Source organism: Vespa mandarinia, chromosome 10 (genome assembly GCF_050613455.1).
Source record: "Vespa mandarinia isolate Hongniang chromosome 10, ASM5061345v1, whole genome shotgun sequence".
In the NCBI taxonomy this organism is placed as follows: domain Eukaryota; kingdom Metazoa; phylum Arthropoda; class Insecta; order Hymenoptera; family Vespidae; genus Vespa; species Vespa mandarinia.
This window is the reverse complement of record NC_140819.1, coordinates 1599056-1660003: the sequence shown is the minus strand read 5'-3', so window position 1 is coordinate 1660003 and position 60948 is coordinate 1599056. Positions and strand designations below refer to the sequence as shown.

Here is a 60948-nt window from a genome sequence, read left to right as displayed (position 1 = left end):
GGTTTTGCATTGTTGTGATGAAAAACGACACCTCGTCAGTTCACCAATTCTGGCCGTTTTTTGGCTATGGCGGCTTTCAATTTATCGAGTTGATTGCAATATTTTGCAGAATTGATCGTTTCACCTTGTGGAAGGACCTCGTAATGCACTACACCTTTCCAGTCTCATCAAATACATAAAAGAACTTTCTTCGGATGAAGTCCTGGCTTTGCAACAGTTGAAGGTCGATTTTCCTTAGACAAAGTGCGTTTTCGATGCACATTTTGATATAAAATCCAAGTCTCGTCTCCAGTGACAAGCTTCTTTAAAAAAGGATTTTTTTCATGTTGCTGAAGAAGCAAATCGCACGTAGAGACGCGGTTCATAAGGTTGATCTCCGTCAATTGGCGTGGAACTCAAACTTCATACCGATTCACATATCCCATCTTGATTAAATGATTATTTTATGTATATATATTATGTACCGTTGTCCTGGGAATATTAGTGGCATCCACTATCTCGCGCACACCATATCACGGATTTTCAGTGAGCATACTCTTGATGAGGTCCATATCTGTCGTTGCTGAGCGACCGCTGCGGTCTTCATCTTTCAAATCATAATTATTAGCTCTTAATTTTGTTAAACCAATTGCGAACGGTTCTAATAATCATAGTATCACTCCCATAAACGATGTAAATCTCGTTTGCAGCGTCCTTTGCACTATTACTTTTTTTAAAGAAATGAAGCATTACATGCCGCAAATGCTTCTTTTGACTATCCGTATTGAACGGCGTAGTAAAATATTTTAAAAGAGACTTTGTCACCGAAATATACTTTGAAAGAGCTGTGAGATGACTGAAATTGATGCCATAAACAGACAATAGATAAACTTACATGTTTACTAACATAGCTGGCTCGAGGTCATACATAGCGTGGCGCGGAGAAAACTTATGGGACATCCTAACATTTATAAAATTAATCCTTCTATCAATGTTTTTATTTTTACTTGACTACATCTTTCCAAACTACTAATAATTTAGATTTTCGAGTTTACTCTGATTGAAAATTTCAAAGATCTTTCCTTAAGATTTAAAACGATAGAAACGAAAATAAGTATGTTATTTTTTTATCAAAACGACGGCGAAAGGTAATTTTGGAAACATCTAATATATCGATTTTTTAGTGTACTATAATTTATGGCCAATAAAATTCGCGAAATGAAATATCATCGGATATCTAAAATTGAGAGACCGTAGTAAGTTTCTAACAGAGTTCGATGTTGTAATCGTGAAGTTAATAATAGGTTCTTGCATTTACCTCTACCAAACACATACAAATGCCCTATGATATTCTAGATTATTCTAAACAATCGAAGGAAAATTACATCGTAGATGTGGTAATACAGAGAAGTTTATTCGATGTATCTCACGAGGAATTCAATTCATGATTGGCCTTCTGTCTATCCCATTGCCAGTCTACGTTATATCGTTATTACTATTCTACTTGCAAATGCATGGTCTATTTCCTATCTCGAAGCTATCCACGATGAGAATTTCGTACGTGACGATAATGATAAAATGATATAAAACTATGGTGCAATTAAAAAATCATTATCCTTGATTTAATTTTATCTCAACGTGTATGGCATTAAATGAAATTATCTATAAATTTTACTCCAATTACGATCTTCTACGATTAAATAAAAATAAAAATAAAAATTGTCGAGTCGATCAAAGAAAAAAAAAAAAAGAAAAGAAAACAATTTTTCTCCAAAATCTCTTCCGAAGGGGGAAGAAAGGAAAACAAAAGATAAATTCTAACAGGTTTCCTCCTTGGACAATTTTTATTAGACTTCGAGTTTCGACTTAGTCATTCCCATAGGAAAGAATGTAGACGGGAGCTTTGAGGAAATTCTACGAATTCTTTAGAGCTTTGCGGTAATACTATCCAGAGGGATGCGAAACGTTACTTCCGCAACGTGGTATCCTTTAACCGCTACTAGTCAGAAAAGCAGATTCCTTTCCTTTTCGTGCTTAGCGGTAACGTTCCGCTTTCTTTTCTTCATCCCAAGCAACGCGAACAAACGTATAAAATATCTTCTCATAGATATGTATGTAGTTATCACCAATATTATTAAACGTTGCAACTGAAATATAAAAACTACGAATGAATCCATTTTACTCGATACTATATCTAACCAAATTAATTTCACTAGATCTTACTAAATTAATTTCACAATATGAAAGATAAACTTTAATGTACAAAAGTCGATAATCGATCGATCCAATTGAAATTCGACTAAGGGATCTTGAAATAGAAATTCCCAAAGCAAGTGGTCACAAGACGAAAGATTTCATCTACGCGGTGTGATAGGAGGATAAAAATAACAATGACTGGTGGAAAGAGAATTTGCTATCGACAGTGTAGAGAAAACATCGATAGTTCCAAGGAAAAACATCATCCTTCGATCACGTTCATCCAAGCAACGAGAATGTGGATGATAGAGATGCTAAAGGAGAGAGATAGTGAAGAAATAAAATGATTGTTTGTATGTGTCTATGTGTAAAGGAAATGGAGATAGTGAGAGTGAACAGGTCTATATTGCAACGTGAAAACGCGTCGCCTTTCGGTAACCGTACTCTCAAAGTGTTCTGGACTCATCAGCCAGGGTAACACCCAGCTTACACGTAGTGCCTGACTTAACCCGAGCTTCTCTAGAATCTCGAGGAAACTTTCACGAAGTAGATTACCCGCGATACCTATCCAAGGTGCACGTATTCTAACAGAGCCTGTCTTCAAATCTACCGACGTACAACTCCTCTTTCTCCTCCTCCTCTTTCATCTCCTTCTCCTCCTTCTCTTCCTCATATCTCCTTTACCTCTGTCTCTTTCGTTCCATCTCTAGATAGAGATCGTTATTCAAATTGCAATATTTCTATGCACGTATATATATGCGTGTACTATCTATGAAGTGGAAACTAGCGAAATAATCTCATACGTGATTCTAAGAATAATAATTTTTACAATATTTTCCTTTCACTTAAAATATATAAAATGTGAATGTGAAACATCTACGAAAAGTTTCATGATATTTCATGAGAATTTTATATTTCACTTTTCACGATATCGTGATCATAATAAACTCTCTTGGGTCGTGTCTAAAAGTAGGATTACGCATATAAATTGAAATCATATGGCGAGCGATAAGGTTAGAAGATCCTACGAAGTATTCGAAGGAAATTCGATAAGGGAAAATAATAAAGATCAAATTCATGAAGAGCTAAACAGAAAGTGAAAATAATAAAGGAGAGAATTAACAGGAGGTATCGGTTATACATATAGAAAGGACAGGCGTGTTCGTGGCATTCTATGTCGGCAAAGTTTCTCCTTTGCCTTAGCGTGCGATGCGTAATGCATTATGTAAGATTTGAAGGGAAGGTTGGCGCCGAGCTGTCTCTCTGTTTGTCCGATGTAGCGTCACGACACGTTCTCATCTTGATGACTAAACCATATAGCATCGTCTTATGGTTGGATACGAGGGATGTTTCGTCCCAAATGTAATATTTGACTATTTTATCGTATTCAATTTTTCTCATGTTTTTTTTCTTTCCTCCTTTTATTATATAATAAATTTCCTTGGTAATTCAAAAATTTAATTAGTTAAATTAAATTCATTTAATTTGCAAATTAATTCAACAAATATCGGAAATCGTATACGCAATGTATACCACGTATAATATGTAAAACGCAAAACCAAATGGAGCAACTGGAAATCTAACACCATGGAAAATATTGCTTTCAACATTATACCTGTTTATCGATTGCTTCAGCTACTAGTTACAATAAAATTTCTTTTCTTTCTCTCGAATCACATTAAAATATAACGAATACATTCTAGATCTGATACTTCTTCTATAATTATGTTATTCTACCTAGGAGATCGGAAATTATTCTAGTAGAAATACAAAATAATTGATCTCATTGATTTCTAGTCGAATGTAAAGTCAAAATTAAATACTCTCATTAGCTAATTAATTTTTAATTTTTTTTTCGAGTCCATTAATTTGACCCAATATGTCCAATCAATGTCTTTGATCTTTTATACTCATTAATATGGATTTCAGTAAAGAAACTTTATTAATATTCTAAATAATATTAGTAAATGCAAAATAAGAATATCACTATAAGAATAAATGTTTTTATTTATTTACGACTTCTTTCCAATTTCATGACATCTAATATAGACATGTCAAACATGAAGAGATGGAGTCTACGGAGCGATCAGCACGCTTCTGTTCGAGCCGATCGGCGTGCCGATGAAGCACTTCCATGCGAGCTTCCACACGTGCAAGACGTGTTTCATAACACTCTAGGTGTATGTTATGCACGAAATGAAGGCATTCGATACAGTATGGCCTATTGTATAACTTGAAACAGGCTCGACAAACCTTCGACTTGGTGTACCATGCCAATGTATATTTTTTATAGAATCCATGCCAAACATCTTACGGTTGGATTCTCACGATGGTACCCTAGAAGCATACAATCAAATCAATCAAATAAGGATCCTTCAATCATGAGAAAAATAAACGGCATCTTTATACACTTTCAACTTAATATATAATAATTCAAACTAACATGACTTCTTCTGATTTTTATCGATTATTATACTACCGATTTTTTTTTTTATTTTTGTAATTAACATCTTACAACAATGAAAGAAATTTTAACAAAAAGATTTACTTACTTTATTGTAAAAATTCATCTAAAAATAATCAAGAAAAAGACAATAAAATTCCGAAGAACTAAAAGATCTATAAAAAAATTAACAAATGAGAACATTCTATGAACAATCAAAAGCCATCTCCTAAGCGTATATTTAATGACGCTAACAACATCATCTAAACGGAAACGAAAAAGTATTTCCAGTGTAATCTGGCGAAAGCATGATCCTAACATACTAGTCGCCTCACGTATCGCATAAAACTCTTTTCGGTAATTTTTATGTGCTTGGATAAAATGTTTGTTATCGGATATATATTTCACAATTTTACGATACTCATTTATTATATCTTCTCGGTTCATTTCAATATGAGATCTTTTATAGAAAAATTTATTGAGAAGCTCTGTGTTTTCTTCACAAGAAAAAAAAAAGATTAAACAAATTTTTTCTGGTAATAATTCTCCCATTACCTTAATAGCTGTTCAGTTATGACACGTGTAATACATTGTTAAAGTTTTTCAACATCTTTAATGACTCGTTAACATCGCTAATATGTTCGCATAAAATCATTGACAACTTATGTATAACTATATATCTATAACTATGTATGACATTTGTCTCTCTCTCTTTCTCTCTCTCTCTTCCTCTCTCACACACATTTTTCCCTATCTATTTTTTCCCTCTCTGTTCTTTTTTTCTTTTATCTTCCGATCGAATTACCCCCATAGCCAGCAGCACGTTCGAACGAGAGCCGAATGTATTTTCCTCGAAATTGGATCGGCTGAGTTTGTTCATGAGGAAGCAAATGTTTCGTTGCATGACCAGAACAAACAGTTTGTTCGCGGCTATGCTTCGCACGATCCGCGTAATGCTTTTAATTTCTACGTACTCTGCTTTTCTTGTCATTGAAACAAACCGAGAAAAACATACTTCCCGTGGAAAATAAAATTTTCAAACGATCCACGAAATCAAAAGCGAAACAGACTTGTCTTCAAAAACTCGACTATCCTATATCATTTAACAAAAGTCAAAATACGTGAATGAAGTTTCGAATTTCGATGTCCTTTATTAACGTTTCTTTAATCAGACGATTCGTGTATACTGTTATCCTATATAAAATATGGAAGAAAAATGATATGAAATATTTCGAAACGAATGAAAATGAACGAATAAATAAATTACATGGGAAAAAGAAAAAACACAGCAATGGGAAATATATATATATAAATACGTAAACCTTCAATATAACATCCTCAAAATGATTAAACAAAAATAAAACATCTTATATCTCATATGTGATATCATATTTCAGAACATTTCCAAGAAAAAGGTATAAAAATATCATTTGTTTTTCATATGGACATTGTACGAAAAGAACGACCATTGCGAAGTAACAAGAGGACTCGAATTGAAGATCGAAAGGAAGGATTCGCGGGTGAAGCAGAATGATAAAAGGCGTAGGACCAACTAGCAGGTGTCACGTAAATCGTACGTGTTACTTCGTCCGACGAAGAAAACGTTCTGTCGTTCCTTTCGTACTTTTAACATGTTCCACACGTTGAAGACGGTAAGTACACGCACGTGATGCCACGAGAAAAATATAAAACCGCACGAAATTGTTGCTCCCTTGACGGAAATAGCGTTCGTCTTACTTCTGGAATTTAGGACGTTTTGCGACGTTCATTATTCAGTGGCGGTCTCACTTAAACGTACCACGTATCTTTCGTGACGTATATGACCGTACACAGAACATAAGTTTTCATGGCGACGAATATACTTAATATATTTTTTTTTTATGCGAGACCGAATATTATATCATTTCATTTCTTAAATAAATATATATTTATTAACTTATTACGTTTTATTCATTACGGAATATTTAATTCGTTCGAAGAATTTTTATAAGTATAAATAAAACGAATTAATAACTGCAATAAAACTAAAAGATCAGGATTGTATTCTTTTTTTTATCGTATTATTATAAAAGTGAGATTCACGAATCCTTTAAATCCCATTTTTCAAGTTGAAATCAATAGAACGATATCTTTCCTTAAAAAAGCTATTTTCTCGTCTTGCAAAAATATACGAGTAATAAATCGAAGAATTCGAAAAATAATAAATACTGTCAAAAAAACATAAAAAAGGAGAAAACATTTCGACAAGGCTTGGCTTTACAAGACTATAAATACTTATCGAATGACACTAGACTTTCCCCGTTTCAAATACAATTTTCGTTCTCTCTTCGCCATTACTTTAATGTTTTGAAAGATCCTGAATAACATCAGGCAGGATAAGTATTCAAAAATATAGATATATGTAAAGAAAAAATCCCTTACATGTCATTTCCCTTTCGTTCTCTTTCTTTCTCACTTTCTTTCTTTCTTTCTTTCTTTCTTTCTTTCTTTCTTTCTTATACACAAAAGAGAAAATATTTTTGATACATTAAAATTTTCTAGACAAAAAAACTACTTCTGTTACTCTAAAATTCTATCTTGTCTTTCCTGGAACAATATAATCCGCAAGTTAGAATATTACAAAAACAAAAACAAAGGATTACATTTCTTCAGAACAAATTCTTCGAATTCGAGATCCTTGCTTGAGACTTTAGACGATAAACAAAACGATGGATTATTCGGAATCTACCTGTATTATATAGTACATATATATAATGTAAAACTAGTAATAAGAAAACAGTCGAAGGATTATCTTTTGTGTAGCGTTAAGTGATTCAGGATGGAAAAGAGAGAAAGAGAGAAAGAGAGAGACAGAGAGAGAGAGAGAGAGAGAGAGAGAGAGAGTTATAAAAGAAAAACGCGACGTTTAATGCGTTTAAACTCGTAGGATGAAATACGATTCGTACTTGGCACAAAGGCTTTTCGAAATGTAAGCAGAATATCCTTGAAACTTCATGCATCGTAATTATATTATATGTATTCTCCTTTTCCTCATTTCTTTCTTAATGTTTATTTCATATAAAATCTTCATAAAAGTCCACAATGTATTTAAATAATTTTCCATCGTGATAATAATTCAGTTCATTTTTTCAACTAGTTCTTGTGAAATACTTCAAAGTGAATCCCTCAAAAACGATCCAACATCGTACAAGTTCAATCTCCAAAATGGCGGAACGCTCAATTAATTCTCAGCTCGAACAATGAACAGGACAAGACGAAGGAACAAGACAATTCGTGCTGCGGAAGCTATCGTGAGGTCAGTACGGCACCTGATGTTCCGGAGTTTGCTACCGATTCACTCACACGTATTCTCACGGACATATAACCCTATGGAATTTCCTAGCTAACAATACGCTCTCGACCCCTTGTTTTCTATCCACAGCTGATACGTTACACCGAATCGACCGCAGTGATCGATCCTCGAAACGCGAATGCTAATTATTCTGGTGGTCCTCGCTCGTGCTTTCTAATCATTCGCAAAGCTCAATTATGCATTCTGCTTTATGGCCAGCCGAGTAACCGGTCACGTTCTCTATCCTGATGTATTAGTCTACAACCGAATGCGTTTTCTCGATCATTTATAAATTCCAAGAGAATCGTCAAATTGCTGAGATAATCAAACGAATTTCATACTTTTAAATTCTATCTCAATCAATTTTCACTTTATCATCTCGATTATTGAATCTTATTCTATAAGATTATTTAATCGTAATCTACTATATATTGATGAAATTTTCTAAAAATACCTATTTTTTTTTATGTAAATATCTATTCACGTAGTTTCTAACGTTACATGAGTAAATATATACGTAGATATATATAATAAATCTTTGATTAATCGTTAGTCAGTGAACGATCGTTCGGTCAATTATCACAAGCCCCAATTAAACGTCGTATACTCTCGAGTCGTGTTCCGAGAGGCACCATTTCGTCACCATTTGGTCATACATACATATATCTAGAAACTACCATCCATACCCATTGCAAAGCAAATCGATCGATTCTCTCCAAATTACCACGTGATTTTCCATAAATTACGCGCACTCACGCGAAACAAATAGGAGTATGAACTACGGAACGATACACTTAACGCGAAATTAAAAACGATTGGGAAGTCCTATCGCCGATCAGTAACAAATTTATATCCGATCATAAGTTAACGCACGTACATTCTATTTCGTTGATTCCTTTCGTTGGAGGAAAAAACAGAGCTGACTTTATTTTTTACACGATAATTGCTCAATTTCAACATTAAATTTTTCATGAAAAATTCTTATGAAAACATCATGATTACTTATTTTCTTCGGAAACTGGGTAGACTTAATTATTAAAAAAAAGAAAAAAAAGAAGAAACCATTTACCTATTAAAATATTTAATTTATCATGCGATCAATGTTTATCGAGTTTGTTGAATCATCGTGATCGAAAAGTGGAAAGTGATCGTCATCGTTAGTAAAATCAACTGAAAATAATATACGTCGACGTATCGATGCAGTTATCAGTTTGTCGGATACGCGTTATCGTCTGGTCTAGTAATTTAACGTAATATAGGTGCAAAATTCGCATCCCACGAGATACACGGTCGAACGAGTGTAAACGTTAATTACGTTGATGACAGAGTAATACCGAGACAGTGAGGGGAAGACAGGGAGAGAAAGAAAGAAAGAGAGAGAGAGAGAGAGAGAGCGAGAAAGAGGTGGAAGGAGAATGAAGTTACTACGTTTACACCTACCGAAATCATTTATATTGTTTTATGCTCATTATTCATCGCCGTGTCGTGTCCTTTCGAAATCATTCTTTTTTCTAAATAATATATGTACTTTGATGATGTGTATCCATAAACGAATTTTTTCCGACATTATTCTCCCTCCCCCCCTCTCTCTCTCCCCTTTAATTTCTCTCGTTTTATGTGCCAAACGTACGTACAAATTAATTCGAAGGATAATAACAAGCAGCATTTGGCGCTTCGCAATTCGGGCGAAGCGTTGCTCTTGTTAGCACAACCGATCCAAAACCTATGTGGTATGTGGCGGCACAGAGCCGGCTCGATTTTGGTGAAATGCTCGTCCACGTGCGCGTATGTAATCGAATTGGAGTTCCGAATTCGGTAGAAAAATTTTCGAAAAATACGAGCCACATACGAATTGAGAGTTAGGAAGAGAGAAATAGAAAGGGAGAGGATAGTGGAAATAATATCGATGCAAAGCTTCGATTCGTCGATTTTCACTACATTCATTCCTATAACCTTTACGATGCGCGAAAATCGAACTGCGGTAGTTTCTTGTCGAGTGCACCAAACGTAATATGGTTTCCCCTTGTATTATGCAAGCTTCATAGAACTAATGGTCGTCACACAAGCGAGATTAATTATTTTTATTCCAAATAATATTATGATAATATTACCGAAGATATATATATTTCGATGAGTAGTTATGAGAGACTTCTCGAAGAATGATTATCGTGTGTGTATGTGTGTGTGTGTGTGTCTATGGATATGTCATTTAAAATGGATAAACTTTTATTCTTCTTTTAGTTCCTTTGTATTTTGCCGTGAAAAAAATTTACCAATTTATCGGACGAGATCGTCAATTTGTTTTAACGCTCGATGCAATGTCACAACGTCGAAGATTCGAAATTTTCCATATAAAAAATATTTCGATGATATAACAGAGGTCCGTTAACTCCTGCAAATCCTCGATGTTACCTTGTAACGACGTTGACACGAGTTCTTTGCGTTACGTGACATTCCGCGTTAACGCTCGCACACGTTGGAATTTTATCATCGATGCTTCTCTTGGAAAAAGAAAAAAAAAAGAAGATGAATTCTTCTCCTTTTTTATTCTTTCAGCTAGTTTTTACGACATGTCTTCGTTTCTTTCGACGCGATCGTTATCGTGTACTTTCATTATCGATAATCAATATATGTATTGTTAATAGATAGAAATGATCCTTTTGAAAAAAGGAAATATCAATTGAAGGAAAAATGATTACTTTGTAAAAGCCTTCATGGTAGTTATTTGTAAATTGAATTACAATTGTAACAATATTTGTTTCAGATTTCTGAATGGCAAGATCGTATGCATATCAGTTACCATAATAATAATTAGATGCTTATATTTCTCTGAAGTATAAATCATTGCAATATATTCTGATATTCGAATACATTGCGAATATTCCAGAATATCTCGATGGATAATTAAAGTTGAATGCGCTCGTCGGAAGAGGTTGCTTGTTATTTGCCTCATTGCTAATTTAAGCTGGAAATTTTCCACGCAGGATGAAATTTATGTAATGAAATGAACATTCTTCTATTCTTTCTATTCTGCCTATTCTTTCGAGTGATTTTGGCTTCTCAATGTTAAACGTGCTCGCAACGAAATCGAAAAAAGGAGGAGAACAAAATTTACGAAACAAGTTTAAAAGAGTAAACTTACGATGAGAGAGAGAGAGAGAGAGAGAGAGAGAGAGATTGAGAAGAAAATATCGCCATCTTGAAAAGACTAGTATCCATTAAAGAAAAATAACGTAATCTATGACGCATTAAAAAAAATTTCTTCTTTATTTTTTGAACATTATTGTTTGCACAGTTAAAAAACATCGACATTAAGTTGTAATTTCTATGAAATTTAAGTCATTCTTTCTTTCTATATTTTTCTATCTCTTTATTCACTGTTAATTTATTTCTAATTCATCATTTTATATAATACAAAGAAAACAATGCGTACGCAGTTTAATTACGAGACTTTGAATCTTTCATAATGCTCTTATTCCCTTCTCTCAGTAAAATGTTAGGTGCTCACGAATTTGAACCTTTCACTGGTTCTTTTTAACTCTTCCCTTTCTCCGTTTTCATTTCCCTCTCTCTCTCTCTCTCTTTCTCTCTCTCTCTCTTTCTATCTCTAGCCTTTTCTCTTCAGAGCCGATGTGAACTCTGGAGGCCCATTGCGTCTCATCAAGGAACAATGCCCGAGATAAAATATTAATACCGGCCGAATATGTAATATTCATGACCCCAGTACCAGTCCAGCCCCCTCGTCGTTTTCCTGTAGAATCTACCAATGTACTTGTGTTTCGTTTTACTGCGATGCGGACATTCGAGATCACAGAAAGAGGATCGAAAGGATGAAGGGTTAAAGAAAAAGACGAAGCAAACCGTATTGTTAGATTTTATCAAGATCAAAATCCCTAAGGAACGCTTAATGAAAAGAATATATGAGAGAAATAAAATAATTATGAAAGATAAATTTTACTTGATAAGTTATTTGAGAAAGTATTAAATAAAAAATACTTTAGAAATATTATATATGTATGTACATACGTATAAAATGGCATCGAGATATATAACGAAAATGAAGGAGAAATGAATTCTGTAAAAAGAAGAAATAAATAAATAATAATAAAACTTGAAAACGTCCCGAGAAATTTATTTGACGTTATCAATATAATTTTGTGATATCTCTTCCTCCAATAAATTATAAAAAAAAAATGAAGTAAAAATTGCATACGTTAGATAACGTATGTCCCCGGAGTGCAGTAATCACTCTTGAAATCCTTTGTGTAACCGAAAGAGAGAGAGAGAGAGAGAGAGAGAGAGAAAGAGAGAGAAAGAAAGAGAGAGAGAGAGAGAGAGAGAGAGAGAGAAAGAGAGAGAAAGAAAGAGAGAGAGGGAGAGAAAGAGAAAGAGGGAGAGAAAGAAAGAGAGAGAGAGAGAGAGAGAAAGAGAGAGAAAAAGAGAGAAAGAGAAACGAATAGAAGGGATGCAGGAAGGATGCAAGGTGGTCGCTCGAATGTCCAGTCGGAGAATCCTCCTAGGATAGAACTCGTTAGTCCTTTCACGACAGACTTATGGCACCCAAGACCGTTCGCGTTCACAAAAGTTACACCATCCTAGCCAAACTCCGGCAAGGATCTTCACTTCCTTCCGTTCAAATTGCATCAGCAGCGTCTTCGCCGATCAGACTTTCTTTTTCATTGCTCCAGAAATTTTCGAAATGTCTTCCTGTCGAGAAATAAGAAATAAAACCATTTCTCTTCCTCACTATCCAATGAAATCCTTGGAGAGAGATCTCTAACGTCAACAAATTCTGATCATTTTATCTTCCAATGACAGCTCGTCCTTCTTTAAAATATAAATTATTATTCCAATTAAATCTAAAATTGAATGATTTTGCAAAATTACAACTTTAGATTCAATCATATTAGATATTACCTAATTAACATTCAAATTGTTTTTTCATTTTCTTTTATTATTACCATTTTCTCTTCAAAACTACATCGCATAAAGATCATAATTCAAATCATTTTCGCAGGGCTATGATACTCCTCTTTAAATGAATTTCACGCTTCCATTGACGCTGAACGACGATATTCTCAAGTATGAGTCGAAGACAGCTGCCAAGGACACGTATCCTACACGGTAACAGGAAGAGAATTTTGAGAAGGACGAGGAGAGTTGAGTGTCTGCATAAAAGAGAAGAAAACAAGGAAAGCGGGAAACAGCCTGTCGTACCGAAGATTTGATTTATATGTTAATGGCCAAACCATGGTCATGAGCTCGGTTGCTCATTTGATATAAACTACCTTGACATAACTTTATCTGGTTGTATCTATCGGACAAATATGGCGTATAAGTATTTATGATGATGAAACAATATTGGATAAAAAAGCTTTAAATCAAAAAAAAAATCGATAGATATGAACTGATTAATTACAATGAACAAAATTAACTTAGTGTTCGATTTACTTGAATAGAAAAACAGAAAAAGAAATAATAACAAACATTATTGAAGTTTTCAAAAAAAACAGTTTCATTTCTGCGAGACATGACAATGTAATTAAAAGATAAGATAACATGAGAGATCTGTACAGGAAATTTAACGAATAAAAATGCGATTCAGTATCAAAGATTGTAATTATAACTTTTTTCTCACTTTTTACAAAATATATTTATAACGTTAATCGTTATTACTCCGCGTAAAAATAAAAACTATTAAGTGGAAGTTGAACAAATCATTACACGTGAGATAAGATCCAACCTCATTGACTGTTGGCGTTGATCGTATAAAAGCTTTAATGCAAAGATGGATTTGACTCTTGCAAAATGTCGCGGAATTTCCTTATTATTTTCGCAGCCCTCTTTACGGGATGTTTCGGTAAGTATTATAACGAAATTAAATAAATAAAAGAAAATTATTAAATACTATAAAATTAATTCATCCAAAACTTTGTATAAATGATATTTAATAATTTTTATATAATTATTTAATAATTATTAAAATTTTTAATAATTATTAAAAATACATGTATTTTTAATTTTGTAATTAAATCAATGATATTGTAGGATTTTATTTGAAGCATTCGCTGTTTCTGGATAATCGTATCGTAGGTGGACAATCAGTTAGCATTCTGGATCATCCTTATCAAGCGAGTTTATTATTCCAATATGAACACTTGTGTGGTGCTTCTGTAATTAGCCAAAAATGGGTTATAACCGCTGCTCATTGCATGCAGTAATTTCTTTTATATCACAGAAATGAAATTAAATTTCAAGTATATTAATACTATTTTATTAATTTCAGATTCCAACTATACTTTTATTTAGTATCAGTGGGTAGTAATGCTACGAAAAGAGGTATAAGATATGCGGTCACTAGAATTGTATCCCATCCAATGTTCGATCCTATAACTTTAAATTATGACGTCAGTCTTCTTGAAGTATGTATGAAGGACATACAAAAGTTGTATAGTAGATTCAACTTTCACTTTTAAACAACGAACAAATTACATTTTCCGTGTATTTGATTTTAGGTCGAAGGAACAATATATTTGAGTAACAAAGTAAAACCGATAAAACTTACTTTCGTTGAACCAAAATATGGTTTTATGAATGTCACTGGATGGGGTAGTTTAAAGGTATTCAATAAATCTTTGATTTAATCCAAATAATTTGTATAATGGACATATCACAACTTTTTCATTATTGATTTCTTCTATGTAGAGATGAACAATTTGTTAATTACAGGAATCAGGCGATAATCCAAACTCTTTACAAGGAGTAAGTGTACCCATTATTAGCAGAGTAAACTGTCAAGCAACTTACAACAACATTGCCAATGTAACTGAACATATGATTTGCGCCGGTTTTGAGAATGGTGGTAGAGATTCCTGTCAAGGTGACTCCGGAGGACCACTTACAGCAAATGGTACACTTTACGGAATCGTTTCATGGGGATTTGGATGTGCCCGACCAAATTATCCCGGTGTATATACTAACATTGCATCTTTACGCTTATGGATTTTGAAAATGAGTGGTGTTTAGTATGATTTAAATGAAAAAGTGTAATTAAATGTATTGACTCCATGCTAAATTGTATATATTACATGTAAAATTCCAAAAACTTCAACAAAAGAAAAATTTAACATGAAAAAATTTTAACATAGATTGTGAAAATATATATATTAAATTCGATATTACAAGTATACATACATTTGAACGTAAAAAAAATTCGTTATCTTTAATTATTATAATAGTTTAACATAACAATAAAATTGTAATGCCGTTGTTAATTACTAACTATCAACTACTGTTCATAGTTTTCTATAATAATATAAAACTAATAATATAAAACCTCTTCATAATTATACTTTTCCGACGACGACTGTAAGTAGACTATATCTAATCTATTGATCATTACGATATATTATCGCTATATTTTAAGATGATACGATATCTCTTCGTACGTTCGACTTGTTTATAAAGCTATGGAATAGAACTACATAAGGAAAATCAAATTTTATCTGTAGACATTATTTCGATGTTAAAATGTCAAAAAAGTTACAATGGAGATCCGAAAAAACGACAATCTTTCCGATTTACACGAAAAATGTTTTTGACTTAAGAATCGATAATGTCCGAAATAAATTTTATCTATGATGTTATATCCAATTTCGTTAAAGAGAATGAGATATTTCTGCGTGTGCTATCATCGAGGTGTGATCGATCATCAACAAAATGACTTTAAAGAGCATCCTATTGATTTGTACTATCTTCATTGAAAGTAAGTCTTATTTTTTCTTTTTTTTTTCCCCAAATAAATTCGGACTATTTCATAAAAATATTTTTAATAAATATGATTGTATATATGACATATATCTATGTATATATAGTTTTCATTCTTGGAGAGGCTAAAAAAGCGTCCATCAAAGACTACCCCTATCACGTAAGTCTATGAAATAATTTTTTATCGGTTTATATTGTGCAGATTATTCTCGATCATCTAAATAAAATAACTGTTATATAATTTGTAATGAAAGAGAAAAAAGAAAGTAAGAGAAAGACAGACAGAGACAAAGATATCTACACCTTATCGTTATTAAACAATTTTAAACTCTTTTCTTAGTTTTAACGATAGTAAGCGTTTAAAGATAAAATTATTCTTATAAGAAAGAAACGAAAACGGGACATTAAATATATTTTATTAAGCATAATAGATAATTAAAAATAAAATAAAATTTGTATCATTTATATTTTTCTTTCATTAATCACTAAAAAGTATTGTTTTCATTTTTAGGTATCTGTTCAAAAATCCGGAAAGCACATATGTAGTGGTGCTTTGATATACGAATCCTGGATTTTAACCGCAGCATCCTGTGTATTCAAGTATATATATTTCTCTCCTATATTACATTTTTCGTTAATGAATATTACTATTTATTCGATTTAATGTTCAGAGAAAAATATATCTGGAATTTCTAATTAATTCAATTATTTCAACGAAAAAATCTTGTATCCTATCATTCTAAATTATTTTTAGCTCGAAGACATCCGATATCAAGATACGCGTTCGTTCTGAATCTTTAATAAAAAATGGAAATAATTTGGATATAAATAACATCGTTATCCATAATCAATTCGACAAATACATCAATGTCAACGACATAGCATTGATAAGGGTATATAACATTAATACAAAAATATTAACCGATAATTTTCTTATGTTTTCTTTATAAAAAAGAAAAAGTATACTTAAGATAAATCTGTTATTTAGCTGAAAATGCCAGTAATGTTCGGACAAAACTTACAACCAATTGGTTTGCCAGAAAATGCAGATTATTTTATCAAAGATAATACCACATCTTTCGTTACTGGTTGGCAACGAAAATCGGTAAATAAAATTTATTGGTTATATTTAACTATTTTTTATATTATCTAAACAACAATTATTAATTAATCATTTATATGACAGGCACAATTTGATTGTCAGTTCTTTTCTATTTATTAGTCCTAAAACTTTTGATCTATCTTTAATATCCAAATATTTAATATCATGCATTATGATTGATTCTCAGTTTCAGAGAATATCTATTGAACCTGAATTGTCGGTAATAAGTGTAATGACCGTAAATCAGAAGAGATGCGCGTCCTTTATGCCTAGCTATAAACCACTCTCCGAGAAAATGCTTTGTGCTGGTAATATGACTAAAGGAGTGGAAACGTGTCAGGTGAGAGAATTTATTTAAAAATATAGATGAATAAAAGAGATTAAAAAAAATGAAAATAACCGATGATCGCGAAGCATTCATAAGTAAATGCTTTCAAGATGTTTTCTGACCTCCTCTGGATATCTGAACGATAAACGCATATATGATCATGGCGTATAATACATATGTATAAACTAAACCGCGTACATAAGTATATACGTATGTATGTATATCTATATACTTTCCGTTACGAAGCACGTTCGGTTGTCAGAGGCAGAGGTTAAGGAACAATGGGAGACCTTACTATGGAAAGCACGCCTTTTGCTTTCTTTCTTTCTCATTTTTTCTTTCTCTTTATCTCCGTCTGATAAGAAAGCCTTTTCAACGCTTTACACATTATTGTCTGAATAAAATCGAGGTTAATAATTTTTGACTAAATATTCAAAAACCTTAAACAATAATAATATTATTTTATTTTTGATCACATCGAAACGTAAATTATTATAAAATATCTTATCTGATTATAAATGTAACGGTAAATTAAATATTGTATCTTCTAGAAATATATATATCTTAAGTACCTACATATATCATGACAAGTAGGTACTATTTCTAAATGGATAGGAAAATCAAAAATAGAAAAGAAATTATTCGATCAAAAAATGAAGCAATATCTAGTCTCAGATAAAAGTAATTTCCTTTAGGCGTTATCATTTTACCTCAAATATGTCTCACAAAAATGGATGCATGTATCTCTTCGTCATGATCGATGTAGTATAAAATCAACAACAATTTTGTCCTCTGTGATTGTTACAGTGATGTATTAGATAACTACTGTCATTTGTCAACAACAAACGATTTATACGATTTTTTCCTAACGCACTACCGCGAATTCCCGCTAGAAACTCTCAATTTAATTACTATTTTACAAGTTAACACGAGTGACGGTGATTTTATTGAAATACTTGAAAAAAAAACTACCATGGAAAAATGTAATCAAATACAAAGTCACGTTGAAATCCGATAAAAGGGGGCACGAAAAATTTATTATCGACCACTTCGCCACGATTTGTTGATCATAAAAAATAAAAATAATAATGATGATAAAACAAATAAAAGAATAAAAAAATAATAAAAAAAAAAATCGCACTTCAACGCATAGCTATGATAAAAATGAAAGGCGTCACACGTCTATCCCGGAGACTCGCGCTTTTTATTCCATGAAAATCGGTTTTTATTCGATCGACACGTTTTCAAAGGATTTAAACGAAAGCACGCGCAAGCACCACTCGCATCGTCGTGGAGAGACCTCTTCGAGTCCTCTGTATTCGAAAGCCCCGGCATTTGAAATGGCGCGGTGATAACGTTAATTTCGAAAGTATCTCGGCGATATATCCGTAAATGGACTCTTTGTGCTCGATTCATGCAGGTTGAACCCCTAACGATACTCCAGCGTCCTCTTGAAAAGTACTCTCCGACGAGAAGAGCTTTGGGAATGCTTAAGAGAACCTTCTTGAATACAGAATACGAACTACGGAATCGAAATTGAATATTATTGAAAGAATATAATGGTGCCAGTCTGACGATAAAGTGCCGAAACTTCTTTTCTTAATAAAATCGTCCACCAAATGCCTCAACAGACTCGCATTCATTCTCTTCGCTTCAAATTTTGCGAATACATTCGTGAATCTCTCTCTCTCTCTCTCTATCTATCTATCTATCCATCTATCTATTTATCTGTCTATCTATCTCTCTCTCTTTTCCTCTTTCTCTATATGTGATAAGGAATTCCAACGTCGATTCTACCGAACGTCACGTTTTATTGATCTTTCTATTATTGTTAAACAATAATACCAAGTCAATAACAGAACGTCAGTGTAAACATTGAAATCGATTCGATCTCGTTGCAAGTATTTACACAAGAGTTATGGCCAAAATTGAAGAGCGACGTTCGAGTTATTTGCAAACAATGGACGAGCAAGGAGAATTAATCTGAACACGATCTTGATCATTTACCGAAATCGTCTCACGTATGTTTGTAGGGAGATCTAGGAGCACCTCTCATGGTAGACCAGATGCTGATTGGGATTCTATCCTATGGATTAGGATGTGAGACTATGCTACATCCGGGTGTCTATACCCGTATCAGTAATTACCTCGAGTGGATTGCATCAAATTCGGGTGTCCACTACTAAAATATTGATTTAGAAAATTAGAAAATATATGTAAGTATATATCAGGAATAGTCGCTTAGGCGTCAATATACGAGAACAATGTCTACATAAAACATTGTAATAATTGGATATTTATATAGTAATAAAAATATACAAAAATATATTTCCTACGTTCCGAAACATTATTGTTAAAAAGTCTCCATTGCATTTCTCATACTCCAGCATGTTGAGCTATCCAAGATCTAAAAGCTGCTACTCGCGTATAAACCCCAGGATATGCTGGTTCTGCACATCCATAACCCCAAGATACAAGGCCAATTAGTTTTCCTTGTTGTACTAATGGTCCTCCGCTATCACCCTAAAAGAAATAATTAAATAGCAATCATCTTTTTTTCGTTTCTTTCGCAAATAAATTATTATGTAAGCATATCGGTATTAAAATTATTACGAAAATATATCAAAAAATGTTATCCGAAAATAATTTGCAGAAGTGAATTAAAATTGTATCAAGTAATGTACAAGAAAAAATAAATAATTAATAAACTTGTATACTTATTCGATGGATCGAAATCAATTGTTGTTTACCTGACAAGCATCTCTCCCACCAACATTTAAATAACCAGCACACAACATTCTTGACGTGATCTCACGACCCGTATACAAGTACGAACAATTTATATTCGAGACTACCGGTACTCTTACTTCGCGTAATTTATCGGACAACACACCATTCTTTCTCAAAACACCCCAACCTGTCACAACGGCCTTGGAACCTGCCGTATACTGATCCGTAGTTTTTGCTAAAGAGATGGGTCTCATATTGTGTCCAAAATGAAGTGACTTCTCTAACTATAAGTGTAATTATATTAGAACTAAATTAAATGTTCATATCACAAGATAAAGATCAAAAAAGAATCCTTTTGACGTATCAAATATAATATTCGAAGTATCGATTTGAACCTTTGGAAAGTTATCATAAACGTTGTAGAAATAGATTTTAAACAATGAGTACTCACTCGAATCAATGCGATATCATAATCGGAAGTCTGATGATTATAATTTTCATGAACAATAATTTCCTTAGCACGTATCATTATACCTCTCATTTTTAAATCCGATATTCCTGCCTTTATCGAGATGTACCGTACTAATGAGCTGCGAGGAAAGATATAAGTTATAATACAAATTTGTACAAATAATTTATTCATAAAAATAAAATATTCTACGCACCCTTCTACGCAATGAGCTGCAGTGACGATCCATTCGTTACTAATGATAGCACCACCGCAAATGTGACGAATATTAAATCGAACAGAAACCTATGAATTCGAGCATATATTATTGTACTTGATTATGCTAATTTATCAATATACTCATAGCTAAAATCGATTATACGTTAACACAAAACTGTTTTTCAGGACAACTTTTTAAAAGAAAGATATAAAAAATCTTCATGCCTTTCGTATAAATTAAGTATAATAATCCAATTGATTTATGTAAATATATTAAATACAATGAATCGACGAAATATAATATATAACGTATATTCGCGTTTCTAGTTCCGTTTAGAGAAACTACATCGTAACATAGGTACAATATTTGTCTCACTGGTTACGCCCCGAGGATTTCGATTCGACGATCGTCGCTTAACTAGTTAATAATTGTCCAAAACACTCACTTGGTAGGGGTGCTGATGAATGCTGGTCTGTTGGCCACCAACAATGCGACCCTCGTCGTCTAAAATGCCGAATTATCCAGATCAATATTTCGCCAGGAATTGTTGCCGAGCAATTGCCGTCTATTATCAACAACTCGCTCGACTTCCGATCTCGTTTCGACGAACAAAGTAACGAAATTTCTCCATTACGTGATCGTTTCGAAGATGCTAAAGGAATTAAAGGAAAAAGAATGTAAAGTAACGATACGTACAATCCCAATTAAAATCCTGAGAGAGAACCAGCTGTGTGAAGAGAAAAAGAAACGATAGGAAAAGTCGAGTACGCATGATGAGAGACGAGTCGAGACAAAAGCCAGGAAAGAACTACCTGTCGGTCGTTCGGCTCGATTCTCTTTTATTTCGATATTTAGGAATCCAGGTTAATAGACGTCTGTATCAATTTTAAATGATGAATCAGTCTTTTCGCAATCTTCGTATCAAAGCATCTATTGACAGTCGATGATCGATTTATACTATAGTTAAAGAAAATGTCGGTTATTTTCGAATCATAACAAGCATGCGCTGTTCTACTTAGAGACATCTAATGACGTCGCGAACGATGATACCAATCTCGTACGTGGAGTGCTCAGGAACTCGATCGTACAAATATTCGAGTAATCCAATAACATAATTATACATATATTTCCATAGACCGCTAAAGTTCCAAGGTATTTAACATCTAGGAACTTCCTTCTCAGTGAGAAATACCATGGGGCTATATAACAAGGAAAGGTAAAGGTAAAATTACAAATCGGCGCACGTGTGCTCGCCTAGATGCGAGGACAGCGTAAAGTCTAACAAAACGCTTCCGTGCTAGTGTTATATCTCATTGTTATCTGGAGAGTGGATATACGGAAGTAGTGCATGCAAGCTGCTGAACTAGTAGGAAACTGGGTAGATATCCAGGTAATATCGATTGCTTACCAACCATAATGCGCATTGTATTAGTATGCCGCGGTCGGTATGATTCTTAACGAGTCGAAGGGCACAAGGTGAGCCAAAGGAAGAACAGAGAAGGTGGTTGAACCTTAGCCTTTCCTTTCGTGTATTACCCTCTGAAGAAGATGACGATCACCGTATCACGTACAATAGCAATGCTCTTTATGTGCCAGCGTTCTAGGACCAAAGGTAAGCATCGCCATTTCGTGATGCCCTTTACGACTTAGACATCTGTGCGAACTTAGAAAACCGTTTATGCAAGGTCACACCGCGACGAAATTCAGAACACGTTCGCGTCAGCTCGAGAATTAATAATTCCGAATGACGACAATGATAAGCGTTTAAGGTCGAACGGATTTTTCCCTTCGAAAATTTTATTGCTATTTCGTGAGTACTTTTCCTGGCTCGAAATTTCGATGTTAGAGAATCCCTGTTTAAAGGGTGCACACATTGATACGCTATAGTTCTATTATGTAAAAATTGGATTCAAAAAATGAAAGCACGTAGTCGACGTCGTTGATATATGTACATACTTGATTTATCCATGTATAATATTTTGAGAAAGGTCATAGAAAGGGTCACATTTCGGATTTAATAATTTTATAAATGTAAAACCTCTATAAACTCATCGATCTTCCATATCTTCGACAAATTTTATTAAATGGTAATATCATAATCCTCGATCCATCATTGAGTATATTCATTAAAAATACACACAAATTTAATTCCTCTTTTTCTAGATTCAAGATTGAAACATTTTCTTTTACAAAACTGATTTGGAAAACATGAAAGATTATTGGCTATTAAACTATAGTCGAGAAATTCATCATCAACACAGTTGTTAGTTTCGTTCTGCCAAATAACTCGAATGAATCTCAACGACTATTGACAACATAATGTCATTCTCTCGACGAAAGAATGCCAACCGGAAATCCGTTCTTAGGATAATCGACTTTCATTGTTTCCACGAAAGCCATTTAAACTGCCTGCAAACCAGACTCCAATATTTCTCGATACGCTTCGACGATATCGAGGATGTATTTTACGTAATCATTCTCGTACCATCGTATAACGACTATGAATCATTGTTAATTTGAAGTTCATTCGACGAAAGAGTCCACTAATGGTAAGAGGCACATTCAAAACTGCAATTATAGAGGCACACTCAAAACTGCAAATATATATAAATATATGCAAATTAAATTTTTATTTTTCTATTTCAGTATCGGATAATAAATTTATCAAAAGAAAACTCCAAGAGACTAGAAAATAAATGTACCATTTTTCAGAATAGTATTTTATCTAATTAGTACTTTGGCATTATCAATTTTGATTCAAGAGTAAAATAAATTTTTTTTTATATCTTTGTCATAGTTGTTATCCAAGCACGTATGGCAGACGTTTTTGTATATACTCCAGGATAACCCTTGGTTGCACACTTTAAACCCCAGGATATGATACCTATCTGTTCGCCATTATACACGAGAGGTCCGCCGGAATCACTCTATGATCATAATAATGAGAAATTTATTAGAAATATCTTGATTGGAAATTATTATTATATTTAAATAATACGTGAAAACTAAACAACGAGACATTTCAGTTAAATTGATCAATAGAAAATAAAAGGGCAAAGAATATCTTATGATTTGATAACTCTATTTCCTTGATGTACAAAACATCGCGAATGAAATTCAATATGACGTAAGAGGTATTCACTGATTAATCTAATTTTAAAATATACCATATTCCGCTTTATTCCTTTCAAAATAGAAAATAAGATATCACTTGAAGAATTTATCGGATAGATACTTTCATCGTTTCTTGTATCGCTTCGTTATTTAATTACATATATATTCGAAAGCTTTTCAATCGAATAAAATCTGAACAAAATTTAATTCTGAATTTATAAGTATGGCATTCATATCTCTTTGTTATTTAATTATACAAATATTCGGATGCTTTTTTAAACAGAATAATATCTGAATAAACTCTAATGGAAATAAAAATGCACGCGTTACTATTGTTCTTTTTTCATTTTTGACCTACTTCATCCAAGTATAACAATTTCTTTTTATGCATTTTTTTCTACATAGATATTTAAAGCAACTTTTTCAATCTAAAAACAGTTATCCATTTTGAAAAAAATGTCTGAAAAATTATGTCACTCACTTTAACAATTTACTTTACCTGACAAGCGTCCTTATCACCGGAGAGATAACCGGCACACATCATTCGCTGCGTGATTTGATACGGGCTCTTACGAAAGATTTCGGTGCATTTTTGTTGATCAATGGTAGGTATTGTCAGAGCTTGCAACGCGTTAGATGTATCCGTCGTTCCCTGAAATTTCAAAATATACATTTCATGGATTAAACAGCCGTTATTTTTATATCCCCTTTTCTGTCGGATAATTTCAATTTCCTCTGGCTTTTGTTCCGAGATTTGCCGAAGAGAAGGAAAATACGATCGAAATTTAAAGCTGGCATCGACGAGAGGAGTAACCCTTTTCTAACGACTCACAGTTTGCCAATCGAAATCCGGCAAACGTTCGACAAGCCAGGAGGAATGTTTGTTGTGACAACCAGACAATGTCGACCGATCGGCAAACTCCCGTTATTTGCACAAATCGCCGGTAATCAGTCTCGACGAGCGTCAACGTCCAAAACTAACTCAACGTGAGAAACGCGTACGCGTTCATCGGAATGATATATCCCCCAAGAGAAAAAAAATCTCACCGTCTTTCCCCATCCCGTGATGATAGCATTGATTCCACCTGGCACGTTTGCGTTCACCGAAGGTAATTTCACTATATTCACTGTCGAACTGAACTTCAGCTCTGACGCTAACTAAGAAAAAAAAATACAATTTAAAACATTTTTATAGAAATGGTATGTTTCTTTGCATCTTGCTAAGAATGATATACAGCATATAAGATAAAATTTAAGAATCTAAGAACTTCGACGAACAGTCAAGACAAAATAAGATAATAAAATTAAAAGAAAATATATTTCGAAAGCTTTCGCTTTCTGCCGCTCACCTTTATCAAGCCAACGTCATAATCGAAAGTATGATCGTCATAAAGATTATGTGGAATAAGTTGAGCTATATTCTGGATGAGTGTACCATCTTTAGTAAAATAAGTACTTCCAACACGAATGGAAAGTGCTTGGGCTGTTACACTGTAAAGGAAAAAGGAAAAGAAAAAAAAAGAAAGAACAACATATCGGAGTAATTAACAATTTCGAAATTTAAACGATGTGTCTGCGAAAGATTCAAACAAATCGACAGCATTTCGAACATCGAACGCCTATAAATGATATTATTTGCAAAATACAATCAAAAGGAAAATGTGATAACTTGAATAAAATTAATTAAAGAGATAAAATTTATACGAACCTATCAATGCAATGTGCAGCGGTTAGTATCCATAATTTACTTATTATTGAACCTCCACAGAGAAGTTTATTTTTATAAATGATGGATACCTTAAATGAAATAAACAATCGAAATTAATATTGTTGATATTTGAATAAATTAAATATATATATATTAATACTTGGGTATATTCAAATTATTGTAGTATAATATTCTCGCATAATAACTTGTTAATTAATTGACTTCTATTTAATAAATATGATTAAAATAAATATTCTATTTACATATATAAGAATTCTTACTGTTTAAGAAATATTTAAAGCAACCTTGTATTAAAGTAACAAGAAAAAACTAATTATAATTACTTGATATGGATGTGCAGTTATCGTGGTAGTCGTTCCTCCTATAATTCTAGGATGTATATCTGCTGTAGACAGAGAAGCGAAAAAAATGAAGAAAAGAACGTACAACATCTTTACTACTTAAACTAAAATACGTACACTAATCTAACATCGCTGACAATATTAAATTCACTCGATGCGATTCGAATCGCAATACTGATAACAGACTACACTCTTCGATATCGATAGCACGAATTGATTCATTTGAAGTGTTTTCAAGTAAGATACATCTCATCCAAAAATATCTTCAAGTGTTTCTTTTGATTAAGATACTATACAATATAATATATAATTAATATAAATAAATAGGAAAATACTTCTAAAATAAGTTGTTTAATTAAAATAATTTAATAGCAGATTACTTAAATATCGATTAATTTCTAATTGCTAATTGTTCTCGTAACATTAACAATTAGTAACCGCATTTAATTCCACTTTCGATTCGCTAGAATTACCGAAGCAATACCGGAGAGATTAGAAAATTTTGCGAAACGGCTAACGTCACGGTGAATTTGAGAGGAAATCAACGATAAGAGAAGGAAGACAGTGAGACGAAGAACGGTACTGAGTTTAACGGGTTGAGGTGAATTAATGTTGAACGTTAACGGAAGTAGATAATGCTTCCAGCCAAAACGTCTTAATCTTACGATAGGACTCTACCGGATTAGAAGACATCGTATTTAACGAGCTAAACTCTCACTTCCTACATACCGATACACATGCTCTAATGCTTCGATGCGCACATAGTATACGTGTATATATCTTATATCTATGTATTATCCAATGAGAATATATGGAAATGAATTTTACGATAGTCCGCCAAAAGGGAAGCGGTTAATGCTTCGTTATATACTCCACCTGACGAATATTTAGTTCATTTGAATGCACTGTTAAAGAAATTTACGATTTTAACATTTCCGTCGTCCGCGTAACTATTTTCTTGATTTCACTTTCAACGAACAGGAAAGTTATAGTTAATCGTTATCGTACATCGAATTAAATGTGAATCTATCTTTAAATCTATCTTCGTCTATCTTCTTCCATTAGCTAACGTATTCCGTTAAGCATTACGAAAGAGTTTAATAAATGTTCCGTGAAATATTCGTCCGTACGCGCAATTCTTTTTTCTATTTTTTAATATTTTTTGTTTTTTCTTTTTTTTTTTGTTTTCTTTCTATTCGTTATAATATCGTACTTTAATTTCAATGGAACGCGAATAATTTATTCCTTTTCGTTTACTTTTATTAAATCTTATTAAAACTCTTTTAATTTAATTCAGTTACATTAAATATCAAACATTATTGCTTAGATGATAATTTATAAAAGAACTATTCCGTTTTTAAGCAAACGGATATAGCATCAGCGTAAAGTTAAAGCTGTGTAATAATTTATGTAGTTGAATGAACTATTTCGAAAATGCGGGAACTCGAGTGCAACGTAAATATTATATGGACTAACCCGCATGAAATAAGCCATCTATTATTATTAATGATATGGCGCATAATGAATGTATCATATAGTTGAAATAGAAATTATAATAATTCTACGGCTAAACGAACGTATATTGTCATAAGAATTTAGTGATATTATTAATATTAAAAAAGAAAAAAGAAAAAAGAAAAAAGAAAAAGAACTTTTCCTTGGTTTATTCGTAAAAATTTAGAGCAAGTATCTTTTTATTATTTTCTTCACATAGTCATGGATATTTCGATGTTAGGAAATTATTATGAATTCGTAGCATCGATAAAATTTATCAAAAGATCAATAAACCTTGCTTACGACTATACGTTGAGCGTAAAAACCAATATAGATCGACTTTATCGTCCGAAATGGCTTTTTAATTGGTGCGCATGCATCAACAACGTCAATATCGATAAGAAATTGCCAGGTCAATGGTGATGGCGTATATTAAAAGTCTAATGATCGAATGGAAAACAGCTTAACCAAATTTACGATATGCTTACGAATTTGTAAAACTCACATTCAGCTTTTTTCCATTTCGTAAACGTTTCGTATGCAACAAAAAATTTGTTTATTATACGATATCATACAACAGAAGATAATGAGAAAAATTATATATGTATTATGAGGAGAGGGGGAATAAAGAAATAAAAGAAAATAAAAAACAATTCGAAAAAACTTTGTCACATTTTCGCGAAAAATATTTCATCATTGTATACTCATATGTATACAGTATCTACTTTGTCAGGCAGAGAAAATCCACGGTCTCATTTCCACAAAAAATCAACAAAAGTCTGCATACGTAATTGCAATTACAACGTGTTTTCTCTTCAGTTTTTATTACGAAATTCGGACTACTCTGAGCTTATGTACATTATCATTCAAGCTTCGCCATATGGTGCACCTATGTACAAGTGCATTTTTACTTTAATTTAGAATTCTTACTAATTACTCGCAAGTAACATCCTAGATAAAGCCTTGCCGTTATAATTAAGTAATTAACATATTATTTTTTTACGTCACTGACGATGCCTTTTCATTCTGTCTGTAGGTAGATGTTCAAAAATGTCACCCTAAGAGAAATAGAATATTTTTCATCCGTCTGAAAATAAATTTCAACTGGATCTAATAAAGTAAATTACTCGTTGAATAGAGAGAAAAAATATATAAACAGGTTAGACAAAGTATACGCAATCCAGAACAAAATTAGATTTTATATATATTCCATGTAAATTAAAAAAGCAAGATTGTTAATTACAAAACATGAAAATACTTGAATATTTATATTAGAAATTCTACGACTGCAGCCGAATTTAATTCCCTTAAAGACGAAGACTGAAATTTAAATACGACGTTCTGAATTGATGGCGCAACAACGATGCAGCTCAAAATTATCTACATAACTGTTTGAGTCATTTTGCGTGCGAATATTTTACAAATTCCCCATCGTGACGATGAGTAAACTGTCCCAGTCATATTATTACAGGAATTAACAATTTTATGATATACGCAAGAATATAATCCTATACATGTATATATGAATTTCAAAAGCTTTATATAGTACGATGAGAGCCATTATTCGTTCAAACAACACTAAAATGATCAAGCTGGTAGTACTAATTTCCTTTCTCGGTTCTTCTTGGACGTCTGACATCTTTGATTCAGGTATGCCTAATATTTTCATACATCTATTCAATTAATCATGAAAACAATTTAAAACAATTATTTTCTTAAAAAATTTCACATATAATTCATTCAAAAGTTGTTATATAATATTAGAATTTAAAGAAACAATCGAACTTATTAAAGATTTATAGATAACGTACGATTGAATTGAAATATTTTGATGAAAAGATAATTGTAAACGATACGCTGATATCGCCATCTTATTTGAATGTCATACAGACTATTATCGGAAAAGAATAAGCCTGAAGTCAGTGGGACAAAGAATTATCGGAGGAGAGAATGCTGTTATAGAAGAATATCCATTTGCAGTTAGTATACGTCGTACGATCGAACTTTACGGGCCATTTGACATTTAGAAAATTATTCTTTCCCTGCAGGTTTCCCTACAGAACAATGTCACGATTTTTGGTCACGATGTCGAACATTTTTGCGGCGGTAGTATTATCAGTGATACGTGGATAATAACATCGGCTCAGTGTGCTCTCAGGCAAGACCAGTTCGAACTCATTCGATATAGTATACTGATATAGTTTCTATTGACAAGTTCTCTCCTATAAATTCGAATATTCCTTTTCTTGCAGTATAAACGTTAGAGAATACCACATTAGAGCGGGTAGCACGTATTATTATGAAAACGGTACGACGTATAACGTTGAAAGGATCGTTGTCCATCCTGCCTTCAATTATCAAAATTACGATTTCGATATTGGACTTGTTAAGGTAACGACATTTTACCATCGCTTAATTAACTATCTTAGCTAATTGACTAAAGTGTCTTACAAAAAATAATCTTATGTTTCAGTTAAAAAGGAAGATAGTGTTTGATAAATTTAAGCAACCAATTAAATTATCTGAAAAAGATCAGGTAATCAAGAATGGTACTGAAATTACTGTCGTCGGTTGGGGAACGACACGGGTAAGAGAGATAACAGATTACGAATATTCTTTAAACGGCTACGTTAAAATATTTTTTACCGTTGAATATCTCCTTACAGAATCTTGGTCCATACTCCAAGAACTTGAAAAAAACTAATCTACAAAAAATTAGTAACGAAGAGTGTACATCGAAGTACGGATATCAATTGACTAATCGAATGTTTTGTATTATCGCCAACGATCGTAAACCTTGCATAGGTGACTCCGGTGCTCCGGCTATAATAAATAACACATTAATTGGCAAGCTAACACTTTTTATTCGATTTGAGTAAATTATTGAATAACCATTAATGAACAATTTAAAAATAATAATCTGAAATATTCTTTAATATAGGTGTAGCATCGTGGAGCGAATCTTGTGGATTTTCATACCCAACTACGTATGAGAACCTATCCTACATGATAGATTGGATTAAAGAAGAAACCGCAATATCTTAATCGAGGACAAATGTTCGATTTCTTTAAAATTTATTTAAATATTGTATGATATTCATACTCACGATTAATTGTAATTTTTGAATTACATATATACTTTATTATCTAATAAAAGTAAAAAGAAAAAAAAATGTATATTCCATATTATTTTACTTCTTGAAAATAACGAAAGATTATTAAAATAATGATATTTAAAGATTAAGATAAAATAAAATATAATATCTATCATACTTATAAATGAAAAGAATGTCAATATGAAATATGAGCAAAGAATATGCTTGCTAAGTAGTCTTACCAAAATACCTAGTCTTATCGAAACAACAATGCTAAGTGCTAATAAGTCCGAGGTAATGTAACGATCCCATTAAGTCGGATATAAGATCCGCAAGCTACACCATCGATACTTAACACAACATCGATCCGTATTCGTCGAGTTCACTCATTGGTTCGTCTTCCACTCTTATTTTCCGCGTCGTGACGCTGCTTCTTCATACTGTTGAGAAAACTACTTTCGGTGGCATGAAAAAAAAAAGAAAACTATCATTGATCGACTAAAAGTGACATCTTAATCTACGAAACGTATTAGACTTGATCCGAAATTATGAGGTCGATCGATAAATGATATGAAAAAAAAACATTATTTTTACTTAGAAAATATTATACTAATTTAATGGTTATTAAATAGCATCGCATCGTTTAATCGAAAAAAATTGTGCACGATTTTAAACTAGAAAATTATACAAATCTTTTTGTAATATTAATATCTTTTAACAAAGTCTATCATTTAGTGATAGATTTTGTTAACAAGTAAAAATAATTTTAAAGTATTCAGTAAAGTGTTTCAATTATAGTACTTCGATATTATTGATAGAATTAATTCTTTATGACTAAATCTTAATAATCTATCAATTGCTAAACGATTATTTCTCAATCTTCAAAGGAAAAGTAATTCTTTTTGCTTTAAATTGTTTCTTCGGATTCAAAATGATTTAGGTGTTCTCATTATCTCTTATCGCTTATCGCTTAAACCGAAGCATCGTTAATAACATGACAAGATATTACGTCATTAACCACAGCGATTATTATTAATATGATTATGCGGTGTCTCGCATTTCCTCGCTAATTTCACTTCTACGATGGTCGTCCATTTTACTCGTTTATTAGTAATAATACGCCCAAGCTAATAAAGCATGTTCCACGATTATTAAATAATAAAGTACTGTTGAAACATTCTAAAACCTATCAAATTTCTCAATGAAGAGATATATGATTTAAAAAGTATTAACTTTCCTAAAACAAAAAATAGAATACAGGTAAGATACATTATTTAAGATACTTTGTAAAAAATATAATATTTCGTTATATAGAAGTTTTACTTAAAAACTAAATAGCTGTTAGACAATCTAAAAGGAAAGTTCAATCATTTGTTAGTCATAGGCGCTCTATGAAGGAAAATTGTTTTTATTACGATATTATTACGATCGTTCTGAAAGCTCTTCTCTTTATAATTTTCATACACTAATCCTCATTCTCTTCATTAATATGCACGATCGTTAACGACGTAATCGAACGAGCAACGATTATTATTAACAACGAAATAGGAAATATGTATATATAGAAAGATAAAAGAGGACAGAATGAAGATATAAAACAATATAGTTATAACGCTTTGATATCCATAATCGTGATAAAAGGGATTCTTCGGAGGATTATATGACGCTCTCTATACTATATCAAGGGACTATGAATCATAATTCGGTAATTTGCGCCAGAGTGGACGGTAAAATACAGTGAATACTAACTAGACGTAGAGCCATCACATGACGGACATCGTATCCTTCGAAATATACATTATACTATACGAATATTACAAAAAGGCTATATAACATTGAATAATATCCGAAGCTGTTCCGAGCGAAGCGTCCCGAGCGAAAATACGTAAATCAAATGTAAACATTATCTTGTAAAAAAGATAGAAGCGTATTTTAGCTTCGCAACAAAGAAATTAAAGAAAATAAAACTAACAAGGAACGTCTGAAAATAAAAAAAAATAAAAAATAAATAAATAAAAATCTGTAAAGAAAAAACCACGATAAATAATAGATGATATAATATCGTTATTGACGTTTTCACTGACGATTGAAAAAATTCACTGAAGAAATTTCGTGAGAGAATAGTGAACATTTTTCTCAAACGAATGCCCCATAACGATTCCACGGAAAATATCTTCTTGTACACCGTCAATTAACCCCACAGAGAATGGAGTAAATGGAAACGTTAATAACCCGCAAGGTGAGAGAGTAGTATCGTGTAGAAAAGAATGGAGAGAAGAGGGGATAACGGAAAATGTGGTTTCAAAGTAAGAGAGAGAGAAAGGAGAGAGAGACAGACAAAAAGAGAGATGGCATTTTCTGCAAAATCGCTCTACAGAAAAGCAAAAGCTTAGTATGTACGGAAAATGCCATAGTCGAGGCGCTTACTGCGACAATTTGGCAAGATCCTCGACGATATTAGCACCGCTACGAAGCCACAGTTATCCCTTGCATGAAATGCACCCTTCTATTTTTCCCTCCCACTCTCTCTCCTCCTCTCTCTCCCTCTCACTCTTTCTCTCTCACTCTCTCTCTCGTTCTAACTTTTTACCTTCGTTCTTTTCAGTACGTTGGAAACTTAATAACATAAAACGGACAAATACGCAACGCCCTTTGGTGAATGCAATGTCATTGCTCCTATTGTATACCATATTTTTTCCACTCGACTAAAAAATAAAAGAATTTAGGTCCCATGAGAATTTCTTTTCCTTCCTTTCCATCCCATATATCGCTTCTTCTTCTTGTTTTTCTTCTTCCTCTTCTTTTTTTTCTTCTCGTACTCGAGATTATATTATTATTTTCTCGGGTACCAATTTAAATACTCCAGTCCAATTACTGTGTATATATATATTTATATATATATATATATATATATATATATATATATACGCACACACACACACATACAATAATTAGTAAATTTATCTGTGCGAAAATAATGTGGATTTTTCCTTCATTAAATTTGTATCTCTCCTTAATGTCTTTTTTACACTACTCGAGAGACATATACATACATATACTAAACTAAAAGTTTGAATGAAAAAAGCTCTGAAGAGAAAAGTCGAAGTAAAGAAAAACACATCTTTTTTGGATATAGACTTTTTACCCACTCATGTCGATTATAAATTCCTCCCAAGGCTTTCTAAACGCTATTCAATGTAGAGGTCCAAAAAAAAAAAAGATATAAGGTAATCAAGGAAAGAAGGCCTTTTTAAAGTCAAAAAGATAAAGAATGAAGTCGTATCTTCCACAAGGATAAGGAAGTAAGATGTGAAAGAAGCACTAAGTTGGGAAACGCAACGGCAAACTATCTTTCCAGGAGTACTTCTTGGTATGAACGTTTTTCTTAATTTAAGTCGTTTACAAGATGGCGTTCAGACAGGGACTGCCCGGCAGCACTCCATTCTTAAACATTAACGAAAATTTAAAGGCATTACAAAAATCTTCGCGAAAAAGGAGCGAGTGAGAGTGCTCCTTCAAAAAAAAAAGAAAAAAAATTTCGTATTCATAAAAAATTCGAAATTCGCACCTTGATGGTCCAACATCATTCGTTTCACTTATTGATATGAGAAAGTTTAATCAACAACGAATAATAATTCTTGGCATTGGTTAAGATTATGCTTCTTATCGAAGACCTATTTTGTATTCGTAAACCTCTGCCCATCAGAATCTATTTTAAAAGCTTTCATCGTCAAAACATTCCTTTATGATTTCGCGTTGCTCGTGTGGTTTAGTTGCTGTTATCGCATCGAATTTTATTCGTATCGCAAATCGATCTTTGTTACAATGGATAGACGAGAACGAAAATTTCAAATTCGTCCTCTCGTTACCTCGTTTTCGTATGCTTTTTTATGTAAAATAGAAAAAAAGTAGAAAAGAAAGAAAAGAAAAAAAAAGAGAATAAAAACCCCCAAGGAATACAAAAATATAACGTTAAAATAAAGATATAAAGAGGAAAATTTTCACTAAAAATAATACGTATTACATCAAGTTATATGAGTAAGTAAAGCTTAACTTGACGAATTTCGCCCGTTATTTTCGATGCACCTTCGGAACATGTAATATCAGAATTTTTTCAGTATCGAAAAAGCTACGATATCGAGAATACGAGAAACACTTCAATTCTAAAATCAACGTCAGCATTAATGCGGAGAAAGAACCTTTGGCTACCGATGGAATATGTATCTTAATACATAAATCATAAGTGCGGTATTAAAACGACGTAGCATATGCCGCGTAACGTCAGTCGGTTTCACCCGTACGTTATGCGAAAAAATCACAAAAAATTCCTATTCCGATATTTTATGAAAACGAAGAAACCACCGGATGGTTTCGTCCAGCACATTTTCAAATACTTTAACGTGAAATATTTAGATTATATATTACTGAATATATATATATTTATATATGTATATACTTTAATATTACGTTTGAAGAAAAAAAAGAAAAAATTATAAGAGTGACTAAAAATTTGTAATAATATATACCACAAGATATAATATCATTATAATAATATATATAATGATATTTACTCTCATTATCAAGATCTCGACTAAAATGAGAGAGAACGAGAGAGAGAGAGATCGTTAAAAATATTTCAAAAAGGAGGGTAGAAATAGAGATTCAAATACTGAAAACGAGAATAACCAAGAGCGCAATCCATGATTTCACGATCGACACATACGTTCGTGCAAATCTTGTCAAAGGTTTCCACTAGCGCGACGTGCAAATAATTCCAGAGCCTTTGCTCCCTCCATCCCTCATCGCTCTTTCCAAAATCCGATCGTTTCGTACCTGTCGGGCGTGACGAGTCCACGGGACAGGATTCCATTTCATCCTGTCGTGCTTTTCCTGGTGCGTTACTGGATATATGATGCCACTCGGCGCTCGCACTCATTCGCGAAAATATAAAGTGTCGTCCAAACGAAGTTAACCAACGATGGACTTCGTAGATTTCATTGACACTTCGTGAAAGTCGATCGAAATTCTCTCCGTGTCAATCTTTGACGAACTTGAATAACGAATTATAAACAAACACATGTCAGATCGCGACACATCGTAAGTTTATTATTGGTTTTTCAAAATAAATTCAGTAAATACACTATTACTGTTAGACATATATATACTACAAAAAAAGAAAAGAAATTTGTTCAATAAAAAATTGCTTCAACTAATCAAAATTCGTAAGATATTGAAGTCCAGGAACAATATGAAAACCGACACAGGCTAATGGAATTTAATTATCGATCGTTCGCGGTTTATAATTATCGTTGAAGCTCATTTCATGGGCATATATATATCGTAAAATTATATCCATAGAGACGGAAAATCTTGATAATCATTCCCCAGTATTTAGGATAACGATATATTTTTGAATTATTAATCATCTTTTATAAAATATATATCGAAATGAAAAAAAAAGAAAAAAAGAAGAAAGTAAAGAAACAGTATCAACAATTAAATATATTGTTATCATTGTTCTTGATAGATCCTTGGTAAAACGAAATATGTAGTACTAGAATTCATTTTCTCGACGGATGTCAATTATCGTCCCTAAGTAAACCATTCGATATGCCGTTTATTACGGTAGTGAGCCTCTCGTTCGGATCACGTATTTGTTTTCCCTTATACGAAGTTTACCTTTCCTGTATGCCAACGGAAAAGAACGATGAAGCTTCAAGAGTAGGAAGGGGGAAAAAAAATGAAAGGCGGATAAGAGAAGTGAGATCAAAGGAATGAAAAGAACGATAAATATGTCTACCCGAGTCTCGGGAAAAATATTGCGAGGCTGTCGCCTCGATTTTGCGAGTCTTATTTGCGTATATTCTCACTGCAAGTCAACGTTTGCTTCCACATCGAACACATCAACGTCCGTAACCCCATACCTAAAGCATCCACCACCACGTTATACACCCGAACTATATTCGAGTTACATCTCGGTGTTATACTTCTACCGGTATAACCATCTCGTATGCGTTATACGATGGCCGGATACCCGAGCTGGCGGAAAATTTTTATACGGGGGTAGAGACGAAGAACGACTGCTGGGGACTCTATGTAACGTGTATACGTTACGGTCCTTTATCCCGTCATTGTTTTCCTCCAAGTTTTCGCCCGTTTCTCTCTATTTCTATCTCTATCTTTATCTCTCTCTATCTCTCTCTCCCGCTCTCTCTCTCTCTCTTTTTCTCTCCCTCTCGTTCTCGTTCTCTCATGCCGGCATTGCACGCCAACCGTAAACTACTAGACTCTACCACCCCCATCTCACCCCAAATTTTCCACGCGACAAACGCGCCTCACCTAGTAAAGTATTTTCTTCCATGCGTTTCTCCTCTGTCAATCGATTCTCCCGTTACTTTATGTACTTAGAAACATATTAAAAATTTCAAGGTATATAAAGTGAATTATAGAAATATTTAAAGATTCTTTCCGAAACTTTGTTTCTCGAATGAACGATTGTGAAGTTTGATAAGAATGAAAAAAGAAAGAAAGAAAAGAAAAAGAAAAATAAAAAATAAGTCCAATCAGAAAGACGACAGGAAATATAGAATATGTACTATTATCAAAGTCGATCTCTCTCTCTCTCTCTCTCTCTCTCTCTCTCTCTCTCTCTCTCTCTCTCTCTCTCTCTCTAAGAAGAAAATAACATTCCGATTCTCTTTTGTACATCCTATGTACCTCACAAAAACATTTCCTCCCTCAGGATACAAGAAACGAACGGCAAAGAAAATAGGAATCTAAAATGGACTATTATTTCGTACAGTAGTTACCCAGGTACGTGACAGGCATAGTAAAGAAAGAAAGAAAGCTAAAGTTCAGCGAGAATGTGTAAAATAACGCGAGTGAAACGTTTAAAAAAAGACGAGGAAAAAGGAAGAAAAAAAAAATAAAAAAAGAAGTATAGTTCACCTACCGGAACGTAGGATGACAAAGGATCTTTTCTCTCGATTTTCAGTAGAGTAGATGGAAGGCAAAGGTCCGATGTATATTACGGTGACAACAAGGCTCTTTCTCCTGCTTTCTCTCTCTCTTTCTCTCTCCCTCTCTCTCTCTTTCACTCTTTTTCTCTCATGACTCAGACCAACGTGGGTAACTATGAGAATGTCTAGTGGCCGCGCTCGTGTAGCGGAATTCCGAGCCCTTTCCCGTGAGCGTGCCAACGTGGAGGTAAACTTTTAATACGGAATTCCTCACGCGACGTCGACATCGTTTGCCGATAGCGTAAAAGGCGTGTTGGAGAAGGTTAGGCTGAAGGGACGTAAGAGAAGCACCTAGGTGAATGGAATTCTTACCCTTGATGCAAATGGACATGGAATTAACTTTGTTCGCAACGCGGTTGACCGCAGGAATTACTACGAATAAATATAAATCTTAAATTAGCACGTAGATACCATTTAATTGTATGATTCAATAGGGATGAGAAAAGTAAATCCCTCAAGTTTCTCTGTGATTTTCCATTCGATGTTTCGAATATAAGGAAGTACATGATCATGGACCTTAATATAAAAATAATTTCGATCTATACCATTGTAAAAAATTTCATTAATCAATCGAAGCAAATCACTATAAAATAAAATTAATTGTACGATATTAATAAAAGATCAAATATGAGATCATTGAAATAAACGAAAGAGGAAATTTCAAAATCGAAGAAAAATATATCTATATAATACCAGACTGTGCGTTATTAACGTATATAACATGCGGAACGTTCGCGGTAGAATTTAAGCCAATTAAGTCGGATCGTTTCGCCAAGAGAAATTGAAAATTTAAACGACGTTTAAACTACAAAATTCCCATCTTTGATTGATCGTTAGTGAGAGCAAACTCAACTTCAATTTTTATTCATATTTGCAAAATTGATCTATACTTTTCTGTAGGTCCTGGAAACCTCGTTGCTCGGTGTAACGCAATAATTAATATTGCCATCTACATACATCCTCTATATTTTTCTTTAGATTTTAGAAACTTGATCATTAGTCAACAAAGTTACTTATCTATACCCATTCTTAAAATTATTCTATTAAATCGTTAAAATATAATACGATATTCAATTCTGAAATAAATGAAAATCGTTTCTTTTATAATTTCGATAGAAAAAGATTTCAAATCCTCGGATGAGATGTATCCGCTAACATTTATTCAGGAATGAACGAATTCCCAAATCATGAGAATTTCGATCAATAGTGGTAAGTTATAAAGAATAGCGAAGGAAAAGCCACTGGTCCCAGGACATAAATGTAAAAGGGGTATGGCAATGTGCATTATCAATACTAACCGGATATTCCGGGGTTAGACTTATGGCGCACGACCTATATAATCTCACTCCATTTCCTAGTACAAGGCCTTTGGGAGATGACCGCTTGGTCGAGGCTAACCCTCCAAAACCGGATGGTCTGTACCTACGAACCCTCATCTCTATCTTTTCGTTCGACTCGCAAGCTAGCTCTGGCTTTTGTACGATAAGCTAACACTTCGAATTTACCATTTCCCATTTTCTAATTAGTTACTCTTCAAAATGAATTTTAACGTAGATTTGCCAGAAAAAGAGATAAATAGATAGATAGAAAGAGAGAGAGAGAGAGAGAGAGAGAGAGAGAGAGAGAGAGAGTGAGAGAGAGAGAGAGAGAGATAAAGATTGTCACGTCAGTAAAATAGATGTTTAATTAACTTTTATCTCTGTAATTATTCTTGTATAAAAAAGATGTTATAGTCGAGCTAGCAAGTAGACAAGAAGCATAATGGAAAAAAAGATTAAATGAACGAAAAATTTCTTTTTATTTGACTTTAACCATCATCCCAACATAAATATATATATGAATAAAATCTTAAGCCTAAGATTATAATATCAAAGGAATTTCTTCAAGTCTATCTTTTATCTGATGCTATCAAACGAGAGATACGCAGGAGAATAAACTTTTAGGTAAGTTTACAGGCGTTAACGTTACCACCTGAAAGTATTTTAACACGAATCATCATAGAAACATCAAAACCAAGAAAAGAGAAGAGTGTAGAACGAAGCAAAGAGTAAGATAGAGAGAAAGAGGTTTATTTAGACGCGCTTCCTGTGTCGTACCGGTGAATGCACTGTACATAGTTATCTACCTTCGACTTTCAGAGTAATCAGAACCATAGTAGATAATTACTATTCCAAGTAATACCGTGAGTTGTGCCAACGTTTGAAGATCATATAATAGGTTTTTTCTTAGTATAGATTTTCTCTAAATGAAAAGATCGAAATAAAAAATTAGGAAATATGAAACTGTCTGCTAACTAATAATATCATAAAATCTTATTCATTTTCTTTCTACTAATTGTTTAAGATTTTGAATTACCATAACATTATCATACATAAACTACAATAATAGAAAAAATTTCCAACCATTTAGATAGCATCGAGTATGATAGAATATTGATCTTACGATATTCGTAATAAATCAAAAATGCAAGAATTCTCATATACTATTCTCTCTGGAGGGTTAAAATAGCCACATCAGCGGTACTCGACGAAAACGTCCGCTAAAGTGAATAGAAACTACTGACTCGAACGTAAATCTCTGTCATGATGTTTTCACTTCCTACAGTGCTTTTCGACCAACCCCTCTGGTACTGTTCTCAAATCATATGCCACTCAAAAAGTCTATTTTAAAGTATAAATCATATAGCACTTACATTGTTGACATTAACTTTGATGAAACATATGTCCTATAAATTTTCTTTTTGTTTAATATTCTTTTTCTCATCAGTTGACTTTTCTTTGATCATTTTAAAATAACCGTGGAAAATAAAACAGTTGGTTCTTAAATTATTTTGCTCTTTGATATAACTTTCTCAGGATCGTATGTTTCTCCACTTATTTTTATGAACCAGTGGAGAAAGTTTCGTGACGAGAAACGACGCATGACACTCGCATGCGTGAACATTATCGAGTCTCGTTAGAGAGATAATCCCCATGATCGCGCCTGCATTTGGCACGACTCGTACGAACATATTTACCGACGACGCGCAATTTGCATTTTAATTACTCATTGCCAGTGCAAATATTGCAATCCTCGTTACGTGGTCACGACATGGCCTCTGGCGAAATTGGCGTCGCTTTCCTGCGACGAACCTGCACTGAAATGTGTGTAACCCCTGTACTACTCATATAATTTGCTCTTTCGAGAATACTCGTTGTATGGAAACGTTTTCCTTCTTTGTTTGTTGACCTGTTATTCAGGTTTCCTTAACATTTTGGTAATGAACATATACTTACTTTATAATTGCCAAATCAAAGTAGTAATTTCTCATATAAGTTTGCTCTTTCTTTTCCTTTAATTTTTCATGAAAACGAATAAATCGACTATTTCGTATGAAACAATTCTCATGAATTTTCAAAATTTGAATCCATATACATATATACCCGACACATACACAAAGTATGTATTTGAATACTTCATTGTTAAACGATTGTAAATTTTATAGAACATTTCCTAGATTCTAAATTGAATGAAAGACAAACAGAGAACCAAATGAATATACATTGTATTCAGAGATCTTATGTTTTCCGTATCGATTTCTCCATTTTCCACGAGGGCGAAAACAATTACCGTTCCGTCACATCTACTTCGTAATAGGAAGAAAGACGGAAAAACAAGTTACAAGTCAGTATTCAGGTTAGACAGTCGCCGCAAGATAGTCTTTCGATTTGGTAAATTCAACTAGTCTCTGCGTATTCTACACGATTTACATTGTGACGCGGAGAGGCAATCCTCTACTGTCTAACAGTCCTGCCACCGAGCAAGAAAGCCGGACACGACAGGACGAAAGAACAAATTTCTATTTACTTACCTCTACCCGCTTCTTCCACTTTCTATTCTATCCTCCATCGACCTTCCACGTTTCGACTCTTTTCTCGGTCGCACACTTATCTTTCTACCAATTCTCTCTTTTCTTTCTTTCTCTCTCTCTCTCTCGCTCTCTCTTTCTCTATTTATCTATCTATCTCTCTGTTCGAATTTCAAACCTTTAAATTTCGTAAGAACCGATGGAAAGAAATTGCAAGTGATTTAATTCTACACGCATATTCAATGCATTTACATTCAATTCAGCTTAATTTTTTATTCTGTCTTCGATACAATTGTTCTATAAAATATTATATTTGCATATATATATTATCTATATGTACATTTAAATATCGTTTTCCAGGAAAAATCTTAAAACAAATAGAAGACTGTTTCGACATCGACCGATAAATCGTATCATTTCTTTTATATCAGTGATAGACTATATTAAATAACAATTAAATCCTTTTGTGAAATGGAATTTAATAATAAGTTAACAATAACTTAATAATTTGTTAAATGTATTTTGAATAATAAATGTGCTTATTCATTTAATAAATTTTTTTAAGTCTCACTTGAGAAATTTCTTTATGCAATTTACATTGTGTATTAGCAGCATTATTATAACTATTATTGTTTCATTTTACAATAAATGTGATCTTATAAATAAATAAATAGATAATTTACTTACTTACTGATCGTACAGTCCAATCAATGAGACAGCTATTAAAATCGATCTGTCCATTAAGTACCACCTAATATCGATCTGCGGAAATCATTAGAAAAAGAAATGAATAAATCGAGGGATGAAACGATAAATATAAAATTGTTTGTTTTTCATATTATTTTTCATTTTTACGAGTTCGTTGAAACTTTCATCGTTCTTACGAGAGATTAAGTCGACGAAAGGCAGGAACATCTTTTTTCGTTCTCGAAAAGACGAGATCGGCTAAAAATGGCACGGTATTTCCTTCTCATCTCCGTCTTGCTGAAATGTTCACCTAAAAGTTTCGTTGTCCCTACTCGCAAAAAACCACCATCTACCTACAAGGAATGTGGCGAGTGAAGCCGACTATTTCGCGAATCTACGAGCGATCGTAAAATTCGAAGAAGAGAGATAGAGAGAGAGAGAGAGAAAGATAAAGAAAATGGGTAAGAGAAAGAAAGAAAGAGAGAGAGTGAGATAAAGAGGGAGGAAAAGAAAAAGGAAAAGAGAGAGAGAGAGAAAGAGAGAGAGAGAAAGAGAGAGAAAGAGAGAGAGGAAGAGAGAGAAAGAGAGAGATAAAGAGAGTGAGAGGGCAAAAGAAAAAGAGAGACAGAGAGAGAGAGAGAGAGAGAGAGAGAGAGAGAGAGAAAGAGCGACGACAACGTCATAGTGACGGCAACGTTTCTCGGTCGAGTTCGTCCGAAATTGCGTGAATAAAATTGCACATATTTTCGCTTCTATGCGAGTCAACATCTTATACGTAAATAGAAGGAACGTCAACGAAAATGTGTTTCTCTTGTTTATGACTACTTTACCCGCTTATCCGTTAATACGTTTTTTGTATCTAACGCGACGCCATAATATTTCGCGATCGAATCTTCACTTCTATCATCCTCATTCCAACAAGATGAATCCTAGATTTTTTCTTCCGTTTAACTCGTCGATTATCTTCCGATCATTATGGAACAATTTAGGATAAATAATAGTTTCTAGTGAAAGAATAAGAAATTATTCAATGATAGTTTAAAAGGATACACGGTATAAACTAATTTGTTTAAATATATTCGCTTTCAATCATCAAAATAAATATAAACAACTGAATTTAAGTCATTAAACTAAGTGATCAGAAATCTCTGTTCAATCACATTTTCCTTCCGACATTCGTCCGTAGGAAAGCCAGTTAAGAAGTTCATTGCGATCGTAACCGACCATATTTCCGAACCATCCTTCCTGAGAATGTCTCTTAACCGTAACTACTAAACGATGAAACGTTTTCAGAATACGAGGATATAAATTGTCAAATAGCATCGTTCGATTCGTTGTAATCTTCATCAGTAAGAACAATGATCTGACCTAGCGCACTCTACGGGAAAATCATATTGAAAGTTATTTCGTTTCTCACAAAGATTGATAAAACCAATAAACAAGTAAAATAGTTTTCTAATAGTTAATAAATATATTTTCCATAATGTTCCAAAATTATCTTTTAAAAAGAACAATACTACGTTATAGAAAAACCTTAAAAATAATAAAGTTAACGCTATCCAATAATTTTATCGATCTTAATTTACACATTTGGATTAATATTCTTATTTACTTTGAATCGATTTTGTATTACGAACAAAAACTATAATACTTAATCTGGAACAAGAAGAGATATGACACAATAATAGATAAATACAGAATAAAAAAAAAGTAGATATTAGAATTCTTTTGCATTCACTTCTTGACATTTACAATTAATTAACGATTCTCAAGCGATAAAAATACGATACATATCGAAAAATATAATGTTACAAGAAACCATCTTACTATATATGTATGAACATTATTTGCTCGTAGTTTGAAAAAAGTCCGAGGAAGCTACAGAAGGAATGATTTCTAGTGCTTCTTATCCTTCTCTCGATTATTCTTTCGAAAGTGATCGTAGTCACTTCGACGTTGGTTCGCTAGAACTCCAAAACTTTGGCACGCGTAACCAAAGTTCGTATAGTAGTTCGTGTTCGGTGGCGTACTAATGGAATGGTATTTACAAACGCGAACAAACACTCCTATCAATTACAAAACGATTCTCCTTGTACTTGGACGCCTTTGCGAGGTCTGCAAGTCGAGACTCTGACAGTCCTCGCCTTGGGTTCACCTAGTCTCTCAACCCCCTTCTATTCAACCCCCTTTTCAAAGCCCACTCGTTTCCCTTGCCGAGACGAAGAGAAACTTTTGATTACCCGCATCGTCGTGTAATCTGTGGAAGGATCGTATGGTGAAGCATAGTCTCTGTGCTTTGGTAAATATTTGATACTTGAAATCTAAGGAAAAGGAGGCTCGTTCTGGATTTCTTGAAATTTCCCCTTCCCAAAGGATAAGGGCATGAATGTGGAAATACCTTAAAAGCAGCCCTACAATCCCCTTTCGTGATATGGTTTTGGAGGTCTCTCGAGGTGCGAAGATTTAACGTATTACTAACTGCCGGAAAAAAGACTTTTGAATATTCACTGATCCTACACGAAGCGGAAATGGACTGGTGGATGTATACCTTCCAAGAAATTGCCGAGACGAAAAGAATCTCAATGTTCTTCTAGGAAATATCCAAATAGGAAATTCTTTCGTCTCTTTGAAAGACCAATGCAGCTTATAACAGTAAAATATTTATCTTTTGTCAAGATATTCTTTGTCAAATCGTGTTTTTCGTAGAAAAATATTATTATTGCCCTAATCTTTCTTTCGATATATGAGAAATATTAAAATGATCAAAAAAATTTAACTCGTTCGTCTTCAAAATATATCTATGTTATAATATTTTAATTATAAGATCAATCGAAGATTATTTTTAATTTAAAGATCGAAATTTTATTTTAAAATTTGCATCGTTCATTATATGTATTTAAATACTCTTATTCATAAATATAATCATACGCGTATTACACCGGAAAAGATACGATTTGATCTAGTATGATAGCCTAGCTAAGGTGAACTATTATCAAATCAACTTCGAACGTTAGAACGTGGTATTATATTACGGGTTCGACATTACTATCACATTTTCTCTAGAGGTTTAACGATTGAAATCCAGAGAGTGAAGGACAACGTTATAGTAGCATTACCGAGTAATGACGTTTCCGAGATCTCCGTACATTTGTCTAATAGTTCGAAGTCTTCTATAAATTGGATTGCTTTACTCTTCTCTACGTTAAATTCTTTTCCAATATTATTTTAACAAAGTTTAACAAATGTAAATCAAAATGATTATGCAAGTTCAATGTTTCTAACTCATCTATTCATTTTGAATAATTCAATGATAGATCGATAAAGCTGATGAATAAATCGACGTAGATAATTATAAAATGAATTGATGAGAGTCTTAAATATGACATTACGAAATGAATAACTTCAGATAGAATTATTTTAGAGATTGATTGAGAGATCTGTAACGGATATGAAAAGATAAAGTTTCGCGATATCCAGTCGAGAAGCAAGAGAACGCTATCAGCGAAATACTGATTCTAATTGAAAGCAAATCTATTACAGTGAATGTCCCGTAGTTCGTGTTGAGAAAGCTGTCGTTAGATTGCACGAGATTAATTCAGATTATTCAAGATTAGACAGGATTAGTCTAGTCTTCGTATTAGGCGATGCGAAATAGGACATCAGCTACTGTGCTTACCAATCCACAATTCATCGTTAACCAGACTAAAAAGCTCTAAGTATAAAAGGAATTACGATTGACTCTCGTCGAATAATAAAAAATATCATGTTTCTTTATTACGTCCTTTTAAAATTTAATGAATAAATAAATGAATATATATGGTACTTATGTATGTAAACCTATACACATATGAACTTGAGTACAGACCAACATGATTAAAAAACTCTTGCTCTATGAAATGTAATATAGATTGCGTTTCAAAAAAAACGAGACAATTTTGCGAAATTACTTTCACTTTGCATAAAATCATATTTACCGTACGAAGTTCCAACTTCTTTTTCTTTTCTACATTGTTCTCGCTTTCGCTCGATGCAATCTTTTTTCGTAAATCTTTTCAGCAGACATTATGAGGTCCTAACAGATAAAACTGAGCACGATAAAATCAAAATACAAGAGAGAGAAAGAGAGAGAGAGAAGAGAGAGGAGAATTGGAAGACGAAAAAATGAGAGGAAGAGGAAAGAAATTTAATGAGCCTGTTCGGTCGAACGAAGGTAAAAAAATAAAAAAAAGAAGAAGAAGAAGCGGAGTCACGATGTTGAATCTAAAAATGTAGTCAGGTACCGAAGTAGTAGTCGAAGTATAGCATCTAATCATGCTCTCTATGATACCCCCCAGTCCATCCAATTTCCATAGACTCTACACACAATCTATTACCTATCTTCCATCCCTTCTTTCTTTGTCTCTCTCTCTCTCTTTCTCTATCTATCTATCTATCTATCTATCTATCTATCTATCTATTTATCTAACTCTTTCTCCTTTTCAGTCTCATCCAGCAACTCCTTTGTCTTTCAGCCCTTGTATTCCTTCGATCTCGATTAGAAACTACCTAAATAATTCTCGACGTGTAACCAAAAAAATTAAATCATTCTAAAATGACATGTGTGTGTATGTGTGTGTATGTGTCGAGTCAAAAAGCTCAAACGAGCCCATTTAACAAATTATGGGACGATCGTTAGATGCAAATGCATGCAAATCCTAATTGAAATTATATTTTATTTATGAAATGAAAAAGAAAAAGAAAAAAAAATGTAAATGAATAAAATTGACCATCGACTTTTTATTTTGTTCCTGTCGAATAACATTGCTTCTAACGTAAAGTGGTTGTCTATCTAATAATGAGTGTAGAGAAAGAAAGAGAAAGAGAGAGAGGGAAAATCGATTGGATAACTAGCGAAATAACACTTTCTGTCGAAAATGCCACATCATATTTTTCCTTCTTCACTAATCGAATTTAAAACTGACAGATTAATATATAAGTAACATTTTTGTTTAAAATGTCGATAAGCTTTTTCTTTCTAACAAACAGAATCCTACTGACTCAATGACATTTCTGTAGAAAGGAATTTAAGAGATAATGCATCAAAATGTGCATGTTATTATCTTGATATTCTGAATATCAAAAAGATCAGAAATAATGTAGTTTGAAGAAACGCAACGTAAATACCAATTTATCATCTTAAAGTTGATTCATTTCTGCGAATCATATAATCCCCTTGATTAATTCTTATCGTTGCGATATTTCAGGAGAAGTTAATAGGTAAGAAGTTTATCGATATTAATATTCTACCTGAATAATCGGATAATATATTTTGCAAGTGAAGTTCGAACAAAATAATTATCGAGATAAGATTCGCTTTATCTCTTAATACTTCACGACAAAGTATCTTATTATCGAAATTATAGACATTATAATTACTTCCATGAAGAAACCGTTAAGAGTATCGATATTACGATTAATAATGTCGAACATACTTATATACACATACACATACACATACACATACATATATATATACATATGTATGTAAATTTTTACTCGATATTTATCAATAATAATTTATAATACCAAACGTATATATTATATGTTGTATATATTCGATAAGTTGTTATAAATATTAAAGAATTTTTCATCGATAATAATGCTCGGTCTTTACAACAAACGGCAGTTAACGAATAACAATATTAAATGTTTCTTGTTAAATGTCTTTGAAAAACTTTTCGAGGATAGTTAAAGAACTTCATGCTTGAACGAACTTTGCGTTCTTCCACGACGAAAAACGCTTCTTCCACGACCAATGTACAGGGTGATTACAAAGTTTCGACCGGAGGCTTACAACCGCCGCATATAACTTTGCTAGTTATCGTCAAACTAACTTCGTACACTGTACTTTCTACCGACAAGCTCCGCGCGTGTATACGCGACTACGCGTCTTTCTTGTAATGTTCGAAATGTAATGACGTCTTTCCAAAATGGCACTAGCATTCGAAGCATTTATCGATTTGTATTTGAAGAACAAATCTAAACAAATACATTACCAAATGATTATCATTTATCATCTTACTGTAAATCTACAAGGATGTTTTCTGATTAACAATTTATATCTTACGATTATTCATTGAAATCAAAATGGATTAATTATTTATAAAAAGGAAATAATTCATATCAATTATTTTATCTCCTTTCATAATAGACATATACTTTACGCGACACTTTACTTCTATCAATATCAGCCTCTTCATAATTTTCCTGTAGGGGAACGTGCTTTCACATCGCAATCAATGTAACGCTTAATCCGTCTCATCGATGCGTTACATCGACAAGAGACCGTGATGACAATAAAGTAGAATAACAAATCTCATAGCCTCCTTGAGCTTTCCATTACGAGATAGGATACTTGTAAATACACTTTGTTAAGCCGAGACGTACGTAAACCATAAAAGTGATTCGATCATGGATTTAAACATTCCATTATATTATAAAACGGTTCCGTTTATTACTTATAAAGGAAAATATTATTATTGATGTTATAACTTATTTAATTAAATAATAATGTTAAATGAAGTTATATAGTATCCAATTGGATTAACCTGAAAAGGAACGAAATTATTAAAATCATTATAAGTCTCGTTTCATATACATCATAATTCTTTATTATATTTTTCTTGTTTATTTGTATACTCTCTTATAATATTTCTTGCACATATATCTAAACCTTACATTTTACAATACAAAAGTGCCTTGCGTTTTAAGGCTGTGACTTCATGTACACGATTCGATAATAATGATCGATGAATCAATCATTCAAATATGAAACGTGAGAAACAATTAATTATCTAATGGCAATGGCGATTTTAATAAGAAAATAATAAAAAGAAAAGAAATTCCTTTGATAATAATACCAAAAGGAAAGGCATCCACCAAGTGTAAAAATTTTACGACGATATAATTAAATAAACGATCGTGCAATTGGCAAATAGTCTACATTTTATATTAAAAAGCAAAGATAATTGTTCAAATACCATTTTAACGGTTTTAACGGTCTTATCTTCCATAAAAAAGAGGAAAATTCAATTTTTACTTCGACACGAATAAAATTCATGCCGATAAAGTATGAATTAATTTTAGTTTATAGTTTATATGCCTTTAGCACTTCTTTAGCTTTCCTTTAGACTTCTTCTTGTATAGGCTTTTATGTATATATAATATATATATGTATCATATATATATATATATATATATATATATATATATATATTATATATATGATACATATATAACAACATAAAATCGTCAAACTTAGAATTTTAATTGTTTAAGATTAACAAAGTTAAGTTCTCAAGTTGTCGTACAATCAAATATGTGCTTATCGATGTTACAAAATTCATTAAAATTTTGTTTATACGACGGAATCGTGCGCGTAACGATGTAAATTATCAACCCTTAATTATAAACTTATCTTTCGTTGCTCTTTCGACGATGTTTAAAAAGAGCAAAGAGAGAGAGAAAGAGAGAGAGAGAGAGAGAGCAAGAAAGAGAGAGAGAGAGAGCAAGAAAGAGAGAGAGAAAGAGAGCAAGAAAGAAAGAGAGAGATCGTTTTCAACGTATCGATCTCTGAATTTATACGCCGTCTACCCTCTAGAAGCTAGACAGCTAACGAGGTACGTTCACTTAGCTCCCGACTCATTCTCTTCCTTGTGCACGAGTACGTGCCACGAAACTTAGAAGAAAGATATTTATTCCGTGATCCCGCGTGGCAGTCTCTGACGATGTTGGAAAATCGTGAGCGGAAGTAACAAGAGCCACGATGCGGCGATTGGCTACTTTAGGACGAATCGATGAACTGGAAAATACGTTAAATACCGTCTTCTAATTATAGAAATTATTAACATTTCATTGATTTATTCAAAACTAATTTTCATTTGATCTTTTCCGATCGATTAATTTCTTGAACACGATTTTATAATTTTTTTAATTAAACTCGCGATAAATAATTTCTTAAAAATGATGATTAAACGCTTAAAATAAGACTAATTTTGGTCACTTTTTAATTCATAAAATCTTCCGACGGTCTATTAAATTTAAGATATTACCATCTTAAAAAAAGGTCGAGAAATGATTTAAAAACCTGTTTATGATGAATAAAAAAGATCAAGCAATAATGAACTTTTCAAAATATTTTTCGTGTAGTGTATATGTGCGCGTGTGTGTGTATGAATATACAAATGTAAATAGTACGGATACGAAAAAGAAAGTTTTTTTAAGCCAACAAAACTGAATTCTCAAGTCTGTTTGTATTAAACTACGTCGTTCAAAAGGACGGTAAATAGTAACGAGTTCAACGGATTCCCCGATGATGTTTTCGTCAGTTTGTATTTTTCATCATCTTCAAGGGATCTCGCATATAACGAGCAAAAACTTCTTTTTTAAACATTTCAAAATATTTTCTGTTGGCGCTGTTTTGTCGTTCACGCCAGGAAGGTCTACTTTTTCTCGTCTGCAGACCCCAATGTACGGTAAATACAGGGGAGAGTACTTTAAATTGATAGCCAGCCACAAACATCTCATAAACCTGAAACAGAGAGATAAAATCGATCTTTAATTCATCGATCTCTTCGCTTTCTTTTTCTTCTATATATCCTGTTAACAAAAAAAAAAAAAAGAAAGAAAGAAAGAAAAGAAAGAAAAAATAATAATATCGTAATTTCGTTGAAAATTAAAAATCCTTTCCAAACTAATAATTTCAAAAAACGTCTCGAAAATAAATTAGTTTTTAATATCTTAGATTCTTAAAAATATTTTTCATACAAAATACAAGTATACCATTTATACACACTTACGCATATCGCACGAGGTAAGTAAAGGGAAGAAACTCGACGAAGAGGATAAAATCGTTGCACGGCGGATCTAATATGAGAAACGTTTCCTACGAAAAATGTCGGAGAATTGGTTTCCCCTCTGTGAAGGTACGATAACACGAAGGTATCCATGTCCTGGCCAAATACATGGTGAACGAAACGAGGAAAAACGAGAGAGGAAGAAGGAAACGGAATGTAACAAACTAGTATCCAAGTCTTTTACGAACACTTCATCATAATTTTCAATTTCGAAATACTTCGAGTCAATGAGTCTTTCGTTTGTTCCGTTTGTTTTATAATTCAATAATATAAAAAATATTATTCACATAAATAAATTCCCATAATATTGAAAATATTATTCACATAAATAAATTCATATAATATTGAAAATATTATTCACATAAATAAATTCACATAATATTGAAATAATTCACATAAAAATAATTCACATTAAATTGATTAAATCTTATTCATTTCACTTTTCTATCTTATTCTCCTCAATCTACTTACGTGTCCAAGCTGCATGATAAGAACACGTAAGTATTCTATTTCCCGGACCGTATTAAATTTCGTACACGTCCCAAAGACGACAAAATTAAACAAGCATGCGGGAACTGTACGTTTTCTGCGGAAGGATACGCGTCATTAAAAACAAAGAGAGACAATGTTGTAATCTCGGCCTCGGTTTACCAACCAAGACAGGCTGAACGGACATGACAGAGAAGATCCAAGCTCCTGCTCTCGTGTTTTCCTGGATAACCATATGTAACAATAACGTCCGTGTATGATACTATAAATCCTTAAGACGATTATGTTACATAGTATCAAATTTCTTGTGATATATAAAAGAATCGAATTTAAGTTGCTAAAGTCGAATTAAGTCTCTTTAAATTCTTTTATTTTTTTTCAATCATTATCCAACGACTGATCTCATTTTCAATCGAAAAAAAAAATAAAGAAAACATTTATATATTTAGTAATTAATGATCATCAAATATGAATTAATTAGATTAAAAGTTTACAAAATCTCTCGAAATCAACTTTCGTTATCCGATTTTAAATTTCATATTATCTTGAATACAAACATTATATCTACGGACACGCGACGAAAGGTGATTAACATAATGAATAGTGATCGAGCTGATATTACGGAAATTCTATGAAATATGTGTATCTGCCACATCCCCGAACGCTCTCGTCGACAATGATCGTCGAGGATGTGAGTATAATATCGAAGGTAAGTAATTTTGACTTCTTAATTAATTAACGCAAATGCTAGCTAGAGAACGTGGGAATATTCTGAGTTAATATGCTTCTTCATTCGTTTACTGGTTCTGCGTCGTAGAATAGATAGAAAAGCAGACGGGATTGATGGACGGGATCTAATCTCGCTGTTCTCCATCTTCGAAGCGTAACCGTGAATAATTATACGTAACGACAAGATGACACACGTGCGACAGCCTAGAGACGCTCTGCTTGTCTCATAGAGACACACGACGATGCACAACGTATAATTTCCAATGTTGGGAAGGGTAACGCTGCCAAAACAATTGTACCTAACAACTCCAACTGCTGCGCGTTGATTAAGCAATTTACATACGCGTACCTGCTTCCTATATTCGTCTTGACGCTCGATTAAATCGCTCTGACTACACAGATGTGTGTACTCATTTTTATAACACAATGTGTAAGTAAATACATATCCGAGTTTTCGAATACGTTCGTTGAATGTTTGGTATTGAAAATTCTGACCTTCTATTATCTCTTCTATTCTAATTAAAAGCTAAATAAGATAAACATTAAAGTAAAATATTTAAAATCCTCTGTATATTCGAAATAAAATCGTTCTAACTTTTCTTAAAGTATTATCGATATTATCGAACTCAAGAAGAAAATACAATTTCAAAATAATCGTCCTTCTAAATTTGTCAATAGAGCAATGGGAATCAATAATCAACGACAATATGCAAACATTTCGATAGGTATGATTGCATATGTTTTCAGGTAAATATTACATAGAATTATCTACGTTAATTGATCCACGGAAGTTATCTATCTCTATACCAACATTACGAATTATTGATAGATCACAAATCAATTGATTTCCATAGACAAACCTATTCAAATTTCATATCTACAAACACGTACTTTTCTATATTCGAACCGAAGGAATCCAAAATTTTGAAGTATATAGATTAAAAATTCTTTTCAAGAAAATAAATGAGTGTAGGTAAAAATTTAATAATTATAAAAAGACTTATAAACAAATTAATTTATTAATTTGGAAAAAGGTTAAACATATAATAGTATCTTAAATATTAAACTACAATTTCCAATATGATCTTTCGTAAAAATGCATACCATATAAGAAATATAAAATAAAATATCTTAAATGATATGGCTTTACCAATTCTTCTCTAAGTGGTTATCAAGAAAGATACACGATATGTATGTGTCTCATTGACTTTCACGAAGTTTCAGAACACACTCGACCTTCCTTCGGTATAATAATATAACGACGAAGCTTTGAACATTCGGAATTCTATTAGACAACCGACAGAACTTCTCGAGTCGGCTTCACGCTGCATGTCCGCGATCTAACCGCCGTCTACTCGAACAATCCTCTGGCTCTTGCATTTATGTAAATTTTCGTAATTTCTACAGATGCTGTTATAACGATCATACTTCAGATATATAGATATATACCAATATATAGGTTTTTAACGTGAACAATCAAACAACAAAGTACAATAAAAGTGTCCTTCTATCTAAACTACTTTTCTAAATTCAAATTTATTATAAAAATTCAGTAAAATCGTAAATCGTAATGTAATATTCATATTATATTGTACTTACGTGTTTTTCTGCTAAAAGCTTAAAATACGCCGTACAATCTAAAAAAAGAAAAAGGAAAAAAGCTAAAGAAAAAAAAACATATGTATTCGATCGATGATGCGTGCATAGATATCTACCATCTCATCTTTGCATAAGGTCCCGCAGGAAACGAGAACACTTAGAATAGAAATATATTAATATATATCTATATATTGGCCAGTGTAGCACAAATATGGTCAAAAGGTTCCTTCGTAGTTGCAAAGCGCACGTAAATGGAATTGGACAATGTGGAGAGTGTGGTTTACGTCGCGTGTACCTGAGGGAAATGTGTTCGGGTTAATTTCACGCTTCGGCATCGAAGAGAGAGTGCTAGCAACAGCAACAACAGCGCCACCAGCGATACCAGCACGATCGACATCAACTCTACTGGCAGTGGCACTATTAAGGTCACCGACCATCACGGCCATGGCACGCCAGGCTAGCACAGCTGGCTATTTCCTTCCTTCGATTTTCCTCTATTTCTATCTTCTACCTACTATTCCCAGCCGGTCCTATTATTAAATTCGATCGAGACAAAAAAGCATAGAAGATAGAAGAAAAAGAAGAAAAACAAAAAGAAGAAGAAGAAGAAGCTATTCATCCGTCACGCGAGCGCGAAACTTTGCTCGACGCTGTCCTATCTTTCAACCGCACTGTCATCCTTCTTTCTCCTTAAGAAAGACCGTTCTAAGCTCTCGACTTGAAAGAAGATTCGACGTAGTCTACTTAGTCTTGATGACGCATCTATCTTCTTTTTCGATCGATCGGAATACCTCGATTGAGCTAACCCATCTAACTCAGCTACAACTTTTTATTCCAAAATATATATCTATCAAAATGATATGAAATATCAATTTTCATTTATTTGACATGCATCAATAGTATAATGTCTATAAGATATACTATTAAGATAGAATTAAAATCGACGAATTAAATTTGATCATTTGAATAAGAATAGAAAGATAATGATATATGCGTTGATATATGCAAGGATGTATGCATTGAAATTACTTCAATCGAGTAAGCTATCTCTACGTGATCTTGCATACGCGATGCGTACGTTACGAATCAAGTAAATAAGAAAAAATAATTCTTTTCTTTTAGGGCAGTAACGTCATAATGAATCTCAAAAAGAGAGAGAGAGAGAGAGAGAGAGAGAGGGATAAACTAGCGTGGTAAATCTGATAATTGAGTTTTATGCGATCGCACGTCGGTGTAAATCCAAGCGAATAAGGCGTCTCCGGCCGTACGCCGTTACCACTTATCTTACATTCCGAGCATTAAGGGTGGCTTAGGAACGTGCAAGGGAACGAACCTTCAAGGATGTCGCTATAATGACGAGAATGGAAGAAGTCTACAATGAGAAAGCGTTGAACGAAAAATCTTTATAGAATGTTAAAAGAAGAAAAAAGAGAAAGAGAAAAAATCATGGTTCAATTTGATCGATCCCCATTATGAAGAAAATGCGAATGCACTCGCATTAGCGTACGAGATATTTAAATTCCAACCAGTTATTCTCGTCCTCGTCGTCGGCCTCGACAATTAATCTTCTAGGTAGGAATTAACTGCAAAATTAACGGCATTCATACTTCATACGATTCTTTCTTATCCGATCGGAGCACTTTTTTCAGTATTATCTTTTGTCCCCGATGACGAACTCGTCGATGAATTTCATTACGAGCGAGGAAACAAATCGAAGATGAAAATTATTACCTCCTATCTTTCCTATCTCATATGCGAGGACAATTTTTCCAATAAAAATCAGATTTTTTTTTTCTTTTGTACATTTATACGTGATATCGCTGAAAAGGAAAAATGAAGGAAAAGAAAGAAGAAAAAGAAAAAAAAATGTCACGAAGCAATTGGCAGGAAACAATGGTGATCGGATTCATCGTCGATCATTCATTTCCAAAATCCGTTCTTCTTCGATTTGCGATTCGTGCCAGCGTTAATCGCTCAATCAGCGGGAGTGACTGACGGCGATGAAGCTTCAAAACGAGCACACTATCACGTTCAATTCGATTTCAGTTGCTTCGCATACACGAAAAGGTCTCTCTCTCTCTCTCTATCTCCCTCTCTCTTTCTCTCTCTTTGTATCTATCTATCTATCTATCTCTATCTCTCTCTCTTGTAGTAGTAATAATAGTAGTAGTAGTAACGCTGCCGTATTGCGGTAGGACACGACGCCGGCCTTAAATCGAATGAATCGTTATTACGTGCTACTGTATCACCCCGATTAATTGACGAATCATGCTAGAACGAAACGAGGGAAGATAACGAATCGCGTTGGTTATCCACACGGTTCATTGATCTACGTTCCTTCCGTCGGACATTTAATTTAATTCCGTAGAAAATATATATCGACGATCACTCTAAATCAATTTCTCTGTATCGTATACGATATACGACATACATAGATACATTTTACATGATTACACGGTTTATTATTTTTGGTTTCGTTCAGTCAGGTACCATCAAATGAGTGCATCCAATTAGTTCGCTCAAAAATTCTATTTATAATAATTCTTGATGGAGTTTTAATGATTAAATCATTAATAATAATCAATACTACAACTCGACGTTGTTCAAATTCCTTCTCTTGCCCCGTTCTTCGATAAATTACAAATTATAGTTCGTTGACAAAATTGCATATTTAAATCAACGAATACGATTCTAACGTTGAAAAAACATTATGAGGTTTGGAGATGTTCGAATTTGAATGTAATAAATAAAAAATCGATCGTATAAAAGCATAAAATCATCAACGCTTTATACGAATTAAGAAAATGATGAATAAAGTATAACATTATATTTTTCTAATGTGAAAATATATTCCAAATAACAAAATATAGAAAATAAGAAAAAGGCAAAAATATCTATAAACTCGTAAGATATTGAAAAATAGTACGGAAAATTTGCGCTAGATAAATCGTTCGACTAGACACCGAGAAACTTAGAAAGGTAAAGGAAATAAAAGACTTTGGAAATGCGAACGATACCAATTCTCATTTCTCCGTAGGGAGTGGATGTTGTGCGAACCAACCACGAAGGAAAGACACGAATACCAATGTATGTAGAAAAGGAAAGGTACTATCCGATTGGAAGTGTTACAATGTCTCCTAACTCACACGTTTCCCTGAGTACGAAAACACTCTTTGTATGTAAGTATGTATGTATGTACGTACACTCTACTCTTCTGCACTAGACTTATCGGTACACCAACGAAAGAGGATAGAGCATGGCCGTGTGTAGATTTATGTTCGTTTTATTGCAGCAACGAGTTAAAGGGTACTTCGTTTTACACGAAATACGAAACTGTAAAGTCTCGCACAAGGATTTTCGTTGCACAACGAAATTTTGTTATCTCTGTGTTGTGACAAAATTTGTTCTTCCAACGTAGTTCTCTCTTTCTCTCTCTCTTTCTCATTCTCTCTCTCTCTCTTTTTTTGTATTTCTCTCTATTTGCTATTGCTTTTTTTCGCAATAATAGCGTATAAATAAAATAGCGATAATCTTTCCAATTTGTAGAATGTCATTTTCATATTTATTATATTCGTAATGCAATCGATCTTGAGAATCATATTTTTGTAAAGTAGAATTTTATAAAATTCAAGTCACATATTTCTCTCTCTCTTTCTCTCTCTCTCTCTCTCTCTCTCTCCCTCTTTGGCAATTTAAATTTAAATATTGATGAATTTATTTTGAATTATATGAATCTTTTATGTGAAAGCTTTTCGTATTAATTTATAAAAAAGAAAAAAAACATTAGATAATATATGATCGATTTAGTCACAAGATTCCTCTCTCTTTTTCTCTTTCGTGCAAGCAGAGAAACAATGGAAAACGATAAGAGAACGCGAACGATGGCTGCACGCGTATACGTGCATCGAATGCAATGCTCGGCGTTACTTCGCTAATAAGAGCAGATTCCTCTCGTGCTTGTAATGCGCGCAACATGGATGAGGAAAGAATTTCCCGGGATAGATACTCTCTTCTATCTATATTTTCTCACCGAATAGGAGGATTCAGGAGTGGTTACAAATCGCACCAGGCTTTAAGCTTCCACCTCCGATCCAAATGAAATACCTCGCAGATGTTGAAAGTTGGAGAATATCTCGAATATTTAAGTAATATCTTAAAATGCAAAACGCCTGATTCGTTCGTAAATAATTCGCATTGTAATAAAAAATTTACTCTTCCTCGAGAAATAATACAAAAAATTTCTTAGGTATTAAGCTCGTTAATCAACCAATATCATTCATTATTATTCCCAATTTCCATCGAACAATTTATGCATCTTATTTAAATATTTTAATGCATTATCTCCCTAGATAATATTCTCTTTTTTCTTTCTTTTTTTTTTTTTTTTGAATAAAAATTTCACGAGTAACACATTGTTATCATAAAACCATTCCCGTCACTTCGTATGTGCATACACTTACACGTTCGAGTATGATGTTACGGACACAGAAATAAAGCTAATCTGTGGATTAAGCACGGCAATACATTCGTGAATGCCAATTTACAACAGCACGCGTATGCCAAAACGACAGGGTAACGTGCTTTCCTCTCGAATGCGTACATTCGACTGTACGACGAGAGATGTATCAAGTTTAAATTGAATAATGCTTGTTCTGCAAAATGAGCCTCCATCGTCCGATAACGACGGGAATGATAATACGTAATTCAATTAATGTCCCTAGTGCGCGAGAGGTTCGCTCGTTCGAGTTTGCTGCAACCCCCAAACTACCATCGTGTGCGCGTTTGTCTCCACCCTCGTTCCATTGCCGATTTCACGGCTCACCCCTGTTCTCGCCAGCTCTAAAGCAGCTCGTAATCGGACATAGGAACGTGAGTGCCCGCGTTTTCTCGTAATACAATTCACGTGTACAAACTTTATCGTACGTTCAATTGCTATCTCTATCAACTCTAAGTAAATTCGATAAACTGATAAAAGATAAAAATAATAACGATTTCAGTATTTCAATTGTTCCTTCGAATTAGAATATATAAACCATAATAACAGCCTATGTTAGAAAAGTTCTTTCATTTCTTCTAATTTCCTTTATCACATATTTTTTGTACCCATTCTATGTATCTATCTTATGTACAATTCCATTGTATCAACGTAATCTTTAGACCATAAGTATTAAGGATCATTAAAAAATAATAGAAATAAATTGAGAACTATGGTTATCTTGATAAATATTGCATATTTGTCTTTGTTCGTAGATGTGATCGCATGTTAAAATCGTATTTTCGATGCAATACTAACATTACTGTCACGCAATTATGGTGCTTGTTGTAGGATAAAAACAAAGCTATATAATAACAGAGGTAGAGCAAGAAAATAAAAGAAAAGAAATGAAAGAAATATACCTCCTCCAAATGTTGTTATTTGCTTTTCACTGTACATACTGGAAGAGAATCGTGCATCTACTTATTCGATCAATTTTTTCTTAAAAGAAAGTAGAAATGTATATCCATTTGAGTCAAAGTAGAATACCTGAGTGTTTCTCGTATATCCATATCCCATGAATCTTTCGTCGTGAGCTGGTGCAGTATCCTTTGCCACGTAGAACGGCTCGTAAAGGAATTCGAAATTTGTCACATCGTGACTCACATAAACCTTGCCGTTTCTTATGTTCTCGTAATTCTTGTGAGTCGGTGACACGTCCAACACCCATCTGCAAGAACGACCAAGTAAAATGAATTGATTTAATGTGAATCTTGTAACAACGTTTTGTTTATTATTTTGATAACATTGCTCTCGTTCTCAGGATTGTATAAATAAAATGAAACATTTCACATATACATAAATTATTCCAAACGAAATCGATCACTTTTTGTGATTGAAAATTTTCGTTGCCATTGAAAATCTAATATTTTATAACTCTTAATCTCAAATAAACATGGGTAAAAATATTTTTTAAATATTAACATTCGAATATGCGGAAAATACGTTTAATGTCTGTATATATAACTAGTATATTCTGCCAGTGTGTATTACGTGCTACATTCAATCGATCACTACGTTTTTGTTTATACAGTGCTCATATATTTATAAAGCGTATGCTGGAAGAGGAAAGTTCGAGAATATACTGTAATTTTTTTCAATATTTTTTTCCCGAGAGTTTACTGCGTGCACAATGCACAGTGGTTGGCAAAAATAATAAATGTTTAAAAAACCGACATTCATTGCGCTTATATTTTTTATTAAAAAACCACCTCTTTCAATATAATAAAAAATAAAATTGTTTTGAACGTACCATTCTCAAAATATAATATAAGAGAAAATAATAATCAAGATAACGATTAATCAATAGTAAACTGAGTCATCCGCCGTCCCGTTCTTGTACTAAAAACAGGCAACGAGTGTTTACAATGATATACCTCATACTTGACAACAATGTTTCTTTGCCGACGTCTTACAATCAAATGAGATCAAGAGATCTTTCATTGGATATAAATCAATACAAGGGCGGGAATAAGACAAGTCATCAATTAGTTGATCCTTACAATCGATTTTCAATTACGAATGAATTTTACGAAAATAATCGAACAATGGAGAGAGATGCGAATCTATCATTTCGATTAATAAAATATCTTCAATAACGATATGATTTCGAAATTAATGAATGTAATCCATTAAAATAACTATAAATAAAGAGTAACTGTGAAATGACTCTTTAAATATCTTAATAAAATACAAAATACTTGCCTCGTAAAGTTCGTGGCAAATTGATTGTGGATGAAAACCTTTTGATGAAAGGGTCTAGCGAGACCTTTTCTCGCTAGTCTGACCAAGTCTGATTTATTCGGTGGAAATCTGACACGCGAGTCCAGCTCGTACGTGGGTATGACGTAGGCGCACTTGTCGCAGTTCTCATTCCTAAGGAAGTCATCTAAAGCACCGGTGAGATTGAGGCTTGGTATAATATCGACGTCCGTTAAGAAAACGTAATCGGATTGACAATTTTTCCTAGCTAGATTCCGCATGTGATTCTGAGGATAAACGTTTCGCGTTCTCCAGTTCGTTTGCTCGACGGAAATACCGGACACGAGTTCGTTAAGGGTAGCTTCCGGTTTGGCACAATCAACGATGTCAGGCAGGACAAAGGTACGGGGTTGCTTCTTGGGTGGTTTGACCCTTGGCACGGCCAAAGAAAAGGATATCCTTTCGCGTACGGGTTCGTAGCACTTTTTAAGATAAAGCAAATACTTTTGTAGAACTTCGAACTCTTCATCGCCAGCGGCGTACAAAGCAACAGACATTGGACCGGTCCATTGATGGGCCACTTGAACGATCGAGTGCAACTTCTCGACGGAACTTTGCGTGGCAAGACAAA

The 60948-nt window shown here is 33.2% G+C and overlaps 7 protein-coding genes across 8 annotated transcripts in view; 3 read left to right on the top strand and 4 right to left on the bottom strand.

Annotated features, from left to right (window-relative positions):
- The first annotated feature begins 13662 nt into the window (after positions 1 to 13662).
- Positions 13663 to 15133, top strand: LOC146872695 (trypsin-4-like). The gene is made up of 5 exons (XM_085659620.1): positions 13663 to 13809; positions 13998 to 14166; positions 14236 to 14371; positions 14465 to 14569; positions 14679 to 15133. Exons 1-5 carry the CDS (start codon positions 13758 to 13760, stop codon positions 14973 to 14975), a joined length of 759 nt encoding a protein of 252 aa, XP_085515746.1. The 5' UTR covers positions 13663 to 13757; the 3' UTR covers positions 14976 to 15133.
- A 196-nt stretch (positions 15134 to 15329) lies between these two features.
- Positions 15330 to 19804, top strand: LOC118444733 (trypsin-1-like). The gene is made up of 8 exons (XM_085659622.1): positions 15330 to 15714; positions 15824 to 15876; positions 16228 to 16316; positions 16471 to 16609; positions 16705 to 16821; positions 17006 to 17158; positions 19180 to 19362; positions 19534 to 19804. Exons 1-7 carry the CDS (start codon positions 15669 to 15671, stop codon positions 19330 to 19332), a joined length of 750 nt encoding a protein of 249 aa, XP_085515748.1. The 5' UTR covers positions 15330 to 15668; the 3' UTR covers positions 19333 to 19362; positions 19534 to 19804.
- LOC146872694 (trypsin-2-like) lies at positions 19523 to 20461 on the bottom strand. The gene is made up of 2 exons (XM_085659623.1): positions 19897 to 20461; positions 19523 to 19669 (listed from the first exon to the last, which is right to left on the bottom strand). Exons 1-2 carry the CDS (start codon positions 20128 to 20130, stop codon positions 19523 to 19525), a joined length of 381 nt encoding a protein of 126 aa, XP_085515749.1. The 5' UTR covers positions 20131 to 20461.
- On the bottom strand, positions 20197 to 22170 carry LOC146872693 (trypsin-4). The gene is made up of 5 exons (XM_085659816.1): positions 22116 to 22170; positions 20990 to 21048; positions 20542 to 20630; positions 20328 to 20466; positions 20197 to 20271 (listed from the first exon to the last, which is right to left on the bottom strand). Exons 1-5 carry the CDS (start codon positions 22168 to 22170, stop codon positions 20197 to 20199), a joined length of 417 nt encoding a protein of 138 aa, XP_085515942.1.
- On the bottom strand, positions 20542 to 25847 carry LOC118444732 (trypsin-7-like). The gene is made up of 8 exons (XM_085659621.1): positions 25711 to 25847; positions 25367 to 25455; positions 25008 to 25149; positions 24706 to 24816; positions 24158 to 24310; positions 23247 to 23471; positions 20990 to 23138; positions 20542 to 20630 (listed from the first exon to the last, which is right to left on the bottom strand). The coding sequence occupies exons 1-6, from the start codon at positions 25816 to 25818 to the stop codon at positions 23325 to 23327; spliced, it is 750 nt and encodes a 249-aa protein (XP_085515747.1). The 5' UTR covers positions 25819 to 25847; the 3' UTR covers positions 20542 to 20630; positions 20990 to 23138; positions 23247 to 23324.
- Positions 25848 to 28805: 2958 nt separating this feature from the next.
- LOC118444741 (trypsin-1) lies at positions 28806 to 30267 on the top strand. The gene is made up of 7 exons (XM_035873296.2): positions 28806 to 28872; positions 29113 to 29201; positions 29271 to 29380; positions 29475 to 29613; positions 29696 to 29809; positions 29889 to 30069; positions 30164 to 30267. Exons 1-7 carry the CDS (start codon positions 28806 to 28808, stop codon positions 30265 to 30267), a joined length of 804 nt encoding a protein of 267 aa, XP_035729189.1.
- Positions 30268 to 48497: 18230 nt separating this feature from the next.
- LOC118444788 (beta-1,4-glucuronyltransferase 1) overlaps positions 48498 to 60948 on the bottom strand; it is a 22746-nt gene continuing 10295 nt past the window's right edge. For both annotated transcript variants that reach the window (XM_035873414.2, XM_085659619.1), the window contains 3 exons: positions 60321 to 60948; positions 59106 to 59286; positions 48498 to 50439 (listed from right to left, as the gene is read on the bottom strand). The exon at positions 60321 to 60948 is cut by the window's right edge and continues 334 nt beyond it. In XM_035873414.2, coding sequence (XP_035729307.1) covers positions 50233 to 50439; positions 59106 to 59286; positions 60321 to 60948 — 1016 coding nt within the window. In that variant the 3' untranslated portion in view covers positions 48498 to 50232. The remainder of the gene's footprint in view (positions 50440 to 59105; positions 59287 to 60320) is intronic.

Bases quoted from the DNA above. Each gene is read 5' to 3' on its own strand.
- LOC146872695 (XM_085659620.1), top strand. From the start codon at position 13,758: ATGTCGCGGAATTTCCTTATTATTTTCGCAGCCCTCTTTACGGGATGT. The intron at 13,810-13,997 runs GTAAGTATTATA...ATGATATTGTAG, and splicing joins CCTCTTTACGGGATGTTTCG to GATTTTATTTGAAGCATTCG. The intron at 14,167-14,235 runs GTAATTTCTTTT...TATTAATTTCAG, and splicing joins ACCGCTGCTCATTGCATGCA to ATTCCAACTATACTTTTATT.
- LOC118444733 (XM_085659622.1), top strand. From the start codon at position 15,669: ATGACTTTAAAGAGCATCCTATTGATTTGTACTATCTTCATTGAAA. The intron at 15,715-15,823 runs GTAAGTCTTATT...ATGTATATATAG, and splicing joins TTGTACTATCTTCATTGAAA to TTTTCATTCTTGGAGAGGCT. The intron at 16,610-16,704 runs GTATATAACATT...TCTGTTATTTAG, and splicing joins ACGACATAGCATTGATAAGG to CTGAAAATGCCAGTAATGTT.
- LOC146872694 (XM_085659623.1), bottom strand. From the start codon at position 20,130: ATGAGACCCATCTCTTTAGCAAAAACTACGGATCAGTATACGGCAGGT. The intron at 19,670-19,896 runs GTAAACAACAAT...TATTTCTTTTAG, and splicing joins GTGGGAGAGATGCTTGTCAG to GGTGATAGCGGAGGACCATT.
- LOC146872693 (XM_085659816.1), bottom strand. From the start codon at position 22,170: ATGGCGATGCTTACCTTTGGTCCTAGAACGCTGGCACATAAAGAGCAT. The intron at 21,049-22,115 runs GTACGTGATACG...TCGGCATTTTAG, and splicing joins ACATAAAGAGCATTGCTATT to ACGACGAGGGTCGCATTGTT. The intron at 20,272-20,327 runs GTGAGTACTCAT...AACTTTCCAAAG, and splicing joins ATGATATCGCATTGATTCGA to GTTCAAATCGATACTTCGAA.
- LOC118444732 (XM_085659621.1), bottom strand. From the start codon at position 25,818: ATGTTGTACGTTCTTTTCTTCATTTTTTTCGCTTCTCTGTCTACAGCA. The intron at 25,150-25,366 runs GTTCGTATAAAT...TTTCCTTTACAG, and splicing joins GCTGCACATTGCATTGATAG to TGTAACAGCCCAAGCACTTT. The intron at 24,311-24,705 runs GTGAGATTTTTT...TTGAAATTTCAG, and splicing joins TCACGGGATGGGGAAAGACG to GGAACGACGGATACATCTAA.
- LOC118444741 (XM_035873296.2), top strand. From the start codon at position 28,806: ATGATCAAGCTGGTAGTACTAATTTCCTTTCTCGGTTCTTCTTGGACG. The intron at 29,202-29,270 runs GTTAGTATACGT...CTTTCCCTGCAG, and splicing joins TAGAAGAATATCCATTTGCA to GTTTCCCTACAGAACAATGT. The intron at 30,070-30,163 runs GCAAGCTAACAC...TCTTTAATATAG, and splicing joins AATAAATAACACATTAATTG to GTGTAGCATCGTGGAGCGAA.